Below are 72,089 nucleotides of genomic sequence, written 5' to 3' on the forward strand. Positions count from 1 at the left end.
TTTTGAATATCCTACCGAGTGGAGAGCAAACCTCCCACTCGGGGGCTTAGCTGCAGTCCAGTGCTCGCCTTAGCCTGCAAAAGACACCTCAAACCAAATGCAAACATATTTCAACGTCGAATCCAAGATCGGATAACACCTAACGGAACTGAAAGTGCTCAGGCGCTAAGCCTGTTAAGGTTTGTCGGTTACAAAAATCACTCGGCATACCGAGGCAAATTTAAGGTATCAAGCTCAGAAGTTTTTTACCCCTCCTGTGGAGGGCTGGAAGGTGCAACAAACTCATCCAGGTCGATTCCATCTGCAATCCGAGTGGCAGCGGCGATGAAGGTCTCCATGAAAGACCGGAAATTGTGCTTCTTGGTATTAGCCACCCTAAGGGCCGCCAGCTTGTCCTCTCGTGCATCCTTGCAGTGAACGCGGGCCAGAGAAAGAGCAACATCCGCACCACACCTAGCAGAAGACTTCTTCCACTCCTGCACTCGACTTGGGACTGCGTTCAGTCGAGTCATCAGAGACTCGAGGTCGTTCTGGAGCGTCTCTCTTGGCCAGAGTGTTGCGTCGATGCGGGAAGTTGCGACCTTCAGCCTTGCGAGATAGTCGACGATGGCAGCAATGCGAGATTCGAGTCGGAGCACATTCATGGCGACTTCATCTTTGACAGGAGAGTTGATGGGATCCAGGTTTGGCTCCAGTCGACCAGTCTCCTCTTCAAAGTTCTGGCAAAACTCTGCAAGAACAAACACCGAGTCAAGACAACAGTCGGATGGAAGGATCACAGTTAAAATGTCTGTTTGATATGAAAAGATTACCTTCAAGCATGAGGAATAGCTTATTGGCGAGTCCTCTCAGATAAGCCTCCAGATCGTTCTTCTTTCCCACCAACTCACTGGCCTTGTCACTCAGGGCAATCTTGTCACTCTTCAATCGACTGACCTCCTTGTTGGCCGCATCAAGAGCAGCTTTCAGATTGGTGTTTTCTTCTTCAAGCTTGGTGACTGAAGCCAGCTTCTCATCTGCGAGCTTGGTCTTCTCTAAAGCTGCTTTCTGCATCTCAGCCAAGTCAAGGTCTTTTTTCCTCTGGGCATCCCTCACTTTGTCTGCAAGGTTACAGTGAGATCAGACTCTGAAGCGGACGAGAGACAAAGGCAGTCGTCGAGAGTCTCACCAAACATACCTTTTGCTTCCTCCTTCGCCTTCGATAAGTTCTCTTGGACCAGTTTCAGATCAAGCTCGAGCTGGATGTGCTTGTTCTCCAACTCAGTGTAACGAGCCGCAAGCTCACAGGATTTCTGCGAAGAACCAATCGACAGATGTCAAAGACAATTCACTTCTGAGTGACTAAAGGAAAATCATAAAGTTTCTAAGAGTACGGCCGAATACAAACATTCGACCATAGTCTCGGGGACTACACCCAGTGGGTGCACTCAGCGTGCCCCCACTAGTTTTATCATTTAGAGTCGACCAGTCGACCAACAACAAAAAAAACGGAAGATGTTCTTCAGACTGTAGTTGACTGCCAGCAGTCGACCACAGTCTCGGGGACTACACCCAGTGGGTGCACTCAGCGTGCCCCCGCCGTTTTCTCAATCCATTTGACCTGATCGACTAAAGAGCTTAAGACATAAAGATATGGTCGACTGCCAACAGTCCACCATAGCCTTGGGGACTACACCCAGTGGGTGCACTTAGCGTGCCCCCACTAACCCAGAATTTCAAACAACACACCCAATGGGTGTAGGACAGATACTACAATTTTCAGAGAGAAAGATTTTCAGATATCATATCCTAACAGAACAGGCGGTGACCGACTGACCTGAACGTTACTCTGAAGAGCTGAATTGGCGTCATATGCTGCCTGACTGGCGTCTCGGAGTTCCTTCACTTGCTCCATCATGACTCCTGCCTGGCGTATTGCTTCTTTCACAGCACTGGCTTGGTCCTCTTGGACGTGGTGGGTTGAGAAAAGTGAAGGTTGTGCAGCACTCGACGATGAGGGGCGAGCACTCGTTAATGGCACCGCAACAGATACGGTAGGCCAAGTGATGTTCTCTCCCTCCGTGACCAGTGTCTCGGGTGCTGGCACGTCCTGAGTCGCCTTGCCAGCATACGTTTTTCTGTTCCTCCTCTGCCTCAGAGGTTCCTCGTCATCGTCGTCAGGAAGGTCAATAACGACGTTAGATGGAGCTGCATAAAAGAATCAAAATTAGAGACAAGGAGCCAATCAACTGAAGACGAAACTATAAAGGTCATACCAGGTTTAGAAGTGGCAGCGTCTTCCATCTCATGGTCTTCAGCCCTGGCCGAGGTATCAGAAGTAGCAGCGCTGCAATTCCAGAAATCAATCGGTTGATTCATGAGTCGACCAAGAATAAGTTCATGTGGAACAGGAAAACTCAAGTAGCACCATTACCCTGAGATAGTGGGGATCACCATCTTCATCTTCGGCAGGACCTTCGCCGGCTTCGACGGCACCATTCGAGATTGCTTCGGAGCCTTCTCAGTCGGCACCGGAGAAGTTGTCCGAGGGCGCTTGGTCGACTGCGCGACGGTCGCGACCCCCTTACCACGCTCGGTTGCAGGATCATGGACAAGCTTCGAGCGTCTTTCCGAGCAAGGAGGCGCAACTTCCTCCTCCTCCTCCTCCTCTTCCTCCTCACCAGAGTCATCACCCTCATCATCGTCATCCGCATCCGAATCCCACTCCTCCGGGCTTTCGCCCCCACTTCCTTCCTCCTCCTCAGTCGGTGCTTGCGCTCCATTGGGCATCGAGTACAGCTCGGTGGTGGCCTGACAGACAACAAAACAAGACAAAGGTCAATCGACCAATTTGCAATGAAGCAGAATGAATAAAGCAAGATTACAATTGGAGATAAGCGATCATACCGTGTCCGGTGTGTAGGAATGGTCGAGTGGTGGGATCCTCCTAGCTCCTCGAGGGTTGTCCTTATTCCCTGTGATGGCGGCCATCCACCTCTCCAGTGTGGCGTCGCTAACCGCTTCTGGATGGACCCGAGTGGTGTCTTCGGTACCACAGTACAGCCACATCGGGCGGCCTTGGTACTGAAGTGGTTGGATGCGTCGTCTGAGAAAGACCTCCAGAAGGTCCATACCCGTCACTCTGTCTCGAACAAGCTGGACTACACGCTCCATCAACATTTTTACCTGAGCTTTCTCCTCGAGAAGCACTTTTAGAGAAGAGGGTTTGTTCACTCGGTCCATGGAGAACGGAGGGAGACCAGTCGATTGCCCCGGCGTCGACTCATCTTGGCAGTAGAACCAGGTCGACTGCCACCCTCTAACCGACTCAGGAAGGGTCATGGCCGGAAAAGTACTCTTACTCCTCATCTGAATCCCAAGGCTCCTGCACATCTGGATAACCTTAGTCCTCTCATCATCTGGACTCGCCTTTTTCACCGTCTGTGAGCGACAGGTGAATATGTGCTTAAGGAGACCCCAGTGCGGTCGACAACCCAGGAAGTTCTCGCACATAGACACGAAAGCAGCAAGATAGGCGATGGAATTGGGAGTGAAATGGTGGAGTTGCGCCCCAAAGAAGTTCAGGAACCCTCGAAAGAAAACACTCGGCGGCAGAGAGAATCCACGATCTACATGAGTGGCTAGGAGAACGCACTCACCCTCCTGCGGCTGCGGTTGCCACTCGGACCCCGGAAGCCTCGCTGACCCGTGGGAGATCAGACCCTCATTGGCCAGGTCGTTGAGATCCGCCTCGGTGATGGTCGAGCGGATCCAATCCCCTTGGACCCAACCGTGCGGCAGGCGAGACCTCAACGAAGATCCGCCCCGACTGGACGCTCTTCCCTTCGCTTTCCCTGTCGCCGTCGCCTTCTTCACGTGCTCCAAGGCCGTCGTCTTCTCCTTCACCATTGTCACCGGCGAAACACGCGAGGGGTGGATGGGCGGAGGCGAGTGCAGGCACTGCAGGCGGAGGTGAAGAGGGCAGAGGGGGGAATGGGGAGGCACTGTTCAAAAACCCTTGCCCGGCGCCTTATATAAGGGCACTTCCGAGTGGCTGACAAGTGGGCCCGGGCGATCCTGTCACATACCGAAATAGTCACGCACGCGTGATACGTGGCGAAAAAGGCGGCGCAGAAATCGAGGCGTCTACGCCTTATCCCTTCCGAGTACCACAGTCCGCTCTGCTTCGCGTGCTTCCCAAAATTCGGATCCCGCAAAATCTGTTAACAGCAGATCAATTTGTCAGACGGTAGATTTCCTGCGATCCGTTGCTCAGAAGGTTACTAAGTTCAAAAGTTCACTTGACAGAAGAAATGAATGGATCAAGGCGACTGAAAGAAAAGTTGCTTCCATCATTAAAAAAGATTATTGATCCAAGACGAGACATGTTCAGAGCACAAAAAACAGGTCGGAAAGATTATCAACTCCTTCCTCACTCAAACCTCGATCCATTCGGGGGCTAATGATGAAGTCATGTACCTAGGGTAGGGTCACGGACCTTTCCTAAGTACCCTTCCCAAGGACATCCTCAGAAGAAGCTGTCTTCCAGTTGACCAAGAGAGACTTCACTCGACGGACTCGAAGGACTCGACCATGAAGACTCACTCGACCACCAGGAGGTCAAGAGCCACTCTGCATCCAAACGATCTATAATTAAGTAGCCTTTATGGCCTTGATGACACATTATATAGGGCGTTTCCAGTAACGCCAAACCTTTATGTACTTTAAACCCTGCATAACTAAGGGCCGGAGGGGTCTGGCAGACACTATATAAGCCACCCCCCTCCTCAGTGTAAAGGGTTCCCACCCCTGTAACCTACGCACACATAATCCAGTCGACCGCCTCCGGGCTCCAAGACATAGGTCTGTTACTTCCTCCGAGAAGGGCCTGAACTCGTAAATCCCTTGTCTGTACAACTGCTCCGTAGCTAGGATCTTGCCTCTCCATACCTACCCCCCATTCTACTGTCAGACTTAGAACCACGACAGTTGGCGCCCACCGTGGGGCAGGTGTCTTAGCGATTTTTGGAGAAGTTGCAATTGTTCCGATTGCTTTCATCATGGTTTCAGGTGGAGTGTTGGTCGAGGGCCGCGAGATCCGTCTCGGCGCGCTCACCTTCATCGCCGACGACTCCGCTTGGCTCCAGGAAGCTCCACTCGACATCGACGCGCTCTCCGTCCGCGGTGCGACGAATTTTCGGGCGTGTCTCCGCGGCGTCTTGCTGCGGCAACCGTCGACTCCGTATCGGTCGACTCCCGTGTCGTCCCCCCTCCCTGTCTCCCGCCAGCACAAGCGCTCTGGTCGTTCGAGGCTCCAGCGGTGGGTGAGGCACGCAGTGGCTCGCCAATCGGCCACCACCCAAGTCGCGGCAATCGAGCCAGACGAATCTCTCTACGGCCTGTTCGATCTGTCGACTGGCTCCGTAGAGACCGCATCCGAGTGCGACAGCAGCGATCCGGCGGCTGAGGTTCTGATGGTCAATGGGCCTCGTAATCCTCCCGGTTTCCCCCGCACCGACGGGATAGACGGCGGAGGCGACCCCGCTCAGGCCCACGAGGAATATCAGCCCGAGCCACTTACTTCCCTGCAGAGAGAAGATCTTCGTCGCCGGAACATGGATGCCCTACATACTCCCATCGCGGGAGAAACCCCCGAGGCTCGCGCCTTGGAGGAGGCACCTTTGGCCAACTTGGCTGAACGCACTCGACTAGAGAACCTCCAGCGAGCACTCGACGAACGCGCGCGGCAACGAGTACCCGACTCCAGTTGACGTCAACTCTTTCCGCAACCGACTCAGGTATATCGAACCCCGATTCAGAATTTAGCAGCTGCAGCCCGTATAGCAGAGTCAATTCAGCCCTCTCAGTCGGAGGCTGGCAGAGGCTTGATGCAAATTAGGGATTTGCTCCGAGCAGCAGGAGATCAGAATTCAGCTGTGTCACAGTCACGCAACAGGATTCACAGTCGATCCGTCGCTGCGAATACAGTTCAGTCGGCTCACAGCCCAAGATCACCTCCGCGGCGTGAGGGACGCGAAGGTCGACGTGACCAGTACGGTGACCGATTCGATCGTGATGATAGGCGTCGAGTGCCCACTCCTCCCCCAAGAGGTGGGTCTTACGCCCATCGACAGCAAGATGACAGGCGCCAGCTCAGTGTTGGGCGAAGAGCTCCGGTCGACCCCAGGGAACCAGGCTTTGACGCACGGTCCATCATCGTGCAAGGTCTGGTCGATCGGAACAGAGCTCATCAAGGTGGCCATGACAGAGATGCGCCCACTAGCAGTCGAGTCCATGTTTCAGGTCCAGAATGTTTCAGCAGGGCTATCAGAGCTACAGTGATTCCCCCCAACTTCAGGTTGGCGACTGGAGTAAGTAAGTTCACCGGTGAGTCCAAGCCTGAAACTTGGCTTCAAGACTACCGAGTGGCGGTACAGATTGGTGGCGGGAATGATGAGGTGGCTATGAAGCATTTACCACTCATGTTGGAAGGTTTGGCCAGGGCGTGGTTGAATCAGTTAGCTCCTAGCAGCATTTACACTTGGGAAGATCTTTGCCGAGTGTTCGTCAAGACATTCGAGGGAACTTGCAAGCGACCAGCCGGATTGACAGAGCTGCAAGTCTGCGTGCAGAAGTCGAATGAAACCTTGAGAGATTACATTTAGAGATGGATTACTTTGCATCATACGGTGGAGAACGTGTCTGATCATCAGGCAGTCTGTGCCTTCAAAGATGGTGTTAAGAACAAAGAGTTAAGTTTGAAGTTTGGTCGGACCGGAGATATGACCCTGAGTCGAATGATGGAAATTGCCACCAAGTACGCCAATGGTGAAGAGGAGGACTGACTCCGGAGTGGCAAGTACAAGCCGAGTCAGTCGGAGAAGGGAAACTCCAGTCGGAAGCAGAAGCGGAAGGCCGAGCCAGCGGCTCCTGGAGAGGCTCTCGTCGTGACTCAGGGTAAATTCAAAGGAAAGCCCAAAGGATCTTGGAACCCCAAGAAGGTGAAAGATAAGGAAGGAAATGACGTGATGGATTTGCCGTGTCACATCCACACGAAGAAAGACGAAGAGGGTAATTTCATCTACCCGAAGCATACCACTCGCCAGTGCCGGCTCTTGATCCAGCAGTTACAAGGAAAACAGCCCAAGGACAAGGGAAAGGAGTCGGACAAAGCTGAGGACAAGGAGGATAGTGATGGAGGATATCCTCATGTTAATTCCACTCTGATGATCTTTGCTGATGTGGAAAGCAAAAGCCGATTGAAGGTTATCAACCGTGAGGTAAACATGGTCACCCCGGTGACACCAAGTTATCTGAGATGGTCTCAAACTCCCATTACATTCGACCAGTCCGATCACCCGACTCATATAGCCACCCCTGGGAGGCAAGCTTTGGTGGTCGACCCGGTCGTTGAAGGCACTCGACTGACGAAGGTGCTAATGGATGGTGGTAGCAGACTAAACATATTATATGCGGAGACGCTAAAAGGAATGGGCATTCCGATGTCCAGACTAAGCGCCAGCAACATGAGTTTTCATGGAGTTATACCTGGAAAGAAGGCTGAGTCACTCGGTCAAATAGCTCTGGACGTGGTGTTCGGTGACTCGAAGCATTTCCGCAAAGAGAGGCTGACATTTGAAGTCGTGGATTTTCAGAGCGCTTACCATGCTATTTTGGGGAGACCAGCTTACGCACGGTTCATGGCTCGACCATGTTACGTGTACCTCAAACTGAAGATGCCCGGCCCCAAGGGCGTGATCACTATCACTGGCAATCGGAAGAAGGCAGAAGAGTGTTTTTAGAAAGGCTCGAAGATTGTCGATTCCCAGATAACAGTGGTAGAGCTAGAAGAATACAAGAAAAATGCAGATCCGAGTGATTTGTTGCGGGCCAAGAAGCCTGCCATAGAATTAGTGTTTCAGTCGTCTGGCGAGATGAAGCCCGTTCACATTCACCCGACCGACCCCAACGCAGCTCCGACTCATATTTCCACAACACTCGACCCTAAATAGGAAGAAGCGCTCATCCAGTTCCTCCGTGAGAACTGGGACATATTTGCATGGAAGCCTGCTGACATGCCGGGTGTTCCCAGAGGGCTGGCTGAGCATCGCCTTAGAGTCGACTCAAAAGCAAAACCTGTCAAAGAACATCTTCGATGGTCCGCCGTCCAGAAGAGAAAGACCATTGGCGAGGAGGTGGCTCGACTGTTGGCAGCAGAGTATATCCGAGAGATATATCACTCCGAGTGGCTCGCCAATGTCATCATGGTCCCCAGGAAGGACAAGTCACTTCGCATGTGCATTGATTTCAAACATATCAATCAGGCCTGCCCAAAAGATCATTTTCCTCTTCCTCGCATCGACCAAATTGTCGACTCGACTACGAGATGTGAGAGATTGTCTTTTTTAGACGCTTATTCCAGATACCATCAGATCCGTTTGTATGGACCCGGTGAGATCAAAACAGCTTTCATCACTCCATTCGGGTGCTTCTTCTATGTCACCATGCCATTCGGCCTCAAGAATGCCGGAGCCACGTTCATGAGGATGATTCAGAAGTGTTTACTCACTCAAATCAGTCGGAACGTGGAAGCGTACATGGATGATATTGTGGTCAAATCGCGAAAGGGTTCTGACCTGTTGACTGACCTCGCTGAAACATTTGCCAATCTTAGGAGGTATGATATCAAGCTCAATCCATCAAAGTGCACATTCGGAGTTCCTGGTGGAAAGTTACTTGGTTTTCTCGATTCCGAACGAGGAATCGACGCTAACCGAGAAAAAATTGGCACCATACTCCGAATGAAACTCCCTGTGCGTGTGCATGATGTCCAGAAGCTTACTGGATGCTTGGCCGCGTTAAGTCGATTCATCTCTCGTCTCGGTGAAAAGGCATTACCTCTTTACCGACTGATGAAGAAGGCAGACAAGTTCGAGTGGACTCCAGAAGCTGATGCAGCATTTGCCGAGCTAAAAGCTCTGCTCTCCACCCAGCCGGTGCTTGCTGCTCCAATCAGCAAAGAGCCTCTGTTGCTTTATATTGCAGCCACAGGACAAGTCGTCAGTACAGTGCTTACGGTCGAGCGGGAAGAAGAAGGGAAAGCCTTCAAAGTTCAGTGCCCAGTGTATTATCTTTCTGAAGTTTTGACTCCATCGAAGCAAAGATATCCTCATTATCAGAAGCTTGTGTATGGGATCTACATGACCACGAAGAAGGTTGCTCATTATTTCTCTGATCATTCCATTACAGTCGTCAGCGACGCCCCACTTTCAGAGATTCTGCACAACAGAGATGCAACTGGTCGAGTGGCGAAATGGGCGATTGAACTCCTTCCCCTTGATATCAAGTTTGAGGCAAAGAAAGCCATTAAGTCCCAAGCAATAGCAGATTTCCTTGCCGAGTGGATTGAAGAACAGCAGCCGACTCAAGTTCACTCGGAGCATTGGACCATGTTCTTTGATGGCTCTAAGATGTTAAATGGTTCCGGTGCTGGGGTAGTTTTGGTTTCCCCCAGAGGAGATAAGCTCAGATATGTGCTCCAGATTCACTTTGATTCCTCCAACAATGAAGCAGAATACGAGGCACTTTTATATGGGTTGCGCATGGCTATTTCACTTGGCGTCCGTCGCCTTATGGTTTATGGCGACTCAGATTTGGTGGTCAATCAGGTGATGAAGGAGTGGGACGTTAGAAGTCCAGCCATGACTGGATACTGCAATGCAGTGAGGAAGCTTGAAAAGAAATTCGAAGGGTTAGAGCTCCATCATATACCCCGACTGAAAAATCAAGCGGCTGATGATTTGGCAAAGATAGGTTCCAAGAGAGAAGCATTCCCGGTGATGTGTTCTTGGAGCATATCCATACTCCAGCAGTCAAAGAAGATCCTTTTACCGAAGAAGCTCCGCAGCCCAAGAGTATCACAGATCTGACTGAGGTTGAAGTTCCAGCGGTGGTCGACCTGATCATGGAAGCTTTAGTGATCACTCCCGATTGGACAGTACCATATATTGCGTATATCTTGAGGAAAGAGCTCCCGGAGGACGAAGAAGAGGCTCGACAGATCGTCCGCCGATCTAAAGCCTTTACCGTGATAAGGGGGCAGCTGTACAGAGAAAGCGCGACTGGAGTTGGTCAGAAATGCATAACGCCAGAAGAAGGTCGAATAATCCTTGACGACATCCACTCGGGGACCTGTGGTCACCATGCGTCCTCTCGGACCATCGTGGCCAAAGCATACCGAGCCAGATTTTACTGGCCAAGAGTGAATGAAATGGCAAAGGAGATAGTCGACAAGTGTGAGGGATGCCAATTCTACTCCAATATGTCACACAAGCCCGCATCAGCTTTAAAGACCATACCACTCGTCTGGCCCTTTGCAGTTTGGGGGTTGGATATGGTTGGACCCTTAAGAACAGGTAGAAGCGGCTTCACACATGTGCTGGTAGCAGTCGACAAGTTCACCAAGTGGATCGAGGCTAAACCCATCAAGAACCTTGATGCCGGTACTGCTGTCAGCTTTATCAGAGAATTGATATACAGATATGGAGTCCCGACAACATCATCACTGACAACGGGTCAAACTTCGATTCGGAGGAATTCAGAGCGTTCTGCACATCTCAAGGCACACAAGTCGACTATACTTCAGTCGCCCATCCTCAATCGAATGGACAACCAGAGTGAGCCAATGGCTTGATTCTCAAAGGGTTGAAACCCCGACTGATGCGTGATCTCAAGCATGCGGCTAGAGCATGGGTCGACGAACTTCCCTCAGTGCTTTGGGGGTTAAGAACTACGCCTAACCGGTAGACCCCGAGACTGCGGGCGACCCCAGTTCGACTACGGAATTGACGACCCCTTCTTCTTGCCAGAGCAACCAGGCAAGCCCTCCCCTTGATCACCAGATATCACCTATTCTTCTCTATACTGCTTGCATTAGAGTAGTGTAGCATGTTATTGTTCGGTTACTCCTATTCTGTTGCATAGCCTGTCATTGTTGCTACAGTCGTTGATACCTTACCCGCAATCCTAAATGCTTAGTATAGGATGCTAGTTTATCATCATTGGCCCTACATTCTTATCAGTCTGCCTTGCTATACTATCGGGCCGTGATCACTCGGGAGGTGATCACGGGTATATACTATACATACATATACTTTACAGATGGTGACTAAAGTCGGGTCAGCTTGTTGAGTACCCGCAAGTGATTCCGATGTGGGGGCTGGAAGGACAGGTGGCTCCATCCCGGTAGAGGTGGGCCTGGGTTCCTGACGGCCCCCGACTTTTACTTTGAGGCGGAGCGACAGGGCAGGTTGAGACCACCTAGGTGAGAGGTGGGCCTGGCCCTGGTCGGCGTTCACGGTTACTTCATAATAACACGCTTAACGAGATCTTGGTATTTGATCTGAGTCTGGCCACTGGCCTATACGCACTAACCAACTACGCGGAAAAAGTTATGGACACTCGACGTCGTGGTATCAGCCGAAGCCTTCGTGACGTCAGCGACTGAGCGGCGCGCGCCGGGTTGGACTGCGTAACGCAACTTCCTTTGTAATGGAGGTTGCTAGGTCTGCTCACCGGCCGCGTACGCAACGTGCAGGTGTGCAATGGGCGATGGGCCCAGACCCCTGCGTGCATAGGATTTAGACCAGCGTGCTGACCTCTCTGTTGTGCCTAGGTGGGGCTGCGACGTGTTGATCTTCCGAGGCCGGGCATGACCCAGGAAAGTGTGTCCGGCCAAACGGGATCGAGCGTGTTGGGTTATGTGGTGCACCCCTGCAGGGAAGTTTATCTATTCGAATAGCCGTGTCCCTCGGTAAAAGGACGACCCGAAGTGTACCTTGACCTTATGACAACTAGAACCGGATACTTAATGAAACACACCTAGACAAGTTCCACAGACAACCCAGTGATCGCTTTTCCATAGGGCGACGAGGGGAGGATCGCCGGGTAGGATTATGCTATGCGATGCTACTTTGAGGACTTCAATCTACTCTCTTCTACATGCTGCAAGACGGAGGCTGCCAGAACGTAGTCTTCGATAGGACTAGCTATCCCCCTATTATTCTGGCATTCTGCAGTTCAGTCCACCGATATTGCCTCTTTACACATATACCCATGCATATGTAGTGTAGATCCTTGCTTACAAGTACTTTGGATGAGTACTCATGGTTGCTTTGCTCCCTCTTTTCCCCCGTTTTCCTCTTCTTCTCGGATGCCGCAACCAGACGTTGGAGCCCAGGATCCAGACGCCACCGTCGACGACGACTACTACAGTGGAGGTGCCTACTACTACGTGCAGGCTGCTGACGACGACCAGGAGTAGTTAGGAGGATCCCAGGCAGGAGGCCTGCGCCTCTTTCGATCCATATCCCAGTTTGTGCTAGCCATCTTATGGCAACTTGTTTAACTTATGTCTGTACTCAGATATTGTTGCTTCCGCTGACTCGTCTATGATCGAGCACTTGTATTCGAGCCCTCGAGGCCCCTGGCTTGTAATATGATGCTTGTATGACTTATTTATGTTTTTTAGAGTTGTGTTGTGATATCTTCCCATGAGTCTCTGATCTTGATCGTACACGTTTGCGTGCATGGTTAGTGTATGATTGAATCGGGGGTGTCACAATCCCCGTGGTTGTGCTCTGGGGTTCGTCTAGTATCTCTCTCGCACTAGGAGACTCAAAAAACATCAGGTCAACACAATAGACTCCATATATGGTAATACTCGGCATCTGGTCACGCAAAATAGGGCACTCTCTCGTGTCATGCGCAGGCTTGAGGCAGGTATCACAAAGTTCAGTCACACACTCAGCAATAAAGTGACCTCTCTCTCCACAACGGTAGCACAACATCTTCTCCTTTTACGAGCCCACTTGGAAGCTCTATCCACATCGGACTTGTCGCTAACCCCGACATCATCCGTCACCAAGGGCTCAGCCAAAGGCACCTCAGCGTTAGCCAGCGCAACCACCACTTCCATAGCTTGACCGGAAGCATCCACCTCCAAGGATGCCGTCGGCTCCACCACGATAGGTGGTGGAGGCTGGTGGTACCGTTTCCTACCACCGCGACCACCACGATGACCTCGGTAACCACCTCGCTGCCTGTAATCTGGGCCAGACGCCCCCTCGACAAATCTCCCGAAGGGCCGTAGAAAGGTCTTTCAGCCGATCCATCACTCTACCATGCGTAGCCATGCCCGCCATCCGCGGACGACGAGCCACGATGTTGGCTGTCCCCATAGGCATTGTAACCATCATCACCCCAATATCCTCAGGGTTGTCCATTACCGTCGCGGTTAGCCGGTACACGAGCAGCATCCGCACCTCCCTCACCCGCCACAGGTTAAGTCAGCGGTATTTGGGTCTGCACCGTCACAACACGCTTTTGAGGCGGCCTAGCAACGTAATGGGGCGGCGGCGCAGCTTGCGGCTGCTGACCCGGCGCCAAGACCTGCTTGCGAGGTGCCACCACGGCAGCACCGGGCGGCGGCGGCCTTTGCTGAGAATTGTCGCACCCCACAACAGCGAGTGAGGGCGTCGGGACAACCTGCCCTGGGTCGGCGGCCTATGGCCCTGACCGCCGCCACGCCCAGTGGCCGGCAGCACCCCAGTAGCCAGCGCGGGTCTCGGCCTCGGCGGAGTGCCATGCCCAGCGGCCAGCGTGGGCCTCGGCCCCGGCGGCGCGCCACGCCCAGCGGCCAGCGCGGGCCTCTGACCCGACGGACCTCCACCACCTCGGCCGGCCGGCACAACCCCGACGATCACCGGAGTCTTCTGACCGGTCGTAGCCGGACCACCCCGTCCCGCCATCGTCACAAGGGAAGGGATACGAGTAGCACGACCCGGTCCGCACTTACCGAACCCAGATGCCACACAGCGCCGACGAACCCTAGGGAGCGGCGATACGGAGCATTGCGATCGACGACCGACTGATCGCATGCATGGGCCTATGGTCGCAACCGGAGTGGTGTCCAGTTTAGCCTGGGCCTCATACCCATCTAACTGCGTCCCACTCTGAATCAGCAAGTGTTAGGGCCTCACACCCATCCGCAAACCGCCCCCCAGCCACAACATCCGAATCGAGCCCACCAGAGCCCAATAGGAAATTCAAACGCTGGATCCTTGCAGCGCGGATCTCAGCCGATCCGCTGGCCGCCGGCGCCGGCACCGCCGCCGCCACCGCCAGCTTCTTCTTCTTCTTTCTCTGAACCAACTTCCACGCCCCGGCCTCGAAATAATCAGACAAGGTAGGTTTGGGGAGACATACCTTGGGTAGAGGACCTCGCCAAGGCCGGATCGCCGAAGCCGTCGTACGACGATGGACGACCCGCCGGACTATCTCAACGGCGTCATCATCAAGTCCCAGCCGAGCCGGATCGTCGCGGGGGATCGCCAAGTCGACGAGCATCGCCACCTCCTTCTCAGAGTAGCCAACCCGGAACGCCTCACAAATCGCATCCGACGGCGTCGGCGAATTCGCCGGCGACTCCTCGCCGTCTGAGTCACCGTCTTCGTCTTCCGCATCTCCGGCGGCGTCACATAACGCCCAGAAACGGCCTCCTACCCACCGTTCCCCGGAGGAAGAGACCGCCCCTGGCGTCACCCGTGGCGTCGCCCGCGAGGTCGCCCCGCCCCTCATCTTCAACCAAGCAACGTAGCCTAGCTCGTATGATGATCAACTAGTGATGTGTATATACGATGATGAATTAGATATGAACTAGTGATGATGAACTTATCAATATTTGTCCTATGATTTTGTTTGCGGTATCGCGAGCCCTCCGGCGCGGAACAGATCCCATAAACGCATCCCGCAAAACATTTACAGGACGGCTTTACAGGATCTGTTACATCGGAGGGCTCACGGTACCATAAAAAAATTATGTACGAGCTTTTAAACAAGTTTTGCGGTACCTAAAAAATCATACGGGCGCTTTTAAACGAGTTTTGCGGGACTCACCTGGTTGTGGGATATGTTAGAGATGCTCTAATCCTCTCGGTCAAACACCTCAACCAGAACGGGGTCCAGGCAGACGGTCCACGGCGCCTGATGGTCCTGCATCTGCAGCCTAATTATCCATTCCATTCTCTGTCACCGACCGTCAGACTGAGCAAAACAATTGTGTTACGGCCACGGACGCGGTCAAAGCAACATAAGTTACGGTAGAGAGCGCTGTCAGCTGCCCCTTGGCACTGGCATCGCCGTCTCTCCTGACGGCCGTGATTAGGAGTAAATAAATAATATAAGTACAGTATAATCGAAGGTCCAGACCGTGACTAACCAGTTAATCGCGACATACTGTACGTACAGCACATTTCCCCTGTTCCGGGGTAGAAAATGATTGGTGTGAACGGACGGCGTTCCAGGACGGCGGCGTTGGGGGCTACAACTCCACACGAGAGAGACTGGGGCCCGAGCTTTTCAAATTTTTTCTTTCAGAATGGCCGGCCCGAGCATGTTAGGTGGAGTTTTTTGCACGGAGAAGTTTGCGCATGCTCTAATATTTGGCAAATATGCTAAGCCACACACACAGCCCTGAAGTGTGGAACTAACCACCGAATCACTGCGACTGTACACGCAAAATTCTGCCCTCCCTATTCACCAAAACTTCCCTTTGTCGTTGGACGACGGTACGTACAAGCGAGTTTGTACGCACGCACTTTGCGAGGAGCAGCACCCTAGATACTCCTCGTTCGTTGTGTACCTATCTATCTATAGACTATACTGCCAGCACGACGGCCGTAAAATTCGTGGGGCAAATCCCAACGCACCGGGCACAGGCACATGACACACGCAGAGCACCACTCGCACTCACCTCGCAGAGCGCAGTTCACACTCACCGTCCTCAAAAGCCGAGCCCGCCAAGAGGGAAAGAGGTAGGCCCAGCCCGGCCCGGACATCACCAGTAGAGAGAATCTGGCCAATCCAGTCGCAATAAAGCGGACGGGAGTCGCCGTAGTCTCCTCGTGAGCCAGCCCAGACGACCCCACACGAGACTACGAGAGAGAGAGAGCGCTCAGCTCAGCAAAACTCATCACACACCACGCCACTCCACGCCGCAGCTAGCCCAGCTCGCCTCCCGTCCCATACTGTAGCACCCCACCTCACCATTAAAGAAACGAGCTAGGCCAAGTGGAGAGAGAAGAGAGGGGACGGAGAGAGAGAGCAGCGGAGCAGAGCAGAGCAGCGAGGAGCAGGGGAGCTAGTAGGCTAGCATGACGTCCGGGGCGGCCCGGGCTGCGGCGGCGGCGGAGGCGGACGCCGGGCTGGGGCGGACGCCCACCTGGAAGGAGCGGGAGAACAACAAGCGGCGCGAGCGCCGGCGCCGGGCCATCGCCGCCAAGATCTTCACCGGCCTCCGCGCGCTCGGCAACTACAAGCTCCCCAAGCACTGCGACAACAACGAGGTGCTCAAGGAGCTCTGCCGCGAGGCCGGATGGGTCGTGGAGGACGACGGCACCACCTACCGCAAGGTGAGTGAGACCTCGTTTCTTTGTCTCGGGATCGAGATCGACCCCCCCTGTTTCTTCTCCCCCTCCATTTCCTGGATCTAGCTAGGCTTGCTTGGATGTGTAGATCTGATTGTGTGGTTCGATTCGTGGCAGGGATACAAGCCGCCGTCGTCCGGGCCGTTCGGTGGGGTCTCGTCGGCGGGCATGAGCCCCTGCTCGTCCTCGCAGCTGCTCAGTGCGCCGTCGTCGTCGTTCCCGAGCCCGGTGCCTTCCTACAACGCCAGCCCGGCGTCGTCGAGCTTCCCGAGCCCCACGCGCCTCGACAACCCGAGCCCCGCCTGCCTCCTCCCGTTCCTCCGTGGCCTCCCCAACCTGCCCCCGCTCCGGGTCTCCAACAGCGCGCCGGTGACGCCGCCGCTCTCGTCGCCGACGGCGTCGCGGCCGCCCAAGATCCTGAAGCCGGACTGGGAGGTGGACCCGTTCCGGCACCCGTTCTTCGCCCTATCCGCGCCGGCGAGCCCCACCCGTGGCCGCCGGCACGAGCACCCGGACACGATACCGGAGTGCGACGAGTCGGACGTCTCCACGGTGGACTCTGGCCGGTGGATCAGCTTCCAGATGGCCACGACGGCGCCGACGTCGCCCGCGTACAACCTCGTCAACCTAGGCGCCTCCAGCTCCAACTCCATGGAGTTGGATGGAATGGCGGGGGAGAGGGGCCGAAGCGGCCCGGAATTCGAGTTCGACAAGGGGAGGGTGACGCCGTGGGAAGGGGAGAGGATCCACGAGGTCGCCGCCGAGGAGCTTGAGCTCACCCTCGGCGTCGGCTCGAAATGACGGGCATCCGCGGAGCATTGCACTGGCACTCACAAATGCCAGCCAGAACTTGCCGGCCAGTGATCGAAAAAATGGTTTCTTTCATGAACCTCGAATCCTCATCAAAAGCACAAGCTAAATCGTGGTTGCTGTTGGATCGGCCATTGCTACTGCGATGTGGGCAATTCGTTCATTCTAGGTTTAGGGTATGGATGCATCTGTGGTTCGATTCCTAGGACAAGAGGAAAGGAATCAGAAACGATCGTTCATGCCAATCGGCTGGTCACGGATTGTTTCATTATTCATTCATGGATGTACGTAGCTACTAGCTGGGTTCCTCTTCTGCTTTTTGTTGTTTGTGTTCTTGCCATGCATGTGTATGTCCTCAAAATGTGTATGAGCTCATGTGGGGGAAAGTCCAGTAGAGTAAAAAGGTGGATGGAGTTGAGCTTTATGCCGTGACCTGAATTAATCTCTCTTTGACGCAGCAGGTAAACCGGTACATTGAGGGAGCTACTAGCAAGTTCATCTCTTTCACTTTTGACAGCGGGAGCATGCGTCGACCCGGCCACTAGCATGCAGATTCCCCGCCGTCACCGTCGGCACGCGAGCGATGGCATGGCATGGCATGTCTGCGCCGAGCACGGGGATTTGTCCGATCGGAGACCACTGTCGTTGTTGTACTCTGCAATTCGGCCGAAAAAACGTTGGAAAGAACGTGGCATATATCTGGAGAAGAGTAGCTCTATATCTGTGTATCCTCTTTCAGAAATCTTCAGCCCTGGATTGGCCTAGTTGCCTAGTTGGTGCACGCCAGGCGGTGGATGAGTCCAAAACTCCAATTAGCACTCTGTATGCGGTACGGAAAATGTGCCAATTGGCGGGGCCGCGACGGTGGCGTCGCACAGCCACAGAATCGTCACGCTCGTCCGCTTTCTAGGGCCGGCGGCGGCCAGGAACTGAAGCCCGTCGGATCCCCGATCGGGCTGTGGTTGCCCGGCTCCAGTCCTACAGTTTCTTCGTGCGATGGTGTGTGTGCTCGTGCGTGACGGGGCAACCACTCCGGCGGGCCGTGCGCCGGTCGAGCCGGGCGCGTGGGTCCTCCCCGCCGCGCATGTGCGTGTGTCCGGCGAGCGATCGCGCGTCGGCGTCGCGCAGCTGGCGGTGCACGTACGGGGTAAGGTTTGTTCCTGTTGGATTTCGGCGGGCACCGACCGGTGGGTGGTGGAGCCTTTTCTTTTCTATGCTAATCAGATGCTCCACCACTCGTGCACCGCGGCGACGACCGACCCACCGCTGGGCGCTGGCCGTTCGTTAGCTGGGCGTGCCTGTGTCTGTGTGTGACGAGAATCCGGCTGTGATGTTACAGTATAGTACTAGTAGCAACCGCTCGGCGACCACGTACTACGTTCTGCGGCGGTATGCGGGTCGCTTTCATGGCGTATTTTTTGTTGGTCGTTGGTCTAGCGGACGCCGAGCTCGTGCCGTGACTGCGCTAACTGCCGTCATTTTGTCAAAGTATCTTTTGAAAGACTTAGTTTACGCACTACTGTATGAGATAAAACACACATCGAATACAATCAAGACAATTAGCTCCCTACGACATTTTAAGGAAAAAAACCATATAATCCATAATTCGTATTTGGGTGACCTGTATACTAAACCAATCAATATATTCATAATTTGGTGACCAGTTCAATTTGAACAAAATCCACAACAATAATTATGGAACGGAGGGAGTACTAATTTAGCACTTGGCTGTCACGGCCGGAACATGAGACATGATTCGTCAGACTTACCCCTCTACTTTCTTACATACTAGATGACCCGTTGCGCCCATGGCGCAAAAAGCGAGAGCAAGCCATGAAAGTGAGAGTGATTTAGAGCCAATTTAATAGATATTTAGGTACACAACGTTATACGGAGTATATTTCATTACATGGTAACATGATAGCTAAAGAAAGTTATGAGATCACTTGATGATAGCTTACATTGCCTTTATAAAGCAAACTATTTTAGCAGAGATGCATCATATAGATAGAGCTGGCCTCTTAACCCCTGGCTGAGTCTTGTATCTGCTGCCAGTAGGAAAGACATGAAGGCGGTGATATTAGGTAGAGCCATCACTGCATGTTCCATCAATATTGACCATGATTTCATCGTCTAAACAACTCTTCATGTAGGTGTGTTTGGTTCCTGTAGACCAGGTTCCGATATTGTTGTCCTTCATTTTGCTATACATTCCAAATCTTTTTTCCTGCCTGCAATTAAGCCATTGCTCTAAAATATATTAGTTCTCCCACACACACCATTTCTTTTGCCTTGGCAAAAGATAAATTGCAAACAGACAAATTTATGAGAAAAAAAACGCCACCCATATACGTAAACATGGTCAGATTAATATCAGCACACATGCATCTCTAATAAATGTTTGCTCTCTCTTACTGGTAGCTTCCAACAATCAGACCCCCCCCCCCCCTCTGCTGGTACTACCATCCATAAAACTCGAGACCTTGAGATCTACCTAAAGGCTTAAAACCCCTACCTCATACTTAATACTAATGATGTCACATGCATCCTATGGCAAAAAGAACATGTAGAATAGAAGCATGGTAGTAGTGAAGTACTTTTTCGTAAACCTAATAATGGCTAACATAAAAACCTGACGGTTGAAGCATTTTGCATCGAGATATGTTGTCTCCGTTTCCAGAACAAACCCCATCAAAAATAGTATTCTTGCTCTGGCAGTGAGTGAAACCGGGAAAGACAGCTAGGGAGTCAACGATCCCTTGGCTCACTCGTGCTTGTATCCAATTAGTTACCATTCAAAATAATTTGTGTCTTTCGATTTGAGATATTGCAGTTGAACAAAGATAGAAGGTCAAAATACATTGTCCTTGGATTTATGTGGAATAAAAACAGAGGCTGCTTGTGCAACTGGTGCATGTAGCCAAAGCAAACCAAGAATTAAAATTTAAAACCATTATACTTACATGGCATATTTTATCGATCCTGATAACATTATGGTCCAGGCATACCAGTGCAAGGAGATACTTAAATGGCGTCTTTATACATAACTGGCTCAGGCGTATCAAGCCTGATAATGGGAAACATGATGGACTAAAAGCATCAACTTACATCAAAAGAAAGCTACGAATGAAGCTTGCAGTAGCTTATTTGTACCGACTTTATAAATAAAACTACATAGCTAGCTATATCATATAGTGCAACTAACCAGCATATAAACAGAAGTGAAACTAACTATACAGATTTAGGATATATAGTGCAAGTGAATCATAACGGTCGCTTACTTTCCCTTCCTGTAGTACAAGTCAGTGTCTCATCTAGCACCAAGGCCCCACATTTATCATATTTTTGAACATCTAATTAAATGAGCAAAAAATAATGAATTGTACGTGAAAACAATATCAATGCTTGACAAATAGTACCACATGAGAGTTTGACAGAAAAAGGAAGCAAAAAAAACACAATAGAAAAAAATTAAAAATAATAATGGTTATCAAAAAAGGCAGAAAGTAATCGACACAAAAGCTTGCATCAAGCTGATCACTAATGTCAAGTATCAACAGGTAATAGCACACTCATTACGTTAGAAAGTAAATGTGAGCCCTGCCCTGTTCTGCTTACCTACAGGGAAAAGGTACAAATATGTCTTACATATTTATGTGCGGAGAAATTAGAAATCAACATGTTCATGTGAGGACTAATGAAACTGAAACACTGATGATGAATAACATTAATCAATCTTGGTCTAGAAGAAAACAAAATGGTAGATCATGATATATGAATTGCTCACAAGTAAATCTGAGGCAGCTGGTCATCAATATATAGGGCTCTCCACGCTGCCGGAAAATTCATCCTTTGTGCAAATAAAATATCAGATTGATGGTTAAAATTAGATCTAGCAGAGATCATGGGCATTCATATTTTCAGACAATAAAAAATTTACATATCCCATGAAGCATTATGTACACTGAAATGCTCCCACTACACAAGCTTTGAGATACAGTCGAAGTATTACCGGTCACATTTGTCACATTCCACCATCATATATACTGTCAACCTCGTCCATGAGGAGCATTAGGCTTCTTTGTCCCGTGAAGTTGATCCACACATTATATAATAATAATAAAACAAATCATAGTGGAAAAGTTCATGATATTGACCAGCTGCCACTATAATTCAGAGTAGCATTGTTGATAATTACTTTGATAGAATTTGATGTGCTCCCCTCGACACCTTCCTCGATCTTGGATTCTACTTTACCACAACTATCACTTGCATTAAACTGCTATGCATATACTAATCATTTGAATTTATGCCTCAAAGTTAAATAAAGAACAGAAGCTTAAGCACAACCACTGATTTCTACCTGGATAATTGACGATAACCCCCCTTGTTGGCAAATCCTTGATCATATACCCCCCACCGCTATCTCTGACATGTGGGGTTTAAATGGCCTGGGGGGGGGGGGGCGGGTTACAGCTAGCTCATATAGAGGCCCGAAGAACAACCTCTGTTCACACGACCAACACCATGTATTGATCTATCAGACAAAAAGGTAAAAACAAACACTTCTGAGACCTTCATTTACAGTGTAGCTTTGCTCAGTGGGTAAGAGTGCAAAATCATGTCACGTGCTCTATTACACAGAAAAAATCAAACATCAAAATGCAGGAACAAGCATGACTGTATTCAAGAGAGAGATAATTCACCTTGGGCTTCTTAATCACACTCTTCCTCAAAATTCTTCTTCTACTCTCCACAAGTAACCAAAAATTGAGGCACTGGAAAATGCATTCCCCTCCCAATCCTTGAAATCAGAAGAAACACTCATATGCAAAAGATGTAGTAAGTCTAGGGTGAGATTTCTTAAAGTTTTTGCCTATCCCTGAGGCCTTTAATCTAAAATAGTACCCGTTTTTTAGAACAATCTTAAAAGCTACCTTAGGGCTGCTTGAAAAAAAATGCATCTGTGGAGACGTGAAAGGAAGCAAATCCATAAATAATGTCTACTCATTCAGGTTAGTGATCAGGTGGCTGCAACCGCAAAAAAAATAGGGCTTGCTTGGTAATAAAAATAGGTGTTCCATAGAACAAGGGGCTGTTGTTTGTTTAAATGGTATTTGCAGTCATAAGGTTGTTAGTTTAACAAATACATGTATACATGTACGCCTACAATCTTACAGTTTACATCACATACAACTAGCAAATATACAACAAAAGTTTAGTTCTGAATTTTGGCAAACAACATAAAGAAATCATATTATTACCTAACAAATACACGTGTACATGCACGCCCAGAAAGCTTAGAGTTTATAGGACACGCAGCAAGCAAATATACAGCAAAAGTTCAATTCTGAATTTCGGCAAACAACATCCAGAATTCATATTAGTAACTAACAAATACACGTGCACATGTATGCCTAGAAAGCTTAGAGTTTACAGGACACACATCGAGCAAATATGCAGCAAAAGTTCACTTCTTAATTTGGGCAAACAACATAAAGAAATCATATTATTACCTCTAGGATTGGGGAAGCCGAGAGAGACTGGAAACAACATGTATGTCTAGAAAGCTTACAGGACCTCTATAAAGCACTTCTGAACAGGGCTGCTTATCTGCACATACACAAGATACACTCAGACATCATCAAAACTATATTACTTGCATTTATTGCCCATGTATGCATAGCAATAGAACTACAACAGGCGGTATCACACACTGGTCTACTGATCACGAAGACACCCTTCATCTTTTGTTGCAATGACAGTTTGAAGGAAACAACACATAGAAGCGCAATCCTATACATAGAATAACCTGACAAAAACTTGACAAAATCCTAGGCCCTCCCTGATCAATTTGCACCAAAAACACCGGAGCAATCTAAGGAAAATAAATACAGCAAACATGGCAACCCAACACACCAAATCTACCAGAACAAAGAATGTGAAACTTTATTAACACCTCATGTACAGCAACACATCCCCTTCTCCTCATGATGGTTTTGTGCCAAGATACCTTCCGGTGTTGGGGTTCGACCTCGTCTTCTCTCTGCCTGTACTTGTGTTTTATGTCAAAAGCAAGACCGAATAAATTATTGGGATCTGAAGAACACGAATAGTATGGAATATTAATAATGGTGGGCGTACAACCCTTTGGTTCAGGTAGCATTGCTTCAATCTTAGGATGTGTATCTTTTGAATTTGATGCCAAACAACTACGGGTGTCAGCCTGCTCCCGTGAACAAAAAATTTCAAACAAGAGCACTCAAATATTCATCTTGGAAGGGTCATGTGGTTTCCCCCTCACGCCTCCCTGCTTGCTCTGTTTTGCGCAGATTCTCTATAGTGGTGTGTCTAGCTGGTTTAGAGGCAGATTGGCATACAAAAAGCATATAATATGTTTCTGTTTCCATTTTCTAGATGGCGCACCAACCTTTTTGAAGCTCACATCATTTCTTTGTAGCACAGTTTTCTACCCTTGAGCATATTCACGAGTCTTAAATCTTCAGTTGGCATCAAGTGCGTAACATAGTAAAAGCACCAAGTACCCTTCATGACACTCAAATATAATGCTCCTAAGCCTTATTAATCTTGACCAACGTTATAATAACGATGAATACAACAAGTCATACAAGCGGGCACTGCTTGGAACAGATATGGCAGCCACATCGATGCAAATCTCTTTGTGTGCCGAAGAGGTGGTTCTTGGTAACGTAGATGTTTGGGTCCTCATCTTGATCGATGAAGAGTGGATTCTAAGAAGTAGTTAGCCTATCCATATGAAAAGAACTAGACCAAATGTACCTTACCAGATGTTGAAAATGGATCAATGATCACTCAATAGTGTAACAAGGAAATAACACAATTCGTATCGGATCTCGTCGATTTCTCACACCTACACAAATAAAGCCTTTGGTGGAGCTTGGTGAGGATGGTGGACAAAATATATGCAATTGTTAGTGAGACTAAATAATGTTGAAAAAGATTCGCAAATTTGCAAATGCAACAAGTTGACTAATAGCAAGTAGTGGTACACGGAAACACACTCGCAAATAGATAAATGGGGTTGTGCAAACCAAAAATCAGTGGAAATGTGGAATCCACGGAAAATGCTCGTGTTGCACAACACAAGAGAGACGCCAGCACGATTGCACAATAGGCGGATACGGGACTTGTGCACAACCTATAAAGCAAAAATGCAACGACTTCTATCCCAAGTATCTATATGTATGGTGTTCCGGAGGTATGATCCAAGATGATCGAGTATGACAATCTTAATGTAGTATGATGCTATGGTTCTTGCTTAAAAGCTCTTTTTCTTATCTTTCTTTTTTGCTTAAAAGCTTGTTTGGCTCTTTCTCTTTTGAGCTCTTTCTCATGCAAAACTTGACGAACCAAGGTAGTTATTGTGTATATGCAATGACAACCTTGTGACACAAGAGATGATGCCAAGATATGTGTACCAAGATGATGTGATATATGCAATGATCACTAATGTGCAGAAGTAACGTTGCCGGCAATACTCAAAGGCTAGTCTTGATGGGTAAGTGGCACGAAAATGGGCTATTGGGTTATCAATGCAATGGCAAGGGTAGTGTACGAGAGTGTCGTTGAGGTTACTGTCCTTGCTTATGGTGGATGGTGTCAAAATGATGAAGAGGTCGAGGTCGATGACAAAGATGAGCGGCGCTGACGTCGTTGTCGAACCGTCCCTAAGTAGCCGAAACACGTTAGGAAACAGAAACCGCAACTCAATTCTCAAAGACCAAAAGTGGCAAAATTATCGGAGTTTCTAGCGGGTAAGCAATGGTGGTTGCGGAAATCGGTGGTGGTATGCTGCAATGCAATGTGGGGTTACGGGAGTGGTGGTGCAGAAAGTGTAGCGGGCGGCTGAAAATTTTCCAGGGGAAATTTCAGTCTTGTCAGGTTCGGTTGGACGTTCGGTGGGGGTCGGACGACCATACTGTCGAACGTCCGTTGCCTGGGCAATTTCGGGCATGGGATGAACTCTAGGGTTCGTGGTGGGTGCAAAATGTGGGCAAAATTGGACAAATTTGTGGATTGGAAATGGGGGACTGAATCTAGATCTACCAGCTACACATCAAATCCACAGATCAAATCCAACAAAACTTCATCACACCAACAAATCACAAAAAAAATTGGGGGCTATTTTTGTGGGGATTTTTGAATTTAGGACGAAATCAACAAAATTAGGCTAGAAAACAAAGAGGGGAGGCTCCAAATTCATGATCAACCTTGGCTCACGATACCAAGATGATGTAGGGTGGAACCCTAGGGGCCGATCTTTCATGATTTGGAGGGGATCACATGAAGAACACGAGGGGGAACATGATGCGGAGCATCCTTCCATCATCCCCATGGACTCTACACCAAAACATCAAACCCCACGTGGACCCATGACAAGAGCTAGAGCACGTGCAATGGAAACCAAGGTGAACTCTTTCCTACTCGACATGCATATGGATACAAGTGGAACTTGGTTGCTACCTCACCAAAATGCTCTGTGTGTCATTAGGTACGAAAATGAGCATTCCCAAGCAGCTAAGAAGCATCACCAAGGAGTTGGAGAACCACCCCAAGTCCACACAAAGGAACAAGAAGACAAATAGCAACTAGACAGGAAGTCCCAGGCGACCCCGTGCGCGCGGGCCCCCGAGACCCCGTGCCCAGGGACTATCCAGGGAGTTGGCGATGTAGAACCCCATGCACACGGGCGTGTACCGTGCACAGGGACCCCCGTGCGCACAGGCCCAACTTACCCTGTGTGCACTGGCCCTACAGGATGGGCATCTGAGATTGTGTTTTGGACCTCCTCTCCTTCCACTTCGACCCCAAGCCTATATATTCCGTACCTATGGTTATGTTTAGGGTTAGCAAAGTATTATATGAGATATTTTTGTGCGTTGCTCCTTCTACCAATCCATTGGAGATCAAGTCCTCTTAGGAGAGGATCCACTTGTGGATTTCAAGACCACCATCTTGGAGAAGACTACCATCATCAAGACCTCATCTCTAAGGAGTGGGAAGAATTCTACCTAGTACTTGTTTCCTTTGATTGTGCTTGTAATCTTGTAGATCTCATGTATGCTATCTTTAGTAGATGTGTGATTTGGGTTTTGCTTGAGTGCTTGTCCAATGTGTTCTTGTGTGTTCATCACTTTCCCCACATCCAATTGTGAAAAGATCCCTTCTAGGGTTCCACCCTACAACATCTTGGTATAATGAGCAAGGTTGATTCACATCTTGGAGTCCCTACCCTCCACTTTCTAGCTTGATTTTGTTGTTTTTCGTCCTAATTCAAAAATCCCCACCAAAAGAGTCCCAAGATTTTTTTTGTAATTTGTTGGTTCTTGTGAGATTTGGTTGATTTGATCCACGAATTTGGTGTTTGACAAGTTGATCTACCCCCTACCACCTTCCACCACCTTTCCATCCATCACTTTTGGTTGGATTTTGCATAATTTCCACGGATCCAAAGGTGTTCATCCGCTCCCGGAACACCCCGTGCACACGGGCCATCGGGACCCCGTGCACACGGGTATCACTCACCCCGTGCGCATGGGCTACTCAGAGAAGTTTGACCACTCCCATTTTCCTTCTTTTTGCCATTCCACCACCACTTCTGCTCTTCCTTAGTACTTCTTGTGGTTGTTTGAGTTTTGGGTTGCGGTTTCCCTCGTGTCCTAAGGTGTTTCGGCTACTTAGGCACGATTTGTCGTCATCATCACCGCCAGTCTTCATCGACTCGGCCTCCACATTGGCTTCGCCAACATCACCTTCATACCAACTGTAAGCAAGGACAGTAACCTCGACGACACCATAGAATTACCCTTGCCATTACCTTCATTGCTTCGAGCCTCTTTTGCGTAGGTTACCCACTGAGACTAGCGAGTTGACAATTGTCAGACCATGCCTTAGTACACCTTTAGTGTTACATCTCTCCCGTGCATATATTACTTATTGATTCGCATTGTGGCTCACTTATCAACCATTGTGGCATAGTAAAAAACCTATTAAGCAAAAGAAAAAGAAGAGAAGCAAAGAGCTTGTAAGCAATAGCATCGAGCCTCAAAGCATAGTTACATCATCTTTCTCACGACATACTTAATCATACTTGGATAGTAGAGTACCCATTTCTCTCTTAGGTTGGTGCAATCGAGCTATATCTTTCTAGTATCCGCGAAACAAGAGCTTTATCCATGGTTACACATCTTGTGCTCATTCCTTGGTTGCGCGGATCCCATTTATCTTCCGTGTGTGTGTTCCTAGAGATATCCTTGGGTTTGATCTATTTGTCTTACTTGCGATTCGTGCATCTTTTAAACCTTTTCAACATCTTGACTAACATTTGCTTGAATTATTTGTGCCACTTCCTAACCGAGATCCATCATAAGCCTTTACTTGTAGGTGTGAGGAACAAAACCTGGTACCAATTCTACTATTATAGCATCATGTGGGATCGTACTTGATACATCCACAATCTTCGAAAAAGGTATCTTTGGTCTGTTCTCCCATTTTTCCTACTCACCACCACTTCTACATGATGGATATGCCTTCTTCTTCGACGAACCCTCTCTTCGAGGAACAAGATGATGAACGCGACTAAATCACCAAGAATCACTTATTCATCGCGCAACGAGCTCTAAATCAAGAGAGTGAAGCTTTGGGTGATCGCATCGAGCAACTCGCCACCGACCTACGACAATCGGAAGCACGACAACGGGACTATTTGGACACCAAGCTCTCCAAACAAATGGATGAATTCCGCAACATGATCATGAGCCGCGCATCTTCCTCAACCTCTTCACCAATACGGAGCCACTCAAGTCGACACTCGTCGTCTTACTCTTCTTCCGATGCGAGTCCTCCTCGACGCAACGACACTCAAGATCGCCAAGCTCAAGAAAATCCTTTCCATGGCAATGACCTACACGACCGAGTTCGAGCATGTGATCAAGCAAGACGCCAACAACAAGAAGCTATGGAGCATGATCTACCTCCACAATGTCCTTGTCAAGCATCTCAAGACGGCGATGCAATTCGGCAAGAGCAACAAAGTCGTGAAACTCAAGCTCAAGTGGCTCAAGACACACTCCAGAGTCCACTCAAGCTATTGCCCAACGCAGCCGTCAAGTACGTGAGCAAGAAGAAGCCCTTCGTCAAGCACGACAAGAAGAAGTCGCTCGTTGTGAAGAACAACAAGAAAGGCGAAACCGGGAACATATGCCTCGACCGCCTCCACGGCAAGCAGATCGACTGCTCGAAGACCCCCCCCCCCCCAACGCTAAGAGCGACACCAAGCGGATCGAGTGCTCAAAGACCACCCTCCATGCCAAGAGCGACATCAACATCATCACTATGATGGAGAACTCCACTACGGCAAGCTCAAGTTCACCATGCTCAAGTTCTCCGGAAGCAGTGATCTCGAAGAATATCTCTCATGGGCATTGAAAGTCAACAAGATATTCCGTCTTCACAACTACGACGAGGAAAAGAATATCGCCATGGCATCTCTTGAATTTCAAGACTATGTTCTCATTTGGTGGGAACAAGTGATCGAGCGACGCCACGAGAAGGACGAGCCACCCATCATGACTTGGACACAAATGAAGGACGTCATGCGAGCCCGCTTCGTGCCCACATACTACACACGTGATATCTTCAAGAAGTTGCAACCTCTCAAGCAAGGCGCGAAGACGGTGGAAGAATACTATCAAGAAAAGGAGATCGCCATGATACGAGACAATGTCAAAGAAGATGATGAGCAAACAATGGAACGCTTCTTGAACGGCCTCAACCACCCAATATAGAATATCACCAATTTCCAACCCTACTCCAACCTTCTCTAGCTAGTTCATCAAGCGACCAAGGCGGCACGACAAGTACAAGAATATTTCAAGTATGCCAAGTACTCATCCAAGACCAACGGCTCATACACTCAAGCTACCTCTACTACAACTTTGGCACCTCCTACTCCGACTAGAGCATCACCAAGTACTGGCGACAAGTCAAGCTACAAGCAAGGTATGCCTTCCTCAACTCGTCCTCCGATAACCAACTATAAGAACAAGACTTCTTCTTCATTGGCACCACCAGACGATCCCGTCAAGATCAGTTCTATCAAGTGGTTCACATGTGGTGGCCGTGGACACAAGTCTTTCCGATGCATCAACAAGCGAACCATGATCGCCAATGATGATGGTACGTATGACTCCATGAGTGAAGAAAAGATGGAAGCACTCGAGGATGTCGCCATGCAGTGCCAAGTGAATGAAGAAGAAGATTCTCAAGTCTATTGTGACAACGATTCAAGTCCCACTCTCGTGGTCTCCAAGGTCTTGACACTTCAACACAAACAAGATGAAGACCAAAGGTGTCACATCTTCCACACCAAGGCCGGCATCAATGGGCGCTCCGTGAAAGTCATCATCAATGGAGGAAATTGCCACTTGGAAAGTGAAGAGTTATGTTCCAAGCTACAATTGGTCAAGAAGAAGCATCCTCGTCCCTACAAGGTCCAATGGCTTAGCGACTCCGGTACCATTCAAGTGGAGCACATGGTGCTAGTTTCCTTCAAGATAGGCGCTTATGAGGATACCTTGGAGTGTGACGTGGTTCCTATGTCCGTGTGCCATCTTCTCCGGAAGACCCTTTCAATTCGACCTCGGCGTCATCCACAATGGGAGAACAAACCACTATAGTTTCAAGATGAAGGGAACAAAGTACGTGCTACAACCTATGTCACCAGGCCAAGTGATAGCCGACAAGAAAGCATCTACCCATCATGGAGAGACTAGTGAGAGAGTGAACCACCACAAAGTGAGTGAGCGCCACAAGCCACAATTGAGTGACTCTTTGCCAAAAGAGAAAAACTTGGTCCTCCTAGCCACAAAAAGAGAGATGAGAGAAGTGTGTGAGGACCCATCGAGTGTCATGCACTACGTCCTATTGTGCAAAGATGAGGTGGCAAAGACTAACACTCCTAATCCCCTTCCTCTAGTGTTGGCTGATTTGTTGCAGGAATTCATGGATGTCTTTCCCGATGAGCTACCTCCCGGTCTTCCTCCTCTGCGTGGCATCGAACATTCAATCGACCTCATCCCCGGCGCACCTCTTCCTAACAAGGCTCCATACCATGTCAACCCCGAAGAAACCAAGGAAATACAAAGGCAAGTCCAACATCTCATAGATCATGGAAATGTGCGTGGAAGTTTGAGTCCTTGTGTCATACCGGTAATTCTTGTGCCAAAAAGAGACGATAGCTTTTGCATGTGTTCCGATTGTAGACCTATCAATGCTATCACCGTTCGATATAGGCGTCCCATTCCACACCTTGATGATATGCTAGATGAGTTTAGCGGTACCTCCATTTTCTCTAAAATTGATCTTAAAAGTGGCTATTATCAAATCCGCATACAAGAAGGTGATGAATGCAAAACCGCTTTCAAAACAAAATTTGGCTTGTACGAGTGGTTAGTTATGCATATGGGTTTATCCGAAGCACCTGGTACTTTCATGAGAGTTATGGATTACGTGCTTCGCCCTTACATTGGTGTGTTTGTTGTAGTTTACTTTGAAGACATTCTTGTGTTTAGAAACTCCCTCAAGGAACATGAAGATCATCTTAGGGCGGTTTCACAAACTCTTAGAAAAGAGCGACTTTATGCCAACATGGAAAAATGCACATTTGACGTTGACAAGATTGTTTTCTTGGGATTCGTTGTGTATTCAAAGGGTGTTCATGTAGATGAGTCTGAAATTGAAGCAATTAAAACTTGGCCACAACCCACTAATTTGCAACAAGTGCGTAGTTTCCTTGGTCTAGTAGGTTTTTATCGTCGCTTTGTGAAATACTTTAGCACTACTGCCGCACCGTTGCATGCTTTGAGTAAGAAGAATGCACCCTTTGTTTGGTGACCCTTGCAATCTACCGCGTTTGATGAGCTCAAATCTTTGCATACACATGCCCCAATTCTTGCATTACCTAATTTCGACAAAAAATTTGAGGTACATTGTGATGCTAGTGGTAATGGAATTGGAGGAGATTTGATGCAAGAAAAGCGACCCATTGCATACTTCAGTGAAAAACTCTCCAGTGCTCAACTTAACTACCCCATCTATGGCAAATAATTGTATGATTTAGTGCGAGCATTGCATGTTTGGGAGCATTATCTTCACCCACATGAATTTGTCATACATAACGATCATGAGACACTTAAGTACCTAAAAGGTCAAACCAAGTTGAATAAACGGCATGCTAAATGGAGTGAATTTATTGAATCTTTGCCTTATGTGATCAAGTACATTAAGGGTAAAGAAAATGTTGTGGCGGATGCTCTTTCCCGCAAATGCATGTTAGTTACTCAACTTGAATTGAGTGTGATAGGTTTTGAACATGTTAAAGCTCTTTATGCCAAGGGTCCTTCCTTTTTGATTCCTTATGCAAAATGTCTTGCTCACACTTGTTGGGAGAAATATTATCTCAAGAATGACTACCTTATGTGCGCTAACAAACTTTGTATACCAGAGTCTTCTCTTCATTTGTTGCTTTTGCAAGAGGCTAACGGAGGTGTACTTATGGGACATTTTTGACGCAACAAGACCTTTGCTACACTCTCCAACAAGTACTTTTGGCCAAAAATGTTCCGCGACGTCGCGCGGCTCACCAACCGATGCTCTACATGCTGCAAATCTAAGTCAAAAGCTCAATCTCATGGTTTATATATGCCACTTCCAATTCCATATCAACCATGGGAAGATATTAGTATGGATTTTGTGCTTGGTTTGCCTAGGACTCAAAATGGAAAGGATTCCATATTTGTTGTTCTAGACCAATTCTTGAAAATGGCACATTTCACCCCATGCAATAAGATAGACGATGCTTCACATGTCACAAATCTCTTTTGTAGGGAAATCTTGAGGTTACATGGAGTGCCAAGGACCATTGTGTCGGACCGCGACTTCAAGTTCCTAAGCTACTTTTGGAAGATTCTATGCGCCAAGCTCGGAATCAAGATTCTTTTCTCGTCGGCCTATCATCCACAAACCGATTTGACCAACTGGATGCTCTCCACCCTCCTACGCTTGTTGATCAAGAAGAACATTAAGGAGTGGGAGGAGTGCTTAGCCATCGCCGAGTATGCCTACAATCGAGCTCGACATTCGACTATCGGCAAGTCCCCTTTCGAAGTTGTCTACGGCTTCAACCCTTTGTCCCCATTGGACATTCTACCTTTCCCGCTATAAAAACACACAAACATGGATGCAAGTGCAAGGGCAAGCTTCCTCAAGAAGATGCATGAAGATACAAGGGCAGCAATCGAGCATCAAGTACATCGCATCACCAACAAGCTCAACATCAACAAGACACTAATGGTGTTCCAGCCGGGAGATCTCATATGGCTTCATCTTCGCAAGGACCGCTTCCCCAACGAGAGCATGTCAAAACTACTACCACGAGCCGACGGACCATTCAAGGTGCTAGCACGCTACAATGACAACACTTACAATATTGACATCCCACGCGACAAGTACAACTTAAGCGACATCTTCAATGTCAAATACTTGGCCAAGTACCATGGTAATGAAGATCTTGTCCGTGCACGGATCTCTCCCAACGGAGGGGGGAGACATGATGTGGAGCATCCTTCCATCATCCCCCTGGACTCTACACCAACACATCAAGCCCCACGTGGACCCATGACAAGAGCTAGAGCACGCGCAATCGAAATCGAGGTGAACTCTTTCCTACTAGACATGCATATGGATACAAGTGGAACTTGGTTGCTACCTCACCAAAATTCTCTATGTGTCATTAGGTACGAAGAGGAGCATTCCCAATCAGCTAAGGAGCATCACCAAGGAGTAGTAGAACCACCCCAAGTCCACACAAAGGAAGGAGAAGACAAAAAAGCAGCTGGACAGGAAGTCCAAGGCGACCCCGTGCGCACAGGCCCCCGAGACCCCGTGCCCACAGACTATCCAAGGAGTTGGCGTTGCAGCACCCCACGCGCACGGGTGTGTACCGCGCCCACGGGACCCCCGTGCGCACGGGCCCAACTTACCCCATGTGCACGGGCCCTACAGGATGGGCGGCTGAGATTGTGTTTTGGACCTCCTCTCCTTCCACTTAGACCCCAAGCCTATATATTCTATACCTAGGGTAATGTTTAGGGTTAGCAAAGTATTATATGAGATATTTATGAGATTTGCTCCTTTACCACTCCATTGGAGATCAAGGCCTCTTAGGAGAGGATCCACTTGTGGATTTCAAGACCTCCATCTTCGAGAAGACTACCATCATCAAGATCTCATCTCTAAGGAGTGGGAAGAACTCCACCTAGTGCTTGTTTCCTTTGAATGTTCTTGTAATCTTGTGGATCTCATGTATGCTACTCTAGTAGATGTGTGATTTGGGTTTTGTTTGAGTGCTTCTCCCTTGTGTTCTCATGTGTTCATCACTTTCACCACCTCCAAGTGTAAAAAGACCCCTTCTAGGGTTCCACCCTACAACATAACCTGAGGGGAAACAAGAGGAAACACTCAAACAACCTCGAACCAATCACACACGTGCTAGATTCATGAACACAAAGAGGTCATAAAGATCCAAAGACAACAAAGGAAAGATACAAGTAGCTAGTTCTTCTCCAAGAGGAGGTCTTGAATCCGAGATGGATCTTCTCCTAGGTGGATGGCTTGAATCCACTTGGGGGATCTTCTCCTAGATGAAGGGCTTGGCCGCCAATGGAGTAGGTATTAAGTGGATGAGCCATACTTTATCTCTCAAATGAGCTAGAACTATTGCTAACCCTAGAAAGAGGAAGGAGGAGGAGTATATATTGTCTAGGGTCACGAAAGGGTAAATGGGCTTCGGCCCGACACGCTGTACACAGACAGGTGTCAGACGTCCAACAGTTACCAGTCGTCCGGTGTCTTGCTGGTGCCGGGACATTCGGTAAGTGTCGGATTTCTGACGTTTTGGCTTTGATGGGCATCCGTCGGATTTCCGGCCGAGGTCGGGCATCCGTCGGATTTCCGGCCGAGGTCGGACATCCGGTGCGTCGGTCGTTCGGTGGGCTTCAGACTCTCGGTGTTTTGGCGCTGGTCGGTCGTTCTTGGATATCCGATGGCTTTCAGACGTCCGATAGCTGGGCGCGTCGGTCGTTCGGTACTTGTCGGTCGTCCGGCCGCTGTAGCATTCTGGGACTTGGCTAGCTAGAGTTTTGGGCGTCGGACGTCCATCAAGCCTCGGTCGTCCGGTGGCTGGGGATTTTCTGGCAGCTCCTCTTCTTGTTCCTTGTACTCGGTGTCCTCGCTGTCTTGGCCGTTGGATGTAGTTGTTCCGTGGCTTCTTTCTAAGTACCTTATCACACATAGTGTCTTCGCTTGAGGTAGTAGCCATGTCTCACATGAAGAATGTATAAGTCGGAGAGGAGCGAGTTCACCTTATCTTCAATAGCCTTTGCTTGAACTCTTGTCATTAGTCCAAGTGGTGTCGTGGGAGCCGTAGATAGGTCCATGGGGATGACCTTAGGATGCTCCGCATCATACGCTCAAATGCTTCATTCTCTTGATGCAAAGCTCTTTGCATGCCGAGAGGTGGTTCTTGGTGACGTAGTTGTTCAGGTCCTCATCTTGCTCAGTGAAGAGTGGGTTCGAAGAGGTAGTTGGCCTATCCATCATTGCAAGCAAATATGTGAGTGGAAGAAAGGAAATAACTATACCAAATGTACCTTAACCGATGATGAGAATGGATCAATGATCACTCAATAGTGTAGCAAGGAAATAGCACAATTGGTACCGTATCTCGTCAATCTCTCACTCCTACACAAATAAAGCTTTTGGTGGAGCTTAGTGAGGATGGTGGCACAAAATTTATGCGAATGTTAGCAAGACTCAATAATGTTGAAAAAGATTCATAAATTCACAAATGTAACAAGTAGACCAATAGCAAGAAGTGGCACACGGAAACACACACACACACACACACACACGGAGAGATAAATGGGGTCGTGCAACCAAGGAATGAGCTCAAAATGTGGAATCCACGGAAAATGCTCTCGTTGCGCAACTCTAGAGAGACGCTAGCACAATTGCACAATAGGCGGATACGAGACTTGTGCACAACCTACAAAGCAAAAATGCAACGGCTTCTATCCCAAGCATGCTATATGTATGGTGTTCCGGTGGTATGATCCAAGATTGTGGAGTATGACAATCTTAATGTAGTATGATGCTATGGTTCTCTCTTAAAAGCTCTTTGCTTATCTTTCTCTTTTGCTTAAAAGCTTATTGCTCTTTCTCTTTTGAGCTCTTTTGTTGGTCACTTATGCGAAACTTCATGAACCAAGATAGCAATTGTGTATATACGGTGACAACCTTGTGACACAAGAGTTGATATCAAGATGCTTGTACCACGATGATATGGTATGTATGCAATGGGAAACAACGATCACTAATGTGCACAGGCAACATTGTCGACAATATCAAATGGCTAGTCCGGTAGGAAAGTGACGCAAAAATGGGCTATGGGGTTGTAGCGACCCGACCTCAAATGATCAAGCTTCTGTGTATCTGTGCCATCCCTGGATCAGCATGCTGGCACACATAGTACATCAATATATATATATATATATATATATCAAAGTGTAGTCACATGTATAAATAATGTAAAACTGATATATACCTCGTAAGTCTCAGCGGAAATAATCAATCGGGGGTGGAGTCCCATCAACGCCATCGGCAGGTTGAGTGTAGACTGTAACCCTATACCGTAGCTCTTACTCATTGAAGAAATATCTGCAACATGATACATTGCAGCCATGTAGGTCAGTACATTGAATGTACCGACAAGATCACTGTAAGAAAAATAGATTATAAGACTATACTATATGCAATATGGCTTTGTGGCTCTGTGTCTGAGTTTTGTTTGCGTAAAAGCTGCTTTTATTTTCCGTACCTCAAAGGAATAACATGAGTCTGTACTACAGAGTTTTCTATCTTGACATGGTTCCGCCAACCGATGTGCATAGCCCAAATCATCATAAGTTGCCCACAATCAGTCCGGTGTTGAGAGTTCCGAGATAGATCCAAGTCCAGATGCTCAAGTTGTTCGTAACTGGGAACATGGCTAATCGATTAGGTTTTAACCCTCTGCAGAGGTTTGTACACTTTACCCGCAAGATTTGATCCCTCTTTTTACATTCTCGCACTTCAGGGTGTTTGAGAACAAGACGACCAAAGCATTGTCTTTCGGAGAGTTCCCCTGACCACTATCCGGCGCTTATCCAATCCTACCGTAGTTCTACATCTGCTAGCATCGTCCCAGGCAGAGTCACAACTAAGGTCAACCAAGCCATAGCCCATAGTTACTTGCAGTTGCATAGGTAAGCTTCCAGGCATGAAATATTCTTCCGTCTCTTTGAGTCTGGGTGAAGCTTTCCGCAAGATGTCATGGCGCTTCTCCATGCATCCCGGCCATCCACTGGTTTATCTAGGGTGCCTGTCAACCGTCCTTCACCCAGTAGTGTGTATTCAATTCTATTCTCGAGTCCTGAGGTCTTGAGGCCTTGAAGATGCAGTCCTTGCAGATTCCATCATGGAGTTGTTGTCATTAACGTAGAGTCCTCCTTCACACCACTCTCGTGCACTCATACCAAACCCCGTCTACTATAGCGTAGCATTAAAACTATATAACATCCCAGGCTGGTAACAGGGAGATGGGTTCCTACCTCATGCATTCTACTCAACTACAAGATTCAATAACACTACTGGAGGAATTGTTGCAAATATGACACTAAATGCAATAAAAACATAGGTATGAAAAGCATGGTCAAAGTGAACTTGCCTGATATTACTTGATGAAGATTGTAACGCTCTCAGAAAATAACTTGATAATATCCATCACTCCGATGTAAATCTATATTAAACATGCATGGCATTCACATAAGCAAGCCTTCTACCAAGCAATTCTAACAATCATTAAAGAAATCAAAATGTAATGCATCAAATAAAATCAATAAAGAAAATCAATAATAGAAACCAAAATAAAAGTCCAAGAAGAACTTCAAAGAAAACCACGAGAAAAACTTCCAAGGAAAAGTCTAAGACTTTACTACAAACAATAAAAATAGCTTTTGACTTATATTAAACTAAAAAAATTAATAAATCTCTAAACTAATAAATTAACAGGAAAGAAAAATGAAAACAACTAACTTAACAGAAAGTATTTTTCATAAAATTTTACTAGCAAAAAGAAACACATAAAAAGCTTCTGTAAAACTCTGTTTATACCCTATGCAAGTTTTCATGCAAAACTAAAGAAAATAAAATTTTAAAATAAGAACAAAATTTTCTACTGTTTAATAAGAGAAACAAAACTAAATTTGTCAAAAGTGACAAAAAGTTAAAAACATTTTAAAAACCATAGGAAATGAAAATAACACTAAACTATGTAAAATAGTGTTGTTTTGCCTAAAACCCTAATTTAAAATAAACAAAAACTAATTTGCAAAAGTCTACTATTTAGATAAAAGATCAAGTGATCACTAGCAAAAAGAATTAATCAAAAAGCTATTTTAAATCAAAAGTTATTAGCAATCTAGTGTTTGTAACAAATCTGTTTGAATAAAAAGTTCAAAAATAATTTTCGTTGGTTTCTCTGGATAGACGAGATTTTTGTGAAATCGTAGGAAAAATAATCATCAAAATCGGAGTTGTGGATCGAACAATATAAAAAAACAAAACTGAATCTAAAATTAAAAATAGAAACGAACAACAACAACAACAACAACAACAAAAAATCGTGCACTAGCTACGTAGCGGGCTGTAACTGGGCCTAAGGGGTGTGCGTTCTGTACTAAGCTACTCTCGGGCGTATTATAACTGAACCGCTAACACACGTACAATTAAAATAAACGGCGTACCGGTTCGATCTAATCGAAGAAAACCGATCTACAAAAACAAACCGACCTACTAAACCGATCAAATATTATTTGCACTTAACATTTCGAAAAAAACAGAGGGAGGCGCTCGTTGTTGTTGCTTACAGAGAGGTTGGCGCTCACAGGGAAGTAGGGCGCCGACGGGGTGGTGGCTCCGGACGCCGGCGGTGGAGGCGGCGATGTCCAGCGGGTGCGGGTCGTCTAGGGCGACCGATTTTTGTTGAACGTGGGGCGATGGGTCGTCGGGGACAGCGGAGATGACGAGGATGAGGTGGCGGAGCGTGCGGAGTTGGGGCGGCCTCTGTAGATGACAAATGAGAGAAAAATCATGTCAAAACAGAACGTGGGGGGTAGACTAGGCCGTTGGCCGGAGTTGGAAAAGCTAGGAGAGCTCACTGAAGTCAGAATAGACGGAGGATAGCGGCGGCTGCAGCGAGATCCGAACGGCATTTGCGGCGGCTGTGGATGGTTTTAGCACATTTCCCAAATTACAATGATAAGCACATCTCTGAAAATCAAGAATGCGGTGAGAATACAATCAAATCATGGTCACTGGTTCCACCTTTATTACCGGAGGCACGCAATTAGAATATAGAATATAAAATATCCCACTAATAAAAATATACAATAATTAGGTTGTTTTGGCGCTATTCTCGAATTGCTGATCATGCATGCTCAATAGAATTACCTAGCAACGTGTACTGTTTTTTTTTACCATTTACTCATGTACAGGGCAGAACAAAAATCTCATGATAATGTAATAAATACAGCATGCCTGCAGAGAAATTATTTTGCTCCATAAACCACTTCTAAAATACGCCCCATATAACTTAGTACATCAGGATGTTATGTTTTATACTGAAGCACAAAGCGATACCTAAAGATATACATAGGTCATATCATTGTTTGTACTGCTGGACATCCATACACATAGTTTTAACATTTTTTGTTAACTGAACAAAAAAGTCCAACAGTACTAACGTTCCTGCAATACATATATAGACTTATAGAGAGAAGTAGTCAACCGTAGCTCTACCTGTATTCGTTCTTGAGTGTGGATCAAAATTGGAGATATCAGAAAGAGGGTCTTGTCAATGCTTTCCAGTTATGACTTATGAGCCACCTATGAATTAGATACGAACAAATATGTAGGAATAGAAGATAAGTGGACAGTGGATGTACTAGAGTGGTGTATATAGTTGGTTCAATAGTAGGACACCAAAATGATTATGACGAGAAGAAATTGTCTTGGATTCTGCACAACTTCCACGAGAAGGATTTAGGCAAACTCTGAACTTCTAAGGATAGAACCTCTGAGTAAGCCAGAACCCATTGTTAACTTTCATGACAGCAGAATAAAACACAATCAAACTACAGTAACTCAGGGAAACTACTATCAGATTTCTTGCATGTGAAAATTGAGAATGTTTATTAATCCATTTATTTACAACTCACAAGCGGATGTGCATGACATGATCCTACTCCTATTGACGCATTAAGTATGCAGAGCCCATAGGCGATGTCGTTTTTCCATATGTGTGAGCCTTTCAGTTTGTGATTGGCATAACACAACTGACTTGCACAAGCACTGCTAAAAGTTAAATGCATACTTTTTATTTGATTCAAAATGCATTTCATGTCAGTGGTTAAAAACAGCTCGAAATTTTGGATAAATTTCATGTAATTTGCTTTGCACCTATTTCAGAGAATTTGATCATAAATGTAGTGCCAAACTGCCATATGGTGTTGTTTGCTGTGTTCCTACTTCGGAGAATTTGATAATATAAACATTCGTTGGAAGCATTTTTTTCTAAAGGATTTTTTGAGGCAAACAACAGAATGCTTTTAGCTTGTGATTCACCAGATAGAAATCACAAGGCAAGCTAAATCAGGTCCTTGAAGAGCTAAAATGAACAGGGGTTCAGGATTGTGGAACTCACCTTTTCCCTATAAGAAGTGAACGTTTAAAATTCTTCGCGAATAAACCTCTGAAGATGGACGACAGGCCTCAAATTTGATTGTATGAACTATTATTTCTTAAACCCGACTGTGTTTCATTGTAGTGCTTCCCTCTCCTCATACCTGAAGCATAGAGTTAAATTCTAATCACACATTACTTGCATATTAACCAGAAAGCAACACACACTAGTTGCGTATCAATCAACACAGAAGATGTACCAGGATTTTAACCTGGAAAGGAACCCACAATTGCGACTGTCCTTCCCAGAGATAATGGATGCACAGCCAAGAATCCCGCCGTAGATTCCATCAAACAGCTGGAGGTAGCGCTAAGACGTCGGGGCAACGGGCATAGAAACGGTGTGCGTAGCGCCCATGGTCTCGCGTGATAGGTGCGGCAGGCATGTAGGTAGGCAGCAAAGCAACGGGAAGGGTAAGAGCGAAGGGGAGGAGGGGGCAGCCTTACTAAATAGTGGGCGTCGAAGCTGAGGTCCCGAGGTCGAGGATCACCGTCGATCCCAAGCCGGCAGTCGCGGGTGCGGAGACACCGGGCCGTCACACCAGATGAGGCGCGCTGGCGTCCCATGGATGTGGGGGCGCTAGGGCATGGAGGATGCCTCGTCAGCGGATGATCGGAGGGAAGATATTAGGGAAAACCAGGCGGGTTTGAGAGAGGAATCGACGAAGGGAGATGGCGGAGAGAAAAGATCTAACTTTTTTTTTTCTTTTCAACTCTACTTTTTTGGCTTCGTGATATTCGCACGGTGAAGCCGTGGAGGTACAGTCGGGCGTTGTTGGATATCCGATGGCTGTCAGACGTCTGGTTGCTGGGGCACGTCGGTCGTCCAGTGCTGTCGGTTGTCTGACCGCTATTGCATCCTGAGACTTGCGCTGGCTGGAGCTTCAGGTGTCAGACGTCCGTTAAGTCTCGGTCATTCGGTGGCTGGGGATTTTCTGGCAACTCCTCTTCTTGTTTCTTATACTCGGTGTCCTCGCCGTCTTGGCCGTTGGATGTAGTTGTTTCATGACTTCTCTCTAAGTACCTGGTCATACATGAGGTCTCTGCTTGAGGTTGTAGCCATGTCTCACATGAAGTATGTATAAGTTCGTAGAGGAGAGAGTTCACCTTATCTTCGATAGCCATTACTCAAGCTCTTCTCATTGGTCCAAGTTGTGTCATGGGAGACGTAGGTAGGTCCATGGGGATGACCATAGAATGCTCCGCATCATCTTCCCCCCTTTGGAAAGATCCGACCTCGGATCGAGAGCCTCACCACCATGGTAGGGAGAGAGATCCTTGATATTGAAGATATTGATCATGAAGTACTTGTCGCGTGGTAAGTTGATCTTGTATGCATTGTTGTTGTAGCGCTCAAGAACCTTGAAGGGTCCGTCGGCTTGGGCTCGTAGCTTGGACTTGCGTTCGTTGGGGAAGTGTACCTTGCGAAGGTGTAGCCATACGAGATCTCCAATGTTGAATATCATGGGTTGATTGTTGACGTTGAGCTTGGTCGTGAGGCGTTGTATGGTGCTCAACGGTGTGCCTTTTATCTTCATGCATGTTCTTGAGGTAGCTCACTCATGCACTCGCGTCCATGCTGATGCACTCTTGTAGTAGTAGCGGTAAAGTGTCCAATGGGGACAATGGGTTGAGGCCATAGACGACCTCGACGGGGGACTTGCCGGTAGTAGAGTGTCTTGCTCGATTGTAGGCATACTCGGCGATGGGTAAACACTCCTCTCACTCCTTTATGTTCTTCTTGATCAGCACGCGGATGAGAGTGGATAGCGTCCGGTTTGTGACCTCCGTTTGGCCGTTGGTTTGTGAATGGTATGTGGAGGAGAACATGAGCTTGATTCCGAGCTTGGCGCATAGGGTCTTCCAAAAGTAACTTAAGAACTTGACGTCGTGATCCGAGACAATAGTCTTTGGCACGCCATGTAGGCGCAAGATTTTCCTACAAAATAGATTTGCAACATGTGAAACATCGTCTATTTTGTTGCATGGAATAAAATTTGCCATCTTAGAGTAATGGTCCACAACAACAAACATGGAATCCTTTCCATTTTGAGTTCTAGGCAAACCAAGCACAAAGACCATACTAATATCTAGAGACCATGGGATTGAGCTTTAAACTTAGCTTTGCGACATGTAGAGCATCGGTTCGTGAAGCATGAGATGTCACAGAACATCTTAGGCTAAAAGTAGTTCTTTGAGAGCGTAGCAAAGGTCTTGTCCCATCCGAAGTGTCCATAAGTTCTCCTCCACGAGATTCTATCAAAGGTAACAAACAAAGACAAGACTCGGGGGTACATAGTTTGTTAGCACTCATAAGATAACCATCTTTGATGTAATAGCATTCCCAAGATGTATGCATCAAACATTGGGCATAAGTAATAGCAAAAGTAGGATCATGCGCATACAAGTCTTTTATGTGCTCAAAGCCAATAACATTCAATTCAAGTTTAGTAACAAGCATGCATTTGTAGGAAAGCGGATCTGCCACAACATTCTCTTTGCCTTTGATGTACTTGATGACATAGCGAAAATACTCAATGAATTCACTCCATTTAGCATGACGCTTGTTCAACTTAGTTTGACCCTTAAGGTACTTAAGTGTTTCATGGTCGGTATGATGACAAATTCATGTGGATGAAGATAATGTTCCCACTCACGCAGAACTCGCACTAATGCATATAGCTCTTTGTCATAGATGGGATAATTGAGTTGCGCTCTAGAATTTTTTTCGCTAAAGTAAGCAATAGGGCGCTTCTCTTGCATTAACACACCTCCTATGCCATGACCGCTAGCATCGCAATGAACTTCAAAAGTTTTGTCAAAATTGGGTAATGCAAGCACATGAGCATGAGTAAGCAAATTCTTAAGTTCATTAAATGCGGCATCTTGGGATGGTCCCCAAACAAAATGTGCATTCTTCTTACTCAAGGCATGCAAGGGAGAAGCAATGGTGCTAAAACCCTTCACAAAGCGACAATAAAATCCGGCTAAGCCAAGAAAACTACGCACTTGTTGCAAGTTTGTGGGTTGGGGCCAAGTTTTAATAGCTTCGATCTTGGTGTCGTCTACATACATGCCCTTGGAAGAAACGACAAATCCTAGGAAGACAAGCTTGTCGACACCAAATTTGCATTTCTCCATGTTAGCATAGAGTCCCTCTTTGCGAAGAGTTTGCAAAACGGTTGTAAGATGGGTGACATGATCTTTGAGAGATTTGCTAAAAACAAGTATGTCGTCAAAGTAGACCACGGCAAATACACCAATGTAGGGTATAAGCACAAAATGCATGATGCGCATGAAAGTAACGGGTGCTTCGCATAAACCCATTGGCATAAGAAGCCATTCATATAACGGAAATTTTTGTTTTTGCCACTCTAGAGTTTGCCAATTTTGCTTATGCCACTCTAGATTTTTGACATTTCACTTTTGCCATGCTTAGCTTTTGACAATTATCACAATTGCCATTCTGTTGCAAAAGCAAAATAATTTTATTTCAGTTTTGCCACTCTTAGCTTTTGAAATGTATCACAATTGCCACTCTAAATTTTTTGCTTTTGCCACGGTAATGGCAATTGTGATAATTGTCAAAAAGTAAGAGTGGCAAAAGTGAAATGTCAAAATCTAGAGTGGCATAAGGAAAATTGGCAAAATCTAGAGTGGCAAAAACAAAATTTTCCCTTCATATAAGCCAAATTTGGTCTTAAATGCAGTTTTCCATTTGTCACCTTGTATGTGAGTTTGGTAATAGCCACTTTTAAGATCAATTTTAGAGAAAATTGTGGCTCCGCTAAGCTCATCTAGCATATCATGTAAGCATGGAATAGGATATCTATAGCGAACGGTGATAGCATTTATGGGTCTACAATCAGAACACATGTGAAAACTACCGTCTTTCTTAGGTACTAGTATGACCGGTACGGCACAAGGACTTAAACTTTCATGCACATTGCCCATTGTCCATGAGTTGTTGTACTTGCCTTTGTATTTCCTTGGTTTCTTTAGGGTTGACACGGTAGGGAGCTGATGCGGAGCATCCCTCAACTACTCGCACCGACACTCCATCACCACCGCAAGCACCAAGTGGACCAATGACAAGAGCACATGTGATGTCTACTACACAACCTTCTTCTTGTAGACGTTGTTGGGCTTGCAAGTGCATAGGTTTGTAGGACAGTAGCAAATTTCCCTCAAGTGGATGACCTAAGGTTTATCAATCCGTAGGAGGCGTAGGATGAAGATGGTCTCTCTCAAGCAACCCTGCAACCAAATAACAAAGAGTCTCTTGTGTCCCCAACACACCCAATACAATGGTAAATTGTATAGGTGTACTAGTTCGGCGAAGAGATGGTGATACAAGTGCAATATGAATAGTAGATATAGGTTTTTGTAATCTGAAAATATAAAAACAGCAAGGTAACTAATGATAAAAGTGAGCGTAAACGGTATTGCAATGATAGGAAACAAGGCATAGGGTTCATACTTTCACTAGTGAAAGTTCTCTCAACAATAATAACATAGATAGATCGTATGACAATCCCTCAACATGCAACAAAGAGTCACTCCAAAGCCACTAATAGCCGAGAACAAACATAGAGATTATGATAGAGTACGAAACCACCTCAAAGTTATTCTTTCGGATCAATCTATTCAAGAGTTCGTACTAGAATAACACCTGAAGACACAAATCAACCAAAACCCTAATGTCACCTAGGCACTCCATTGTCACCTCAAGTATCCGTGGGCATGATTATATGATATGCATCACACAATCTCACATTCATCCAACCAACACAAAGTACTTCAAAGAGTGCCCCAAAGTTTCTACCGGAGAGTCAAGAAAACGTGTGCCAACCCCTATGCATAGGTTCATGGGCGGAACCCGCAAGTTGGTCACCAAAACATACATCAAGTGGCACGTGATATTCCATTGTCACCATAGATAAACACGGCAAGACATACATCAAGTGTTCTCAAATCGAAGACTCAATCCGATAAGATAACTTCAAGAGGGAAACTCAATTCATCACAAGAGAGTAGAGGGGGAGAAACATCATAAGATCCAACTATAATAACAACGCTCGCGATACATCAAGATCGTTCCATAGAGAGAACACGAGAGAGAGAGAGATCAAACACATAGCTACTGGTACATACCCTCAGCCCCGAGGGTGGACTACTCCCTCCTCGTCATGGATAGCGCCGGGATGATGAAGATGGCCACCGGTGATGGGTTCCCCCTCCGGCAGGGTGCCGGAACGGGCTCCCAAGAGGTTTTTGGTGGCTACAGAGGCTTGCGGCGGCGGAACTCCCGGTCTATCTTCTTCGTGGATGTTTTTAGGGTACGTGGGACTATATAGGCGAAAGAAGTCGGTCGGGGGGTGCTCGAGGGGCCCACGAGACAGGGGGGCGTGCCCAGTAGGGGGGCGCCCCCTATCTCCTGGGCTCCTCGAGGATCTTCTGACGTGAACTCCAAGTCTCCAGGATCATATTCTTCAAAAAAATCACGCTGCCGAAGGTTTCATTCCGTTTGGACTCCGTTTGATATTCCTTTTCCTCGAAATACTGAAACAGGCAATAAAACAACAATATGGGCTGGGCCTCCGGTTAATAGGTTAGTCCCAAAAGTAATACAAAAGTGCATAATAAAGCCCATAATCATTCAAAACAGATAATAAAATAGCATGAATGCTTCATAAATTATAGATACGTTGGAGACGTTTCAGCATCCCCAAGCTTAATTCCTACTCGTCCTCGAGTAGGTAAATGATAAAAGAAATAAGTTATGAAGTGTGAATGCTAGAAGGTGCACAAGTTTGATCAATGAAAATTTCAATCACCTTTCCTAACATGATTATATGTCATAACAGTGGTTCATCTCATTAAACTTCTCACGAACAAGTAACAAGCAATTCACATGTTAAAGCATAGACCATAAACTTTCTTGAAAACTAGCAAACTTCATTCTCAGTCATCAAACAATTGCAATTCATCTTGTTTTCAGGAATAACAAACTCCACATACTCAACTATCATATAGTCTTCTACAATTGCTAACACTCACGCAATACTAATGGTTATGGAGTTTCAATCGGACACTGAGAAAGATAGGGGCTTATAGTGTTGCCTCCCAACATATTCACCTTTGGGTGATGTCAACAATAATAGTTCATGCTAACTTACATCCAATTGGATATATATATATATATATATATATATATATATATATATATATATATATATATATATATATATCAGGATCTTCCCAACACGAGGTGCTTGCCAAAGGATAAAAAGAAAAAGGGAAAGGTGAAGATCACCTTGACTCTTGCATAAAGGTAAAAGACATAAAGTAAAAGATAGGCCCTTCGCAGAGGGAAGCAGAGGTTATCATGCACTTTTAGGGTTGGGTGCACAAAATCATAATGCGAATGAACGTCACTTTATATTGCACTTGCATATGGACCTTTATTATGCAGTCCGTCGCTTTTATTGCTTCCATAACAAGATCGTATAAAGCTATTTTCTTCGCACCAAAATATCATACATATTTAGAGAGCAATTTTTATTGCTTGCACCGATGACAACTTACTTGAAGGATCTTACTCAATCCATAGGTAGGTATGGTGGACTATCATGGCAAAACTGGGTTTAAGGATATTGGAAGCACAAGTAGTATCTATACTTGGTGCAAGGAATTTTTGGCTAGCATGAGGGGAAAAGGCAAGCTCACCATGTTTGAATGATCCATGACAATATACTTTAACTGAGATGTCGGAAAACATAACCCATTACGTTGTCTTCCTTGTCCAACATCAACTCTTTAGCATGTCATACTTAATGAGTGCTCCCAATTATAAAATATGTCTACAATAGTGTATTTATATGTGAAATCTCTCTTCCTTCAATATTCTTTCATGAATTGTTCAAATGACCAATACAACGCTTGCTAACCTTCAATAAATTTACAACCTCTACTTCTTAGATGTGAAGTCATTACTCCCCATGAGATAAGCAAATGAGGCATATATAATTTCAGATTTATGACAATCAACTCATTCAACAATTTACTCATAGGATATAAGTGAAGCACACGAGTAAATGACAAACTACTCCAACAAGATATAAGTGAAGATCAATGAGTAGCTATGTAACTATGTGAAGACTCTCTCTCATTTAAGAATTTCAGATCTTGGTATTGTATTCAAACAGCAAGCAAAACAAAATAAAATAACATTGCAAGGATAGCACAACTCATGTGAAGAAGCAAAAACTTAGGCTCAACCGATACTAACCAATAGTTGTTGAAGAAGAAAGATGGGATGCCTACCAGGGCATCCCCAAGCTTAGATGCTTGAGACTTCTCGAAATATTATCTTGGGGTGCCTTGGGCATCCCCAAGCTTGAGCTTTTGTGTCTCCTTAATTCCTCTCATATCATGGTTTCTCTTTTTATCAAAAGTTTCATCCACACCAAACTCAACAAGAGCTCGTGAGATAGGTTAGTATAAACCAATGCAAAACCTTATCATTTTCTACTGTAACAAATCACTAAAATTATTATTCCACATTGCATACTAAATGCCTCTGCATATTTAATACTCGTATCCTCAAATAGAATCATTAAACAAGTAAACATATGCAAACATAACATCAATCTATCAAAACAGTACAATCTGTAAAGAATGCAAGATTGATCATACTTACCTAACTCCAAAAATTATGAAATAAAATTCCCACTGTAGTAAATTTATCAGAGATCATTATGCAAAAAGTTTCAACATTATACCATTCTCTATCTTTTCTAGGGAATTTTTGCAACAGCGATAAACTTTCTGTTTTCAAACAGCTAACATGTATACTAGCAAAATAAGCATGGTAAAGGCTATCCTTGACATTTTTATTGAAACTAAAGATGCAAAACAATATTCTAAATAACAGAAAGCAAATACTAACAAAATAAAATGACGCTCCAAGCAAAACACATATCATGTGGCAAATAAAAATATAGCTCCAAGTAAAGTTACCGATGAACGAAGACGAAAGAGGGGATGCCATCCGGGGCATCCCCAAGCTTAGGCTTTTGGCTATTCTTGAATATTACCTTGGGGTGCCTTGGGAATCCCCAAGCTTAGGTTCTTGCCACTCCTTATTCCATAGTCCGTCGAATCTTTACCCAAAATTTGAAAACTTCACAACACAAAACTCAACAGAAAACTCGTAAGCTCCGTTAGTATAAGAAAATAAAACCACCACTTAGGTACTGTAATGAACTCATTCTAAATTCATATTGGTGTAATATCTACTGTAATCCAACTTATCTATGGTTCATACTCTCCGATACTACTCATAGATTCATTAAAATAAGCAAACAACACATAGAAAACAGAATCTGTCAAAAACAGAACAGTCTGTAGTAATCTGTATCAAACGTATACTTCTAGAACCCCAAACATTCTAGTACCAAATTATGAAGTCCTAATAAATTTGTGTACCAATCCAGAGCAAAAAGAATCAGATCATAAGCACGTTTCTGTGAATTAAACAAACTAATTTACTGGGTGCAAAAGTTTCTGATTCTCAGCAGGATCAACACAACTATCACCGTAAGCTATCCTAAAGGTCTTACTTGGCACTTTATTGAAACAAAAGCCATAAAACATGATTATTACAGTAGCATAATCATGTGGACACACAAAAATAGTAAGGATAAATATTGGGTTTTCTCCCAACAAGCGCTTTTCTTTAATGCCTTTCTAGCTAGGATGATGATGACAACGATGATCACATAAAAGATAAGAATTGAAACATAACAGGAGCATCATGAAGCATATGACTAGCATATTTAAGTCTAACCCACTTCCTATGCATAGGGATTTTGTGAGCAAACAACTTATGGGAACAATAATCAATTAGCATAGGAAGGTAAAACAAGCATAGCTTCAAAACTTGAAGCACATAGAGAGGAAACTTGACACTATTGCAATTCCTACAAGCATATGTTCCTCCCTCAAAATAATTTTCAGTAGCATCATGAATGAATTAAACAATATAACTAGCACCTAAAGCATTCTTTTCATGATCTATAAGCATAGAAAATTACTACTCTCCACATAAGCAAATTTCTTCTCATGAATACTAGTGGGAGCAAACTCAACAAAATAATTATCATGTGAGGCATAATCCAACTGAAAACTAAAATCATGATGACAAGTTTCATGGTTATCATTATTCCTAGTAGCATACAAGTCATCACAATAATCATCATAGATAGCAACTTTGTTCTCATAATCAATTGGAACCTCTTCCGAAATAGTGGAATCATCACTAAATAAAGTTGACACTCTTCCAAATCCACTTTCATGTTCATCACAATAAGATTGAACATCCTCCAAAATAGTGGGATCACTACTTCCTAAAGTTTACACTCTTCCAAACCCACTTTCATTAATATAATCATAATAAATAGGAGGCATGCTATCATCATAACAACTTTGCATATCAAAACTTGGGATGCTAAAAATATCATATTCATTAAACATAGCATCCCCAAGCTTGGGACAAACATTAATTTCAGCAAATATATTCTCAAATATTTCATCCTCATCAAACATAGCTTCCCCAAGCTTGGGCCTTTGCATCATAAGCATAATCACTCTCATCATTAATAGTATGGATAGCACCAATAGTATAGCAATTATCATCATCACAATGAGTAGTAGGAGTAACATCATTTGGGAGGGATACCTTTTTACCTTTGTTGCCCCTTCTTTTCCTTTTCTTTTTCACATTATGTGTGGGTTCAACCTTCTTCTTTGAGCTCCTTATAGATGAGATTGGTTGAATAGAAAGCTCCTCCTCGTTACCTGATTCATCATAAGAAATAATAGGAGGGTATTGGGAAGTCTCTTCCCTTTCATTACTATTTTCATCATCTTCTATTTGCTTTCTTTTCTTTATGTAATTGTCAATATAAGGATTTTCAATGCAATTAAATCTTCACTAGATCAATATCAAGGAATTTCTTATGGGCAAATTCTGGAATGTCCTTAATTAAATGTTTCAATTCTTCATAACCCAAAAGTAAACTAAGTTCATTGTAATGTGCAAGGGAAATCAAATAATCACAATTTTTGGACACGATTCGATCATGAAATAATTTGCATAGGAGATGTAGATGACCACGTTCATTGCATAGTTCACAAGTACGGCAAAGGAAATTTAAATTTTCAGCACTCACATTTAGCCTTTCTTGCAAACATTTAGTTTCTAAGTGCTTATGCCTCTTGCAATATATATCTTCTCTATTTGGTGTGTTCATGCAAACATGCACTCCACAAAAGTTGACATGCTTATAAGAGATATTTTCATCATGACTAGATCAATCATCATTAGTACTATGGATATTCAAGGAGTTCATACTAACAACATTGCAATCATGCTCATCATTCAAAGATTCAGTACCAAGCATTTTAATGCACTCTTCTTCTAGCACTTGAGCACAATTTTCCTTTCCATCAAACTCATGAAAGATATTAAAAAGACGAAGCATAAGAGACAAACTTAACTCCATTTTTTTGTAGTTTTCTTTTATAAACTAAACTAGTGATAAAACAAGAAACAAAAAGATTCGATTGCAAGATCTAAAGATATACCATCAAGCACTCACCTCCCTGGCAATAGCGCCAGAAAAGAGCTTGATGTCTACTACACAACCTTCTTCTTGTAGACGTTGTTGGGCCTGCAAGTGCACAGGTTTGTAGGACAGTAGCAAATTTCCCTCAAGTGGATGACCTAAGGTTTATCAATCCGTAGGAGGCGTAGGATGAAGATGGTCTCTCTCAAGCAACCCTGCAACCAAATAACAAAGAGTCTCTTGTGTCCCCAACACACCCAATACAATGGTAAATTGTATAGGTGCACTAGTTCGGCGAAGAGATGGTGATACAAGTGCAATATGGATAGTAGATATAGGTTTTTGTAATTTGAAAATATAAAAACAGCAAGATAACTAATGATAAAAGTGAGCGTAAACGGTATTGCAATGATAGGAAACAAGGCATAGGGTTCATAATTTCACTAGTGCAAGTTCTCTCAACAATAATAACATAGATAGATCATATAACAATCCCTCAACATGCAACAAAGAGCCACTCCAAAGCCACTAATAGCGGAGAACAAACATAGAGATTATGGTAGGGTACGAAACCACCTCAAAGTTATTCTTTCGGATCAATCTATTCAAGAGTTCATACTAGAATAACACCTTAAGACACAAATCAACCAAAACCCTAATGTCACCTAGATACTCCATTGTCACCTCAAGTATCCGTGGGCATGATTATATGATATGCATCACACAATCTCAGATTCATCCTACCAACACAAAGTACTTCAAAGAGTGCCCCAAAGTTTCAACCGGAGAGTCAAGAAAACGTGTGCCAAACCCTATGCATAGGTTCATGGGCGGAACCCGCAAGTTGGTCACCAAAACATACATCAAGTGGCACGTGATATCCCATTGTCACCACAGATAAACACGGCAAGACATACATCAAATGTTCTCAAATCAAAGACTCAATGTGATAAGATAACTTCAAGAGGGAAACTCAATTCATCACAAGAGAGTAGAGGGGGAGAAACATCATAAGATCCAACTATAATAACAAAGCTCGCGATACATCAAGATCGTGCCATAGAGAGAACACGAGAGAGAGAGAGAGAGATCAAACACATAGCTACTGGTACATACCCTCAGCCCCGCAGGTGGACTAATCCTCCTCGTCATGGATAGCGCCGGGATGATGAAGATGGCCACCAGTGATGGGTTCCCCCTCCGGCAGGGTGCCGGAATGGGCTCCCGAGAGGTTTTGGTGGCTACAGAGGCTTGCGACGGCGGAACTCCTGATCTATCTTCTCCGTGGATGTTTTTAGGGTACGTGGGACTATATAGGCGAAAGAAGTTGGTCGGGGGGTGCTCGAGGGGCCCACGAGACAGGGGGCGCGCCCAGTAGGGTGGGGGTGTCCCCTATCTCCTGGCCTCCTCGAGGATCTTCTGACGTGAACACCAAGTCTCTAGTGTCATATTCTTCCAAAAAATCACGCTGCCGAAGGTTTCATTCCGTTTGGACTCCGTTTGATATTCCTTTTCCTCGAAATACTGAAACAAGCAATAAAACAACAATATGGGCTGGGCCTCTGGTTAATAGGTTAGTCCCAAAAGTAATATGAAAGTGCATAATAAAGCCCATAATCATTCAAAACAGATAATAAAATAGCATGAATGCTTCATAAATTATAGATACGTTGGAGACGTATCAACGTGCACGCGCCATCGAGAACGAGGTGAACTCTTTCCTATTCAAGTCTCGTTTGGGTTCATGTGAGGATTGGATTCTACCTCAAACGGAAACATTGCTCACTCTTAGGTAGGAGGAAGTTGACCGCGAGAAGGAGAAGACGGAGATGCGAGCCTCCATGGAGAAAGAGAAGGAAGGAGAGAGCAAGAAGAGCGAAGAAGGAGGAAGGGAGATAAAACCCCCTGAGCACTCTGGGTGCTCGGCCTCCCAGCCCCGGGTACCTGGCCGCACCACCTGGGAGCTGCCCAGGCCTGGCCCGGGTGCCCGGCCCCTTGCCACCCGGGTGCCTGGGTCCTCCTCTCCCAGCCATTGGTGGCACCCTCGGGTGCCTGGCCGGACCCAGCCGGCCTCCTGGCGCCACCCCGGGTGACCGGGCTTGGGACCCCCGGGTGCCCGGCCAACTCCCAGCCGGCCCCCTGCCTAGGCCGGGTGCCCGGCCCCTCGCGCCCTAGGTGCCCGGCCGAACCTGGGCGTCCTCCCCTGACCGGTCCGGGTGCCCGGTCCCGTGGCCCCGGGTGCCCGGACGACACCGTGGGCCTGCGTGCCTCCTCGGGGCTTTGCCCTTGTATCCCCCACCTCTCTCATTTCGTCCCCAAACTAGTTCATTTGTAGGGTTAGCAAAGATATTAGAACACAAAAGAGGGCTTTTCTCATCTTCCTCCTTTAGGATATCTAGACCTCCACTTGGAGAAGCTCCTCTTGGAGATCAAGCTGTCCTCTTGGAGAAGATCCTTTTTGGATGCAAGACCTCACCTAGTGAGAAGACCTTTACCCTAGTGCTATTCCCCTTGGATTGATCTTGTAATCTTGTGCATCTCATGTATGCTACTCTAGTGGATATGATATTTGGGTTTGTTTGAGAGTTTTGTTCTTGTGTTCTTGAGTGTTTTTCCTCCTTTTTCCCCTCCAAGTGTGAAAAGATCCCACCTAGGGTTTGACCCTACAACATCTTGGTATCATGAGCAAGGTTTATTCACATCTTGGAGTCCCATCCCCCCATTTGCTAGCTTGATTTTGTTGTTTTTTTGTCCAAATTCGAAAATTCCCACAAAAATAGCCCCAAATTTTTTTTTCTTGCAATTTGTTGGATCTTGTGAGATTTGGTTGTTTTGGTTCATGGATTTGATGTTTGGCAAGTGGATCTAGCCCCTCCCCAACAATCCCCACCCTTCCCACCACGAAATTCGCGGAATTTTGCTTTTCCCCCAAATTTTTCGCCCATCCCGAAGACCACCGGGTGCCCGCACCTCGAACCCCCGGGCACCCGCACCTCGCCCAGCCACCCCCGGGCACCCGCACCCGACACCCCCGGGTGCCCGCACCACCCCAAATCAGCCCACTACCAACACCATTTTGGCCATAACTTCCACCTCCCAAGTCCGTTTTCGTGTTCTTTAGCTCGTTTAGAAGCTCTTGACATCCCCCATCCACTCATCCCACTACCACCACCATTAGCCCCCATCCAAAAAATCATCACAAAAACACCCACCTTCCGCATTTGCCTGATTTTGTGTTGCCTTTTTCGTTTCCTAAGGTGTTTCGGCTACTTAGGAGCGTGTGACATCTTCGTCACCATCATCGACTCGGAGTCATCTTCATCGCTAACCGTAAGAAAGGACGGTAACCTCGACGACACTTACTCCTTACATTGCTTTTGCATTGATAGCCCGAGCCACTTTGCGTCGCTTACCCATTGTGTCGGATTTCGGGTTCCGGCAGACCCTTGAGGTTCGAACACTGGGGTGCGCGCGGAGATTTCGCCCTCAATCTACCTGCTCGTCGCCGAATCGCTAGGATCTAAACTACGAAAGGAACAACACAAGAGACATGGGGTTTATACTGGTTCAGGCCACCATTGTGTTGTAATACCCTACTCAAGTGTGTGGTGTGGTCGATTGCCTCTCGGGCTGATGATGAACAATACAAGGAGGAACAGCCTCGCGAGGGTCTGTTCTTGGCTGGTGCGACAAACTTCTAGGAGGAGTTCAGTCGCTCTATCTACTGGTTTCTTGGTGAGGATCCAGATGCCTCTACCCTGGGGGTGGCTAGTCTTATTTATAGGCAAAGGCCCTGGGCCTCTCCCCAAATATTGAGCGGGAAGGGCGCCAACAATTGGCCATTTTGAAGGGGAACAACGGGTACACCTATCCTGACTAAAGTTGGTCCTCGCCTGCCAAAGGCTCTGGTGGTGACACCTGCTTGGGCTCCACAATGACTTCCTCCCTGCCGTTGGGCTGGTCTTGGTCTTGTTGCACCGAAATGGATGCTTTTGCTTGATGCTCTCGCCTGCGCTTGCTCCCTTTGCACCAAAGAGGAAAGGAGGACACTGCGCGGGCTGGCGCCTGACTGGTACCCTTGGTCGTCATGGCTTGCGTCATGGGCACCTCGCGAGGTGCCTCGCCTTGAATCTCCGCCTCCTCATGAGCCCGCCTGATGAGGCTGTGCCCGAAGAAGCTCCTTGTCGTCCGCCCCGCAAGGCTTGGCTCCTCGCGAGGGTCTTGGGCTTGTGTTGATGAAGATGGGCTGTGCTAGGCCCCCTTCGAGCCACGTCGCAGGCCGCAGGCAGGCAAGTCTGGGGCCCCTCGTTCCCAGAACGCCGATAGTAGCCCCCGGGCCCACGGCGCGCCCGTACTTGGCCGAGCAGAGAGGCGAAAGGGCAAGTGCGAAGCGTCGCGGGCCCTTACAGCCTGCGGCCTTGGGCGTCGCGTGGCGGTTGATTGGACATGGGCGCCTCTGCAACCAGGCGAGTTGATAAAGGAGACGCATCTGCCCCTTGCCTTCTTTGCTTTCTCCAGTTGCTGCTCAGATCCCCTTTCTCGCGCCTCTCCTCCCCGCCTCCGAAATCTTCAGATCTACTCTGTCCGAGCACCCTAGCCAGACATGGCGCCTCACCAAGCCCCAGCCGGAGCTTGGTATTCATCCGCCTTGGACTCGCCGAACGTGTCGGAGGCGAGCCTTGCCCGGGTGCGCCAGATGGCGGCGGCGCAGGGCATCGACGGGGCGAAGGTGTTCAAGGCCAGCTCTGCCCTCCCTGAAGGCCAAGGGAGCACCTTCTATCCGCTCTTCGTGAGCGCCATTGTCGCCGGTCTGGTGCCTCCCTTTTCTGAGTTCTTCTTCTCTGTCCTCCGCCACTATAACCTTCAAGCTCTGCACCTCCATCCCAACTCTGTTCTTCTTCTGGCAATCTTCGCCTATTATTGTGAGGCTCACGTAGGGGTGAAGCCCTCAGTGGCCTTGCTGCGCCACTACTTCTCCCTCCGGACCTCCCGTGGTTCCGTCTCCGCGTGTGCGAGCTTCGTTGCGTACGACAGCTTCATCGCCATTTCGAACCCTGGGAAAAGGATCGAGGGCTTCAGGAGCAAGTGGGTCATGGTGGATGCTGGGCGCATCCACCATCGGGTGATTCTGCCCACGGGGCACCCCGCGAGCTCCGACGACTGGTCCCGAGTGGAGCTTGTGGATCCCCGCGTGAAGCCGGTGTTGGAGAAGATGGACGCGGATCTGAGGCCGGCCAGCATGGCGGCAGCGAAGCTGACCGGTGCATCGCTGCTGAGGGAGTTCCTGGAGCACTAGCTGGCTCCGCTTCGTCAGTACTCACTTCCGATGTGGAGGCCCCACCCGAGCCCCGCAGTCTTGGCCGACGAGGATCTGGCTGCGGTTCTCCAATCTTTGGTTGGGGGCGACGTGGCGAGGTTGGAGGGCGCTCCTACGCCCCTGTTCCTCCGCGAGGACTGGGAGCAGCTAGTGGGGTCCATGCCCGCCTTTAATGGGGACGGGCCCGTGCCCGTGGAGGCTCCCGAGGACCCGGTGGACGTGTCCTTCGGCGACTCCAGCGAAGAGAAGGGAAGAGAGGAGCGGGAAGAGGGGGCTGACTCCGAGGCGGAGTCAAGGGCTCCCCCCCTCCGGTGCAGGTCCCGCCCTCTCTACCTCTCTCTGAGTGATGACGACGAGGGTGATGGCGAGCAGGGCGGCGGGAGCCTGCCCCCGATCCTGAAGAAGGACCAGACCGGGCTGATCCCCCGCGGGTCTGCCCCAGCCCCGAAGCGATCCGCAGGCGCGCTTTCTCCTCCCGAGCCCCTTGAGGCTGATCCTTGCAGCCGGCTTTCGGGCTTGAAGTACGGCCGGAGGCTGCTCAAGCCTGCAAGCGACGACCTGTAAGTGCTTGATTCCTGTCTTGTTTATTGTTCTGTTGTTGAGGCTTGACGCTCGTGTCTCCCGGCTAGGCTGGCGCCCGTGGCAAAGAAGTCAAAGGGAGCCCCTGAGGTTCCATATGCGGCACGGGCCTCTGCCCGTGAAAGAGGGTGACCGTGACGCACGGGCCTCTCCTGCCCGTGCATCCTTGTGAGGCCTGGCTGAGCCGACCGGGGCGAGCTCAGCCCCCAAGGCCCAAGCGACTCCCGAGGTGCCCTTGCCTGATGCCGCCACCACAGCCGTCGTGGCGCAGCAGGTTGCACCTCAGGATACCGTGATCACGCTGCCGTCTTCTCCTCCTACTCCTCCGACAGCTGCTTCCCCGACCACTGTTCTGGATCCGCTGTTGCCGAACTGGACCGTCTGCGGCAGGACCTTCTGGGCGCTGACCCTCGCCTAGTGGCCGGGCGCTTGGAGCTAGCTTCTGGCTGGATTCGCTCCGATGCTTCAATTCGTGCGGCGCTGGTCCAGGCCTCGACGGCCTGCGATGAGGAGAAGCAGGCCGTCCTTGGGGCGAAGGTTGCCCGCGACGCCGCCTTGGGGGAGGTGACTAACGTTCGAGGTCGCTGCGAGGCGCTGGAGAGCGAGCTGAAGGGCCTGCAAGATCGGCTCGCCGAGGAGACCCGCCTTCGCCAGGAGCAGGAGGAAAGCATGAAGGCTCTCAAGGCGGCCAGGACCGAGACGCCAAGCTTAAGAAGTGCCGTGACTGCCTGGGCGCGCAGGAGCAAGAGCTGGAGGCGAGGAAGGTTGAGTTGGACGACAAGGCACGGGTTCTTGCCGAGGATCGCGTGGCCTTTGCGGAGATGGAGGAGAAGGCTCGCACTTCATTGAAGACGCTTTACGGGAGCGGCCTGGAGAGCCCGCTGGCCGGCGAGGAGGATGGCCCCGCCAATCTGCTTCCCTTCCTGGTTCGTGATCTTGAAGATGTCACCCTTAGCCTTGGCCCTACGGCGGAGGCCGAGGCACGCGTCTTGTCTTCTGCAGCACTGACGCGGGTCTTCACCCACATCTATCTTCGCGACCCCAATGTCGACCTCTACAGCCTGCTGGAGCCAGCGAGCGGCGAGCTTGCCGCTACCGCTACTGAGGCCGTGAAGGGTCATGCGGAGGCTCTGCTGGGGAAGTTCCGGGCCTTCAGCACCAAGCCGAAGCGAAGCGCTGCTGGCTTTGCTGCTCCACAAGGCGAACTCGCTCCACGCAGCTCCACCGCCGGCAAATGACTCCGTCGTGGCTCTCGTCCTGCTTTTAATTCCTGCGCATGTACCACGCCTCGGGGAGGCGTTAGAACTTGTATTTGGTGCTGCGATAACAGTATGAACTGTAATATTTGCTTTTGAATTCCCTAAAATTTGCACTATTCCTTCCTACTTGCTTATGTTCTACGCCGGCAGAGCCCGGCCCCGCGCATACCTCAATCGCCGTTAGCCCCGATCGGAAACCAGGACGGGGCCAAGGGGTGAGGGGCTACGTGACAAGTTAGGCTCCTGAGTCGCGATGCTCAGGAGTCCCCCTTGGCGCTCGAACAACAAGTAGGGAGGTGAGATGTGGGGGTGACTCCTTAGGGAGGTGAGATGCGGGTGGATCTACCGTTCTACGTCTGCAGAGCCCGGCCCCGCGCATACCTCAACCGCCGTTAGCCTTTCGGAACTAAGGAGTGAGGGGCTACGTGACCAGTTAGGCTCCTGAGTCGCGATGCTCAGGAGTCCCCCTTGACGCACAAACGGCCTTCGTACCTTAGCTCCGCTCGGGGAGGGACGTGTGATGAACCAGGCCCGGGGGCCTAGCTGGGTGGCGTGCGTCTGGGTGTAACCCAGGCGTAGCCCCCGTGCCCAGCCCCCTCGCGCGGCACTCCTGAGGGGAGGCATTGCGATGAGGCCAAACACTGAGCTCGGGGCTCCCTGAGGTTGATGCGGCCCGGGGGCCACCCTCAGTTGTCTATCACCAACGCGAAGCATAGCGCTTCCGTATGTGTACGGGCATAGCCGCTCCTCGGCAGTGTCGTCAGCCAGCGCAGAGCATGGTGCTTCCACTGGTACGTGGGAGGGGGCTCCCCTCCGGGAGGAGCCCCCGGGGCGTATACAGCCCCGCCCTGACACGTGGCTGGCACGGTAGGGCTGACAAGGTGTATCTGGGCACCCGTGGGCCAGCGCGGGACTCACGGGGCCCTACCTCAAGGCGGGTTGAGCCCGGCTCTGGGCCTTATCTTGGAGTGTGTTCCTGAAAATTTGGCTAGATGCCGGTGCTCTACGTCCTCGGGTCCCGGCCCTCGAGCTGGTCTCAGCCGTCGCTGGCATGCCAGGTCGCGATGCCATGGACAAGACCAGAGGGTGAGGGCTGGAGAGCCGGTAGGAGCCCTGAGTCGCGATGCTCAGGCACCCCCCCTTTAACGCGCAAGCTGGGTTAGATGTCGAAACTCTACGTCCTCGGGTCCCGGCCCTCGAGCTGGTCTCAGCCATCGCTGGCATACCAAGTCGCGATGCCATGGACAAGACCAGAGGGTGAGGGCTGGAGAGCCGGTAGGAACCCTGTGTCGCGATGCTCAGGTGCCCCCCCTTTAACGCGCAAGCTTGCGACATCCAAGCAAAGGTGCTACGGACAGGCACCGAATAACAAACATGATGGGTCGAAAGCATGGCCCCGAGATAAACGCAAGAGGGGTACACGCCGCTGGGTCTGACCCGAGCGGCTTGGGGATGATGCAGCCCGAGGGGCGCCCTCGATAAAGTAAGCTAAGAACATGAAATAAAAAGGGATACACGCCGCAGGGACGGACCCACATGGCCTGGGAATACTACAACCCTGAGGGCGCTCCCAGATGGAAATGAAACTTGAAAAGTGTCACCTGATGATGTCGGGGACGAAGGGGTGTTGGTGTAGCAAACTCGGTGGGCTGCGGGGGCCGATCCTCACGAGCCCCCAGGCCCAGGGGCCTCGGGAGGCCCCGGAGGCGCTGGTGGCTCCTCGCGGACCATCTCCATCTCCGCCAGGGCTGCGGCGTGCCTGACCTCTTGAGCCTCCAGGATGGCCCTCATGAGGCGCTGGTACGCAGCAGCCGCGTTCGGCAAGCCATAAGGCATACGAACGTAGCTGTGGGGCGGACCTTCACAGCGTCCCACTTGCGAGTGCCAGAGGCGCTGCTGAGACGCGGCTCGGTTGAGCCCTGGTATGTCGATGAAGACGCGCAGCCCACCATCCTCGCCTGGATGGGGGGCCACGGCGGGTAGGCGGCGGCTGCCTCTCATGACTCTCGACTCCTGTAGCTCCTGAATGGCCTTGCTGACGAACTCCTGTGGGTTTGGCCCTCCTTGCCTTGCTCCTTCTCGAGGGAAACGTGCTCCAAAACATGCCTCCATGTGGTGCCCAAGCGCCTCCCTCGTGACTTTGGCGAGGTCGGCGGCCCTCCAGGGGAGAGCCCCCGAGCCCTGCCTGAGGAGGGCGCCGGGCGCGCTTCCCTATGCGATGGAAGGAGCCTCCCCCTGAGCAGGCGCGGGCCGTGAAGGGCCTGCCTCCTGAGGGGCCGGGCCAGACGATGTCTTCTTCTTCTTGGGGGCGGCCTCGGGAAGCCTCCTGCTTCCGCGATCCGGGTCTTCCAGCGACGCGACCTGAAAGGCTCGCTCCAGGGAGCACACTGCGTCTCTCTCTTCATAGGGCACCGTGATGACTCCACCACTTCCTGGCATCTTGAGGATGTTGTAGCCGTGGTGGGTTACGACCATGAACTTGGCCAGCGCTGGGTACCCGAGGATGGCGTTGTACGGCAGGCGGATGTGGGCGACGTCGAAGTCGATGAGCTCGGTGCGGTAGTTGTCACGTGCACCGAAGGTGACAGGAAGGCGAACCTGCCCGATCGGGACCGTGGAGCCGTCGGTGACTCCGGAGAAAGGCTTGGTTGGCTGAAGCTGATTGTAGGGCACTTGAAGATTGTTGAACGTTTCCACGGACAGGACGTTGAGCCCTGCCCCGGCATCGATGAGGGTCCTGGTGACTAGCACGTTGCTGATGATTGGGGAACAAAGCATCGGGAGGACTCCGGCTGTGGCCGCGCACTTGAGCTGATCCGCTGAGCTGAACGTGACGGCGCATGCCGACCACCTGAGAGGGCATGTGGCCTCGAGCTTGGGGAGGGCCGCATTTACTTCGCGGGCGAACTGCTTGAAGATGCGCTGAGAGGCTGGGGCTTGAGCTCCGCCCAGGATGCAGGCGATCGCGCGTGGTTCCTGGAAGCCCCAGCCCCCTCGTCCTGATGACGGTCTTCATTTCTTCTTGGCTGCGGCGGCAGCGGAGGGAGGCCTGCGTTCCCTTGCGGGCGATCCTCGCGAGGCTGATCCCTCTAGCCTCCCTCGCGAGGCGAGTCCTGCCAGCGATCCTCGCGAGGTTGGTCGCGCCACCCCTGGCGTGGGCCGCGGTCTTCCCAGCATCCTGCGTTCCTTCCTCCTCCTCGGCCGTAGCCCTGGTCGCTGCGGTCGGGACATCGGCCGACCCTTCCTTCACGCACGGCACGAAGCTCTTGGCATTCATTGGTGTTGTGGGTGTGGAGGTCGTGGTACACACAGTACCGACTCCCATTGGAGGGTTCGGGCTGATCTCTGCCCTGCTTGGTGTCTGGCTCTGCCGCGAGCACGGCAGCCCCTTTGCGCTTCACGTCCTTGGCCTTGGGCTTCTTCTCTTCTGGGTCTGCGGCAGGCAGTTCGAGGAGGGAGAGGCACCCCTCCTCAGCCCTGGCGCACTTGGTCGTCGAGTTGAACAGCTCCAAGGAGGTGCACAGGTCTTCATGCATCGCCAGCTCCTCCTTCATCTTGACGTCGTGCACACCGTCAGAGAAGGCTGAGATGATGGCCTCCTCGGTCACCTTGGGGATCTTGAGGCGCGCGTTGTTGAAGCGCTGGATGTACTTATGCAGGGTTTCCCCTGGTTGCTGCTTGATACGGTGCATGTCGCTTACGGCGGGTGGCCTGTCGTGAGTACCCTGGAAGTTGGCGATGAAGCGGGTGCGCATCTCGTCCCAGGAGGAGATCGTGCCTGGAGCCAGATTTGGGAGCCAGGTGCGGGCCCCGTCCTTGAGCGCCATGGGAAACCAGTTCGCCATGACCTTCTCGTCTCCGTTGGCGGCCTCGATGCCCAGCTCGTAGAGCTGGAGGAACTCTGTGGGGTCAGCCGTCGTAGCGAGGAGGCAGGTCTGGCTTGAACTTGCCAGGCCACACGACGCTGCGTAGCTCGGGGGTGAAGGCGAGGCAGCCCGCTGTGGCCACAGGAGGCCTTGGGCGACCAAGAGCTGGGTCCTGTGGGTCCCCATGCGCTGCAGCTGGGAGCAGCGCGGGGTCTTGACGTGGTGGAGTAGGGAGCGCTTGAGCAGCTTCTTGAGGGCGAGGGACTCCTTGGCAGCTCTACTCCTGCCGCGCTGGCACCTGACGGAGCGGGTTTCGCTCAGGGGCCATGCGCCTAGGGGCCAGGGCGCCTTCTCGAGGGGGAGGCAGCTGAGGCGCCCCAGGAGCTTCATTGCCTGCGCAGGGCGGGGCGCGGTGCAGCGAGAGGACGGCGCGGGGGAGCCCGCAGCGGCGCGGACGAGCTCGGCGACTCGGTCGAGCCACTCGTCGTAGACGTCGTCGATTGGGCGGTAGTGCAGGATCTCGTTTGCCGCAATGAGCGTAGCTCGAGCCTCCATGGCCGCGCGGTGCGCGCGAGACAAAGAACCAGCGGGGGTGAGCGAGGGTGTAGCAGTGCGGCCGTCTCACCTCATGGATGGGTGCTGGGACGATGCTTGCTGCTTGTTCCCCGCCGGGCCGGTGGCGGCGTTGACGGCAGGTGACTTGCGACAATCCGAGCAACGTACAAGAGACTACTTCGACACATCAATGGCCTCTCTCAAGGAAGACATACAAGCCATGATGGTCAATCACTCCTCTACGACATCATCCTATCCAAGATGGACCCACTTAAGTTGACATTCTTCACAATCTTCTACGGATGCAAGTCCTCCGAGAGCTTGTTCATACCGTTGCCAAGACCATGAAGATCATCAAGCTCCAGCAACCCATTCCATGGCAATGGAATACAAGACCGTCTCTGGGCACGTGAACGACAACGTCGGCAAGATAGTGATCCTATGGTCCAAGCGCAAGCTCCAATACGCCAAGATCGACAAGAACAACAAGATGGTGATGAAATTCGACAACAACACCAAGATGGCGATGCACCTCGACAAGAGCAATAACATCGTGAGGAACAAAACCTTGAAGCACAACATGCTCTTCACGAAGCTACACTTGCCATCGACAAGCGCAACCGCCAAGCACGACTTCAAGAAGAGGCCCTCCGCCGAGAGCGCCAAGAAGAAGCCGCATGTCTTGAGGAGCTTAAAGAGATGAGGAATCGTGCTAACCTTCCATGACCTCAACGCCAAGCCAATAGTGAGGCGCAAGAGAATCAAGCGGTTCAAGATCCTCCCCCACGACAAGACCGTCATCATCATCACCATCGACCCCAACAAAATGACAAGCAAAGCTACGTAAACTCAAGTTCACCATGCCTAAGTTCTCCGGAAGCAATGATCACGAGGAGTACCTTTCATGGGTATTGAAGGTTGACAAGATCTTTCGTTTGCACAACTATGAAGAAGAGAAGAAGATCGCCATGGCAACCCTTGAGTTCCAAGACTACATCCTCATTTGGTGGGAGCATGTCATTGAGCGCCGTGAGGCAAGAGGTGAACCACCCATCACAACATGGAATCAAATGAAGGATGTCATGAGAGCGTGCTTTGTGCCAACCTACTACAACCACGACCTCTTCAAGAAATTACAACTCCTCAAGCAAGGAACAAAGAGCATTGAAGAGTACTACAAGGAAATGGAGATTGCCATGATATGAGCCAATGTCACGGAAGATGATGAGCAAACTATGGCATGTTTCTTGAATTTATTTGATAAACGGGATCACATCATTAGTGGAATGATGTGATGGACAAGACCCATCCGTTAGCTTAGCATAATGATCGTTCAGTTTTATTGCAACTACTTTCTTCGTGTCAAATATATATTCCTCCGACTATGAGATTATGCAACTCCCGGACACCGGAGGAATGCCTTGTGTGCTATCAAATGTCACAACATAAATGAGTGATTATAAAGACGCTCTACAGGTATCTTCAAAGGTGTTTGTTGGGTTGGCACAGATCGAGATTAGGATTTGTCACTTCGAGTATCAGAGAGGTATCTCTGGGCCCTCTCGGTAATGCACATCATATGAAGCCTTGCAAGCAATGTCATTAATGAGTTAGTTATGGGATGATGCACTACGGAACGAGTAAAGAGACTTGTCGGTAATGAGATTGAACTAGGTATGAAGATACCGACGGTCAAATATTGGGCAAGTAACATACCGATGACAAAGGGAACACCATTTGTTGACATTGTCGTTCGACCAATAAAGGTCTTCGTAGAATATGTGGGAACCAATATGAGCATCCAGGTTCCACTATTGGTTATTGACCAGAGATGTGTCTCGGTCATGTCTACATAGTTCTCGAACCCATAGGGTCCGCACGCTTAAAGTTTGATGACGATATGTATTATATGAGTTATGTGTTTTGGTGACCGAAGGTTGTTCTGAGTCCCGGATGGGATCACAGACATGACGAGGAGTCGCTAAATGGTCTAGAGGTAAAGACTCATATATTGGAAGGTTATATTTGGACATCGGAATGGTTCTGGAGTGTTTCAGGGATTTTTCAGAGTACCGAGGGGTTACCGGAACCCCCCGGGAAAGTTAATGGGCCTCATGGGCCATAGGGGAGAAGAGGAGGTAGGCCACATGAGGTGGCGCCCCCCCATTAGTGTCCGAATTGGACTAGCGGAGGGGGCACGACTCCCTCTTTCCTTCTCCTTCTCTCCCTTCCCCCTTTTCCCCCTTCGGAAAGGAAGGGGGGTCCAAATTGGACTGGGAGTCCTAGTAGGACTCCCCCCTTGGGGGCGAGCCTTGGTCGGCCATCTCCCCTCCCCTCCTTTATATTCGGGGGCAGGGGGCACCCCAAAGCACATCAATTGTCTTAGCCGTGTGCGGTGCCCCCCTCCACCGTATACTCCTCCAGTCATATTGTCGTAGTGCTTAGGCGAAGCCCTGTGCGTATCACATCACCATTACCGTCACCACACTGTCGTGCTGATGGAACTCATCTCCTTTGTACCACTACTAGATCAAGAGTTCGAGGGAGTCATCAAGCTGAACGTGTGCAGAACTCGGAGGGGTCGTACGTTCGGTACTTGATCGGTAGATTTGAGAAGACGTTCAACTACATCAATTGCGTTAAGTTAACGCTTCCGCTTTCGGTCTACGAGGGTACGTGGATACACTCTCCCCCCCTCGTTTCTATCTCCTAGATAGATCTTGCGTGAGCATAGGAATTTTTTTGAAATTGCATGCTACATTTCCCAACAGTGGTCTCCGAGCCAGGTCTATGCATAGATGATATGCACGAGTAGAACACAAAGAGTTTTGGGCGGTGATTGTCATACTGCTTACCACCAATGTCTTATTTTGATTCGGCGGTATTGTTGGATGAAGCGGCCCGGACCAACCTTACATGACCACATTCATGACATCAGTTCCACTGACAGACATGCAGCTAGTTTTAGATAAAAGTGGCTAGCGGGTGTCTGTTTGTAACATCCCAAAATTCTAAATTTTGGAATGTTATAAACAGATAGATAGTTTTGATTGATTGTTTGATTGCTTGTGTGAAATTGAGTGATTCGAAACTTTTGAAAGTTAAATGAGAGGGAATAAAAGGACTTTCCCAAACTTTCATCTTGCTTTTATGATCTCCGTGAATTCAAATTCTTTTCATCACAAAACCCTGGAGAGAAGATGACATGACTTCTTCCATTTATTTAAATGACAAGGGGTGTTGAAAATACTTGAATTTCATTTGGAAAATATTTCCAACCCAGGAACTTTATGCAACTCAATGATTTTCACGAGCGAAGATAAAATGACTTCTTCAAAACATATGAAATATGAGTTGGGAGTTTCAAAGAATTAAATTCAAAGCTCTTTTGAATTTATTTTCAATTTGGAGTTTTATTCAAATTATTTTTCTCCAAAAATAAAATATATGGAAAATAGGGTAACATGATTCCCTACAATAGAAAATTGGAGAGAAATAAATTTGAATTCATTTTGGTATTTTTAAAATGATTTTTATTGGATTTTAGTAGAGCAGGAGCACTCATTGCTTTATTTAAATTTGTGTGTATTTTATTTGATCTTACAAAAATGTTCAACTTGTAGGAAATCTTTTTCTGAAAATTTTGATATATTATATGCCTATATAATATTATTATTAGTTATTTTGTTTATTCTTTTAGTTCTCTGAAAAAAATTGTTTTTATTAAAAAAAATGTTTCCCTCCCCGACTGGGCCGGCCCAACTAGCCAGCCGGTCGCGACCCAGCCCGCGTCGCGCCGCCACCGACCTCCGGCAGGAGACCGGCTCCTGTACGTCGCCTCCGCCGTCGGACTCCGATCCGGGCACGCCTCCCGAAGTCCATCGCCCCCCTCTATTTAAGCCGCACCGGGGCCCCCTGGATCCCGATCCGCCGCCGCCCTCCCTCTCCCGCAGCCGCCGCCTGCCCGTCGCTGCATCTCGCCGCCACCGCCGCGCGCATCTTGCCGCCGCAGCCGCTCGCCCACGCCACCGTGCCGGTCCCCGCGCTGCCCTCGCCCCTCACCGACGTTCCGCGTCGGAGCCGCCATCTCGCCTCGCCCCGCTCGCCGGAATCCGCAGCCTCGCCGGAGCCGATCCAAACCGCCACCGCCGCCCGGACTCGCCGACTCGCCGGCGTCCGATCCTGATCCAACCGCCGGTTTTCTTTCGGTCCGGTCCGGTTTTATTTTTAAGGTTCGGTTTTGGTTAAAAAAACCCGTTTTATTATTTATTTATTTAGTTTAGTTATGTAATGAACGTTTTCTGTTTAGGTAGTTTCAGCGAACGTTTTTGTTCGTTAGGTTTTCGTAGCGAACGTTCACTATTTATTCTTTTTCTTTTTCTGTTTAAATTACGCCAGGGACCTATCTGTGAATATATTTATTTACAGATTAGCCCCTAGTTTTCAAACGTTCACCACTTTTTACTCGCTTGTCCAAATTCAATGAAACCAACGCCCACTTCTTCGTTATGATCCCCTCTATCCAGTAATCCAACTCAAACATGTTTTTGAAAGTTTAAAATTTGAATTAGATCAGATTTGAATTTGAACTTCGTTTGATCATAACTTAAGTTTTATAACTCCGTTTGAGTTGATTCTTTTTGCATTTCGAAGCTCTTGACCTAAACTTTCTGATAAGGCCAAATTCACATAATTTTTGTACTGTTAGGAATTGTTTTATGATGCAAGAGTTATTTGCTTGGTTTTGATGTTTTCCGAATCGTACTCTTCGTTCTTTCCGATCTTTTGAGTGATTGCTTATGTGTGGTTACTATTGCTTGCTCACGATAGATTGACCGGAGTGTGACGAATAGAACTATCAGGAGCTGAGTGCGAATCATCTTCATCAACATTGCAGGCAAGTTCACACTTTGATCATATCCCTTTTCATACTCAGTTTTTATGCATTAGTTTCAACCCTTAAACATTGCATGGTTAGGAGTTGACAATACGTGGGTATTGGGAAGTAGTTGCTGAGGTAGAACCTATTGCCCTGTTTATTTTCAAACCCTTGGGAGTTACTTCTATGTTATGCTTATATTGCCATGCTATGCTCGTAGACGTGGATTGGGTTTGAGTGATATCCATGACAGATGTGAGATTGTTAATTAATGGTTTACTTAAGGTGGTAACTTTAATACACATCTGGGTGGACTGAGGCACATGGGGTTACCAGTGATTGCCTGTTTTATTTTTGGAAATCCCGGGGTTACCGTGTGATTCTCCTATGGACCGCCACCCAGGCTCAAAGGAAACTGAGTCTATTCATGCTAGAAACTTCCGTGTGCAGCCGCAAGCTATTATGGGCTCTAGCATAGTTGAGTAAGTTACATGAAGCTCTTGAAGAGGTGGATCAGCAGGTAGTTGGTTTGTAGGTTTGGTATGGTCTGCCCGGAGTAGAGAGTTAATGTTTCTGAAAGACTGTGTCTCGGTCATCCGTTTCTCAAACACCATGTAGTGCAAGAAATCCAACGGAGGCGATCTAGTCTTGCGGGGAAAAGTGCGCAAACCTCTGCAGAGTGTACAAACTAATCATGGTTAGCCGTGTCCTCGGTTATGGACAATTCTGAGTATCTAGTACTTGAGTATTCACATGTATCTCAACACTCTTAATTAATATTGTTGGGTTGTTAATGACTTTAATTTGGGATTGAGAGGGGGTTTACCTTCTCAATATTTTTTAATTGGGATCATTGAGTTGGGGTTACCTTCTCAAATGATGTTTCAACCAACATGATAGTTAAATTAAAACTGATTCCTTTGCAGTAGGGAAAAATTGGCTTTTCGCAAAAACATTATAACCTTAGAGCTTTTCCACCAGCCATATATGCATGTAGTGATAGCCTTTATTCATCATTGCTCTATGGCGTGAATTTGCCAGTACATTCAATGTACTGACCCTCTGTGGCTGCAACGTCTCATGTTGCAGGATCTTACGACGAGTAAGTGATACGTTAGGGTTACGATTTCCTATACTCAACTTTGCCGTTGGTGTTGATGGTAATCCACAACCTTGTTACTTCCGCTATTTGGATTTAGGTAATGATATTTACGTTATTTTATACATGTGATTTACCTCTGTTATAAATCCTCGGGTACTGTGTGTGTCAGCATACCGATCCAGGGATGACACCTAAGCATAGAGACTTGACCGTCTGAGGTCGGGTCGCTTCAAGATGGTATCAAAGCACATGTTGAGTGTAGGACGTGACCCTAGAAACTGGCAAGCCCATAGGAAAGATTTTTTCTCTACAACTTTCTTTTCAAAAGATCTTTTACCTCTCTTCTCTTCTGAGCTTATTCAAATATTCCCTTTAGTGAGACTATACCCCTTTTCCCCTTTTGACCCCTCGAAGATTCGACTGATGAGACCACTACAAGAAGTACAAGATATCGGACAACCAAGACCATTCGGAATGAAGAGGATATTTACCGTGCATTACACTGATGGAAACTACAACGGTTGAAGACTGAGAATTCGAAGGCTCTGTAGAATTTGCAGATTAGTATGACCAAGGAAGGCTACAATTATGGAACTTGACAGACTATGGAAGCTGTCAATACCCGAGATAAAGGTGTATCGGAGAAAGACCTAAACATGGGGCATTAGAACTCGAAGTTTTCGTCAAGGAAAACCCTAAGACAGGAGATATCAATTATGAATGATAGCTCATGGCAATGACAAGGGAAGAAACATGGCTATCCATGATGTTATCGCCCGCTTATGCTATTGTCACCGAGCTGAGTTAAGCATGCATTCTTCGAAAGAATTGGATGGTAGAAAGCTGAAGGAGCACCCATCAACAAAGGATGTAGCTTTAACCTTAGCTGGTGTATCACCAGGATCTGGAGTGTTACATCAAGAAGTTCAGATGGACCTACAAAAACAATATTTTGACAAGGAAGTATTTCATGAAGAACTCAGGACCCTGAAGATGAGAGTAGCCAAGATGGAGGAGCAAAACCTCGAGATACCGGAGATTCGTCAGGAACTGAAGAAACAGTAGTACCATGGTTCATGCCAAGGATGTTAAAACCCAGAAGTTTGGAAAGCAGCTCCAGAATATTAAAGGACGTAGGAGAAACTTCGCGTCAACAGAGATGATTTGGCAAAAGAATTTGAGAAAGGACAAGCATGATCAGAAGGAGCCATCGGAGACATGACCAAGACTTGAAGAGCTTGATGACATTGAGATCTATAGACCATTAGAAGACCCAACCCCTGTTAGATATTTACGTTAGATGCGACGATTGTGAGCTGTCATTTGTTTGTTGTTTTTCCGACAGCCACAATAAAACCTGTCTTTTCAAAACTTTTGTTTGTGTTGTGTGTATCCCTCTCTATCTCTCTTATCCCACCCCAAAACACATGGACCCAATAGAGGATGAATGAAGATGAGCTCATATTATCTGGACTAATGAGTCAATTGGAAACGGACCGATGGATTCAGAACATGGAGGAACATATGGAGAATGACACTATAGCCATAAAGGATATAACCCAGCATGCTCTTCAGTGCTTTGTAAGAGTTGCTGCTACTTGGTGGAGGATGTACCAAACCATCAATGGATGGCAAGGAGTAACAACTTGGGGAGAATTTAAGTTGACCTTGCTACAGTCTCGGCTTGTGTCCCAGAAGATGAAGCCTCATGGAAATGATATGAAGAAACTCTGTGCATGCAAGCTTTGTGGAGAAATAGGACACAACCATAAGGAGCACAAGGATGAATGACCTAATTGTGAAGGAAGTCACCCAGCAAAAGAATGCCCAAATAGGCAGATTACTTGTTTCTTGTGTGAAGGAACTACCCACTACCCTTCTCAGTGTCACATTTACCCTATGGTACAGAGAACCATCCAACAGAAGAAAGAAGCAATGAAAGGAGCCCTCATGGAAATTTTAGAAGAACCGGTGATCAAGGAAGATGCCAAGGGCACACACAAAGGAAACAAAATTAAAGCCTGCACCAAGTCATGCTATTCATGTGGAGAAGAAGGACACATCTCCCAAGATTGTTTGAATGGAGATCTAGTAGAATTCCCGACAGAGGAAGTAGAGTACGAACCACAGGAAATAGAAGCCCTGATTGGAACGGAAAAATCCAGAAAGAGAAGTAGATTGGATTCCAGGAAGGACCGGAGTCATATCACCTGCTACAGGTGCAAGGAGTCAGGGCACTACCTCAACTATTGCCCAAAAAGGAAGCCGAGGACCCAAGGAGGCTATATGATCACAAGGAAACCACGAGAATTGTCAGAAGTGATATGTTTTCATTATAATGAAGCAGGGCACCTTGCCATGGATTGTTCCAAGAAGAAGGAGACTTGTGCTAAATAGTTGAGTTAGCAACAAAAGAAATGTAGTAGTAGTAGTGGGAACAATTCTTCTATATTGAGGTGTTGAGTTGAGGCATGTAATGGAAAAGCAAGAGATTGTAATCGTTGGAGAATCAATAAAGTTTGCATCGTTGGTATTGATTTGGATTTTATGAGTTGTTACCCTATGAAGAAAGATTGTGACCATTTTCGAGGATATGAGAAATATGGTCTATGGAAGATTGGAGCATTTTAAGGGTGGTAGTACCTTCTGAGGAGATATGACCCCTGGATAGGATAATGATATTCCACGGAGTGGATTTCGGACAAAATAAGTATGAGTTTTGTCTCGATATGTTGGATACCCCCAAGAGCATGAAGGAAAGAAGTATTATTGGATATAAAGGAGGTATGATGTTGGAAATATGGATCAATGGAAATTCCATGATGAGTCTGAGTAATCATGTCCTAGTTTGGTGCCAATAGAAGGAAGGAAGACAGTACAATTGGATGGATTTAAGGAAGCTGGAAGTTGAATGTTGGAATAACGATAAGTTGCCCGCGATGATGAGTTCAAGGTTTATAAAGTGATGAGATGGGCCATAACCCACAGGCCCCAGGACCTGCCAAGAAGCAAGCACATTCTTGCTGAAGGAAAAACCCTGGAAGGAGTTACCATTTTATCGACAGACGAACTTATAGGAGTTTACGCAAAACCTGAGAGTGGTGAAGGACCGATAGTTGTTTGTTTAACTTGCAGAATCTATGGATTTATCCGAACCTAGTTCGTTGACAAGAGAAATTCTGCAATGCTTGTGAGGATGACCGAGTGTTAGAATGCGAGATTCGCTAAACCATATACCAGATAATGATTTGGGTGCGGGATGGATTGATCACCATACCGACTTTTTCTTATTATTCGCCTTGCTATATGGGATGGTAAATCTGAGTGACTTACCTATATTAGAGAGACGACGATCAAAACCTTGTTTGAACCTTAGAATGGTATAAGCATTCTTCCCTTGTACAAGGCAGTTGTTGCCAATCGTAGGTCATACGGTGAGGTTCAACCCTGACCGATTTTCTGCAGGAGAAACCATAAATTGTTGACCATCAGGAGATATCGATAGTTGTTGAGTATTGGTGCCAGACCCGTCAGCTAAGAAGACCCAGTCTCGGAATAACCTTACCAAGGTGAAAGGACCGAAGAATTGAAGAAAAAGGTTATGCCACTACCAGAAGAGCGCAGAGAAGGAATTTTCCCGAGATCTAAGAAGACCGACACTATCAGCAATAAAGATGGAGTATATGAGTA

The 72,089-nt window shown here is 47.8% G+C and overlaps 1 protein-coding gene and 3 long non-coding RNA genes across 7 annotated transcripts; 1 reads left to right on the top strand and 3 right to left on the bottom strand.

The window, feature by feature from the left end:
• Positions 1–15,940: 15,940 nt before the first annotated feature.
• On the top strand, positions 15,941–17,697 carry LOC123044430 (protein BZR1 homolog 1). Its single transcript, XM_044467170.1, has 2 exons — positions 15,941–16,448; positions 16,581–17,697. The coding sequence occupies exons 1-2, from the start codon at positions 16,191–16,193 to the stop codon at positions 17,262–17,264; spliced, it is 942 nt and encodes a 313-aa protein (XP_044323105.1). The 5' UTR covers positions 15,941–16,190; the 3' UTR covers positions 17,265–17,697.
• A 1,416-nt stretch (positions 17,698–19,113) lies between these two features.
• LOC123044431 (uncharacterized) lies at positions 19,114–24,295 on the bottom strand. 2 transcript variants are annotated; one of them, XR_006420093.1, is made up of 3 exons: positions 22,790–24,293; positions 21,980–22,077; positions 19,114–21,810 (listed from the first exon to the last, which is right to left on the bottom strand). It is a non-coding gene; the product is annotated as an uncharacterized lncRNA (long non-coding RNA). The 2 variants fall into 2 exon arrangements; XR_006420092.1 differs by having other exon boundaries at positions 21,980–24,295.
• A 299-nt stretch (positions 24,296–24,594) lies between these two features.
• On the bottom strand, positions 24,595–36,092 carry LOC123044433 (uncharacterized). Its single transcript, XR_006420098.1, has 2 exons — positions 35,977–36,092; positions 24,595–35,888 (listed from the first exon to the last, which is right to left on the bottom strand). It is a non-coding gene; the product is annotated as an uncharacterized lncRNA (long non-coding RNA).
• A 1,045-nt stretch (positions 36,093–37,137) lies between these two features.
• On the bottom strand, positions 37,138–40,923 carry LOC123044432 (uncharacterized). 3 transcript variants are annotated; one of them, XR_006420097.1, is made up of 6 exons: positions 40,440–40,923; positions 40,174–40,315; positions 39,270–39,356; positions 38,630–38,741; positions 38,339–38,534; positions 37,138–37,209 (listed from the first exon to the last, which is right to left on the bottom strand). It is a non-coding gene; the product is annotated as an uncharacterized lncRNA (long non-coding RNA). The 3 variants fall into 3 exon arrangements; XR_006420096.1 differs by having other exon boundaries at positions 40,424–40,922; XR_006420094.1 differs by having other exon boundaries at positions 40,412–40,922.
• Between the last annotated feature and the right edge of the window lie 31,166 nt (positions 40,924–72,089).

The sequence above is a fragment of the Triticum aestivum genome, chromosome 2B (assembly GCF_018294505.1).
Source record: "Triticum aestivum cultivar Chinese Spring chromosome 2B, IWGSC CS RefSeq v2.1, whole genome shotgun sequence".
NCBI lineage: Eukaryota > Viridiplantae > Streptophyta > Magnoliopsida > Poales > Poaceae > Triticum > Triticum aestivum.

What these genes read in the sequence shown, in the direction of transcription:
- LOC123044430 (XM_044467170.1), top strand. Translation starts at nt 16,191, where the DNA reads ATGACGTCCGGGGCGGCCCGGGCTGCGGCGGCGGCGGAGGCGGACGCC. An exon ending in ACGGCACCACCTACCGCAAG is followed by an intron (nt 16,449 to 16,580) that starts GTGAGTGAGACC and finishes GATTCGTGGCAG; the next exon opens with GGATACAAGCCGCCGTCGTC.